Here is a 72,089-nt window from a genome sequence, read left to right as displayed (position 1 = left end):
AATCCATTCCAAAACATAAAATTAAATCAAAAACAATATATTTCTCAACCTGAATTTACTTTTTTAGCAGTATAGAAGACAAAGAATAACTCAATGACACTCCTCTTATTTAGAGAAATATTTTTACACTAAAATTGATTTTTTTGGTTATTAAAATTTGGTCAATGAATCTTTTTTTTTTTAATTTATTTTTTAACGACTCTATCTCCTTGTTGATATTTAGAGATAGATATATAAACAAAATAAAATTTTTAATTAAAATGTATAATTTCCAAATCAAAGGAGCCAAAATTTTATTTTTGACAAAATATGAAGATGGGAAAAATTGAAAAGGTGTTTGTGAACAGTAAAAAAACCCTCTTGTTTTAGCCATATTGTCAAATTAGGTGTCATCATTTTCAATTTTTTTCAATTAATACAACAAAATTTGTTTTTACAAAATTAAAAATCAACGAAAATGTCACAGGATATTTTTTTAACATCTCTAAAATCCCATTGCAAACTAATAAAAAATAAGTTATTTGGCCAAATTCTGAAATAATGTTATATATAAGGATGAAATTGATAAAAACAAATCTTGATGACTTAATTTAAAAAAAAATATCTTCAAGTATGATAAAATGCAAAACATTATTAGTGTGATTTTTTTTTTTTGGAGATGGTGAACCGTGATTCCATCACCACAATCAAGTAGTTTATAACTTAACGTCATGTTATTAAAATGAAAACTTTTATTTATTTATAGCTATATTCTAATTTCCCTCTTTGTGGGTTTATTGTTAGTCGGCTGCTAGTTTTGCTAATCAATGTCAGCCATTAATTAGAAGGCCCAATCTGGAGGTCAAGTCGTACCATAGCCTAGGTTTATATATATATATAACCCCTACCAACCTTAACAAACTTATTAATACTTGACTTCCACAATTTTATTTAAAGTGAATATGATAGAATATAGCATTTATGAATATCTAATTTATTATCTGATTAATAATAGGTAAAATATAAATATAATAGAAAATTGACTTGTGAATACGTATTGATATTTCTAATAATAATTTTATTCAAACTTAATAAAAAAAAAATTAGATAGCTATTATTTCAGTTTGGGTATGAATATCCAAATTCTTATATGCAATGAGTAGAATATGAATAGTATCAATTCAATCCAAATCTAAAAATAAAATATACCTTATATATATATTATGTTGAAAATAAATAATTTTTAGATAATGAATACTCAAAATGGATATTTAAAACCAAATAAATTAAATATAAATATCTAATTTATTTACCTAGAATATAAATATTTGTTCTAGACATGCACATAATACATATACTCACTATCATTCCCAGGTGGATCACACTATACCTGGGCCCATGATATGCGTGTGGGTTCACATTTTTAGGGGAAGAGAGGCCGTGGGTGTGGGTCTTCTTCATTAATGGCCGCCCTACTTTTAGTTTATAGTTGGGTTAGTTCATGGATTTTTTCAAAGAAGGAATTTGTTAATTTATATTAACCATTTGCTAAATAAATTTTAAAAGTGTTTTAAAAGAATATAAATTTTAATGAATACTTTGAATATTTTGGAAGGAAATTGCTAATTTTAGAAATATCAAAAATTAATTACAGTTTAGTTAATCACGCATTAAAAGGAACCTTTAAAGGCAGGAATTAAGATAGAAATTAATTTTAAAAATTGTCGGGCCGAATCTTAATAGTAACGTTTATTTAATTATCTTTATATCTGATTTTATGCATTGAAAATTAATTCTCTGATGATCAAATCTTAAGTATGTAATCATTAATTTATTTTTTATTTAATTGCAGTGATATCTTCTTAAATTTAAACCCTTTATAACAATAAAATGAACCACCTCATTTATTAATTAGATAAAGTCTCCAAATATTATTTTTTTTATTAAATTATGCTGCCTTTTCTTAAACTAATTTATCAATTTTATTTTTATTTTATTTTTAGCCCGTGCTCTTAGATACAAGGGCAGAGCTATGTAACATGTTGGGCTCACAAAATGTATAAATTCAGTATAGAAAATAGTTTTTCTTTTTCTTTATTAGGTTTCCTTTTTCAATAAAAAAACTGGGAAATGTGCATTTTTTATAAACAAAGATGTATTTTTCCATTCGAAAAACAAGAAAAACATCCAGATTGAAACTATATCTAATAAAAACTCAGAACTATAATTCATAGTAGTTATCTTACTATTTTATATTTATAATAATTTAATTTTGGATTATTAATTTTATTCATTCATTATATAAGATTTATAATTGAAATTAAATTTATGACATTAACTAAAAATATAAAAAAAATAATTTTAATCTTCTACATTTCTAGAGGTGTTTTTATGTAAAAGAAAAAAATTATATTATTTATTTTCTTTTTTTATTTAAAAAATAAAAAAAACTTGTAAAGAAAAACTCCGAAGAGTATCTAAAATGCATGTTTCAAACTCGATATAAATGTTAAAAAATATTTATTTACTTTTCATGAGATATATTATATTTTAACATGATTTTTTTTTTAACTCCAGCTTTTTTTTAAAAAAATACAAGTTTTCTCGTATTTCTAAATTATTTTTTTTACTTGTCAATATATGTTTATTTTTGTGTTGTAAACCACATTTTAACAATTTTTAAATTTTTTTGCTTGAAATTATTTATTTTTATATGTTTGGATTGTTTTGATGAACTGATATAAAAATAAATTTTTAAAAATAAAAAATTATTATTTATATATATTTTTAAATAAAAATACTTTAAAAAAATAAACACATAAACCATTTATAAACTGGTAAATACAAAATATATTTGTAATAATAATAAATAATTTTTCATATGATGAATCAGCCCATACAATTCAGTCGGCGGTAACTGATACGAACTGCAGGTCCAAACCCAGTATGTCAGGTCCAGCAACAATTCTGAACTATCCAGCTCAGCAAAGACTGTTCTCCGTCCAACTTGAATAAGCAGCAGCTGGAAAGACATCATGTGTAAACCACATTTTAACAATTTTTAAATTTTCTTGCTTGAAATTATTTATATATATATATATATAATAGAAATTCAAACACCTACACAGGGAGCTGGTGGGGCCCCAGCCTTTAAAAAAACAAAAACTTAATAATATAGCATGTGCATTTACCTATTTTTCATTTAAGCGTATATTGAAATTATTTATATGAGAAAAAAATTCAATTTATTTAAATATTCATAATCTAAATTGAATAACATGAGTTACTAATAAATTTTTTAGAAAATAAAATACTTTTCTTGTACTTTTCACATAAACAAAAAAATATATCATTCACTGGAAAACTATCATCTAAAATGTTGTATATTTTTTCCAATTTTTAAATTTTCTAACCAATATAATTATATATAAAAAAAATACTAGAATTGAGAATCCGTAATTAAATTATAATATATATATATATCACATCAACAAATTCTATAATCTTATAATTTTTTTAAAATATTCATATAAATAAGCATATTATCAATATGGTCGATTTCATTAGAAAAGAAGCATAAATGGCTCAATCTTTCTTAATTGATGATGCAATTCTTCAATATATACTTATATTTAACCATGCTTTTTTTTCTTAAAAAAATTATTTTTATCTATCATGTTTTTTTCTTTCTTAAATAATAATATAAATTATATATATGCTGGGATCTTAATTATTTAATAATTTAAATTTTTTAATTTAGAAAATTCATTAACATAATATTATAACATTGATAACTAAATAACAAGAATAAATTTTATCATACATTTTTTTTTCTAATTAAAATTAATTAATAGTATAAAAAAGATGTGTATAGAGAATAATATAAATTATATATTGAAATATCTTTTAATAACGCTTAAGTTTTTTAATTGAAATAATTGATTTTTATATTTTAAATATTGTCTCCTTTAAGTCTCTAAATATATGATCATATCCATCATAACCTTAATTTTTAGGTAAATCTCCCAGGTATTTTTATATTTCAAACATTGTATCCACTAAGTCTCTGCATATACGATTATACCTATCATGTCCTTAATTTGAGATGGATCTCCAAATTTCTATTGCAATGCTTCTTCCTAGCTAGTAGTATATTCTACCACTATTCGGCTTAATAAGATTTATGCATTTTAACCATACATTGTTTATAAAATTACTTTAATATTTAAATTAAAAACCAACTAAGACTAATAAAACAATTAGACCTATAAGTATTTATTAGAAACAAACTTTAAGATATAAATGAGCTACTTAATTATCCTATCTATAAAGGACATTTTCGCTATCAAATTATGTCATCTACAAGACACGTGACTAGTTAGCTTCACCACACTTAGATCAATGTGGATAAATTAAAAGAGAATGCTGTTGAGCACAAGTGTGATAAAGCCGTGTTTCTTGATTTTGAAGCTCTTCTGTGTACAGAATTTTCCGACAGAATGGGACTAAACACAGGAAAAACATCGCTTTCGCACTAATTATTTGGGAAATTCTTTCAGTTACCCATGAAATACGCAAGTGTATTTCCTCGATATACACCATTGTTGGATGCACAAGCTCAGGCATGTTTGTCAATCTCATAGCCATGAATCTTCGGTGGTGATGATGAGGATTAAGCTGAGAAATAATACTTGGCGGTCCAAAAAGTACGTGATGCCTCAGAAGTCATAGGTTCCCATGAAAAACTTGGCAGCATCTTTGAAATCTTGGTTAACTTTCTGCGTAAAGGGAGTCCACTTTAATTTGAACAAGAGCGCGACCCATGATGAAAAGGGATTCTCATCAGAAGATTTTTTTTTTTTAATTTATTACATTTTTCTCAATTCGTTACGATGCCTACGCGTTGGACCTTGATTTAGGAAATACGATAGCTCTTCCGGCCTTTCCCAAAAGTCTTTAGTTCTAGATAGCAAGCACATATGTAATTTATAAAAAAATAGTAAAAAAATAATGTTTTTACATATATTTTTTTATTAATTTATGCATAGAATGATTTTATTTTAAATTTATTATAATTTAAAGGATATTAGATTTGAAATTGAAAATCAGAAAAAATAATTCTCATTGATTTAAAAATTTGAGAAAGATGACATCTATTTAGACACGTTATTGGGGCATATTGTATATAGAAACATTTAACACATCTGAATTCTATGTAGGATGTGATGGGATTTCTAGGAATATTCTAGAACTTTAATGAAAAAAAGGTGTAAATATAATACCATTTTCTATTTCTCAACTTCTTATAAAAGAAATAGAGTGAAAGAAAAACGCAAACCCCAGTACATTTCACTTGTTTGGAAGGAGATGGGAAATTGGGAAAGAGAAAAATGCAGCGAGAATATCGAGAATATTCCTGCGAGACCTTTTACCAGCCTCAATTTTGGAGAGGAAGTGAGGAAAAACTTATGAAATTAGATTTTCTTTCCTTAAAAAATATAGATATATTTTGTTTTAAACTAAGGGTACTTGCATTCAATAATTTTCACCCTACCTAATCATTTCACTCCATATTTTATTATTTAGTTAGACTAAATGAATTACAAGATGAAATTCTAATAATACCAAATAAAACCATAAAATTTTAGCAGTGATAATAGCTAAAGCCACAAATTTAGTTTTTATAAAGAATCTAATAATAGTGTGTTACTTCTTATATTTTCAAGAAACAAGAGTATTACCGAGATATACAAAATAACTATTAGTAGATTTATGATCATCAACATTACTATTCTAATTAGTATTGTTAAAACCATTAAGAGACAAGGATGACCATCAAGTAACATGTAAACCATAAGTTTCATAGCCTAAAGATAACACAAAATACGTTTACTAGCTGCATGATAATTCTCAATGGAAGCATGTATAAACTGACACACTTTATTATCAGTATAACAAATATCAGGCCTGATAAAACTAAGATATTGTAGGGCACTAACAATCTGTCAAATACTTAATAGAATCAGAGTATGAACACTTGACAGAATGACCAACTTAGATGAAGAAGATGAAGTGGTATCAACCAATTTACAAGAGGACAAATTGTTCGTCGAATAATATTAAGAACATATTTTTGTTAATTTAGTAGAATTTCCATAGACGTGGGTTTAACCTTAATGCCCAAGAAATAATTCACAAAACCTAAATCTTGAAGCTTAAACTTTGAGTTCAGTAGAGTAATCAATCGCTAAAGCAACTCTGAGTTACTCCTAGTTAATAGAATATCATCAATATACACAAGTAAATAAAAAAAAGCACCACTAAACGAGAAGATAAAGAGATAGGTGTCAACCTTCGATGCTTGGAAACCAATAAAGAGCAAAAAGTCGCTCAACCATTTATACCAAGCTCGAGGAGCTTGCTTAAAACCATACAATACTTTATAAAGATAACATACATGAGTAAAAAAAGTAGAATGAACAAAACAAGGGGGTTGTTTCTTGTACACCTCTTCCTAAAGAATGCTATTTAAAAAAGGCATTATGAACATCCAACTGATGAATTAGTCAACCATAAGAAGCAAGAATAGTGAGTACTAATCAAATAGTTGGAGGCTTGATCATAAGACTAAATGCCTCTTAATAGTCAATTCTTTTTTACTAAGTGAACCTTCGAGCAACCAATTAAGTTTTGTATCTCTCAATACTACCATTAGTGCGCTGTTTAACCCTATAAACCCATCAACTTCCAACCAAGTTCATAGATGAGTAAAAAAGGACTAAGGTTCACCTTCCATTAGCATGCAAAACCTGGATTTCCTCTTTTTACATATTATTAGGGTGTAAATGTGCAGTGCATTCCATTATTTTCTAAATAAGTTTTTTGAATAGATAACAAAGGTTGTGTAATAGGCGGTACGTGTAGAATATTGGATAAAGTGGATATACATTTAGATGCATGAATTTTAAAATGAGCAATATGAGAGATAACAAGGCCTTTACCATCTCCAACATACAATTGATTGATACTAGTATAAGATTTTGAGCTCATCATGCTTGTAATGTCGGGTGTAACATGCTGATTAACATCTATATCAGGAAATCAAGTAATAAGAGTAATCATAAAAGGAGTATTAAAGGTCAAACTAGCATTACCTTGCATATTATTGGTGGATAATTGGGAACATTGCTGTGCTAAATGCTTAAAAGTGTAATATAGTTGATATTTGATTGACCAAGAATTAGACAACTAATTAGAACCACTAAAATAATTATCTTATTGCCTAAAATTTTGTCCAAAAAACTAACTAGAATCGGAGCCATTACTATTAAGATTCTGATCGCAGTTATAGCCATTACCCCCACGATTGAAAATGACCACAATTATTGTTCTTCCATCCTCTGTGAAAACAACCTCTACGACTAAACTTCTGATTATAATTGTTACATAAAGGCCATGAATGACATTGCAAAAAAAGAGCTGAAGAAGGTTGGGACAATGTTAGCAATGAAGTTGTCAGGTCAAGTTGAAGAGAAGCCTTGTGTAAAAACTTATTTGTGAGAAGATGACTATGAAGATCAGTCTATGAAATAGGTTTTGTCCTAGTGGAAAGGGTTGTCACTAGGTTCTACCCTAAATGCAACATTTCAATAAACAAAAATGATAGAATAACACTTATGATTAATTGATTTTGTTGTTTTCATGACAAAAATAAAGGATTGAGAATAGACAGATATATCAGCTGATACAACATAGATAAGAGGACATAAGAAATAGCATCAACAATAGAGTGAGGTTTCATCTATATCTTCTAATACAAGAAATTGGTGTTTGATAGTTTTAAAAAGATTATTTGTTGAGTGTTTGATAGAGAAACAACAGTCCCATGAAAAGAGATGGTTGCAACTATGAAAGGCAGAGAGATAGTAGCAGATGAGTTGTGACACGACTAAAAGATTGATATCTTCTCCCAAGTGCAGGAGTGTCGAAGTAATAAAAAACTCGGCAAGACTAGAGTCGATCCACAAGGAGGTTAATTGTACAAATTATAAACAACAATTATAAACAACAATGATAGTAACAATAACAACAACAATAATATTAGTAGCAATAATAATAATAATAATAGTACTAATAATAATAATAATAATAATAATAATAATAATAATAATAAAGAAGAAGAAGTTAATGAGAACTTTTAGATGAAAGATTAACGTAAGGATTAAACAATGATAAAAACAAATGTCAAGGTTAGATGTTCCACTAATGGTATGTCAAACAAGTATAGTATAAACTCTTATTATTCAATTGGAAACCACACACAAAGGAGGTTCCAATCAGATTATAGATTGTTAACATGATTACATTAGCCATCTTATTCAATTAATGCTAATACTCGTAAATCTCGTCAAGCATTCATGATTATAACTTATGTTAACAACAAATCAAGTTCCTTTCATAGCTCAAGTGTCGGTTATACCATACAGTATGGGCTATGAAAGTGCCAAGCATTTGTTGTACCAAGTGTTATACAACATAAATCAAGATTAATCATTTAACAAGCAAAGTATTAAAGAGTAAACAAGATAACAAATATAAAACATGTTAGTATCAAACATTAAAGTCCATATTAAGTTTACATTATACTTATTCTTACACCATTAGTGTAACCTTTTCACCTTGACATAACTAACTTAGCTAGACATAATGAAAGAAAGCAAAATAGATAAACAAAATAAGAACATAAAAGTTAACTAAGTAAAGGAAAGGAAATGAAAGGCATAAACTTAATATTAATGAAAACAAAGCATAAAAAATACAAAGAGAGAAAGGAAGAGCATGATCTTGATCTGAACACCAAGATGCCTAAATGCATGGCAAATGCCTCCTTTTATAGGCCAAAATTGAGAACTATTGATTTGATGACTAATTGATAAGTGGGTGGCCAACTTTTGACTTGGTGACAATCCTTATCTTCTCTTGTCTGCCCAAAACGTCATTGATAACGTCAAAACTGGAGCCAGTTGCAAACATGAAAGTTGTAGGCAATTGTCTCAGCTTTCTTGTGTAAAAAATTCAGCTCATTTGGACTTCTAGAACTCCAGATATGGCCAAAATACCGAACAGTGCTCGGGCTGGAAGACAGATTCGGGCTTCTTTGTTGTTTCTACAATTTGGACTTGATAATGGCCTTTTTAGATCTTGGGCTCCATATGAAAGTTGTAGGCCTATGTCTTACCTTTCCATCCATATAAATTGGACCTAAATCTGAGATATATAGCTCTAGATATGACCCAATTACCGAACAGTGTTCCGGTTTGGATTGCACCGACATCTCTTCTCTAAGTTTGACCATCTCTTTATCCATGCAATTTAAGTTCTTCAAGTCATCAATCAATCCTTTCATTTATGTGATAGACCTGCATTAAAAATAGACATTTACCACAAATTAAAGGTATCTTATATTATTAGATACATTATTATAAAACATATTTTAGTTAAGGAGTTATTGATACTTCAAGTGCAAAATGATGATATAAAACCATGATAAAAATGCACTTTTAAGTACTAATCACACCCCCCAACCAGCTTATTACTAGTCCCTAGTAATCAAAGCGTAAAATAGAAAAACAATTTGCAAATTCCACAAAGCAAGGTATTCATCATTTAACTTCCATTAATCTATCCAGATAAACAAACTCTCATTAAATTTATATATCTGCTCAATACCTCTTAACAAGATATTAATAAACCTTTCTTTTGTGCTCAATGTATCAACACATAATTATGGGGCTTTTCTTGGAAGAAAACAAAATTTTTGTTCTAATGTTTAAGGTTAACTTCCTTGGGTTGGGATTACTATTTTTGTCTTTTTTTTTTTTAACTCTATATACATATACTTTAAAAACATCATGCATCTTTAACCCATGTAACGAGCTTTCAGCTAATGACTCCCAGACCAGTTGGTCTTAGGGCATTAGGTGTTAAGACACCCCTACGAGCTTAGTAACTCGGGTCGCAGATACTGATATGTAGATAGTGCAATGTTTGATTCCCTTAAGCTTTTCTCCTCAACCCATGTAACAAGCGTTGGGCCAATAGCTCCCAAGTCAGTTGACTTTAGGGTATTAGGTGTTAAAACACCCCTTCGGACTTAATTGCTTAGGTTAGGGAGGCTACGAAACCAAACTTATCTACATTTTTATTATCATCATTTTTTTTTCTTTTTCTTTTTCTTTTTTTTTCATGTTTTTCTTTTTTTCTTTTTAATTATATACAATCCCTTTCCCTTAGTTGTTACCTTTAACAAAAGAACATAAATAATGTAATAATCCAATATGCAACCCACAATCATATGTTAAAGTGTGTGTGTGTAAATTAAGGTTTAAAAATACATGTTAAATAAGTATATGAGCAGAATTAAGTGGTAACAATACGAGAGTTTGTAAACCTGAATATTTCAGGAAGTATTATAATAGACCTTGTTAAGAATGGTTACTAAGATGCGTCTCAAGAGTCACTTTAACAAAAGAACTCCTTTACTCTGCCATCCTAGTAACAACAATTATGCACATGCTTTATGAAATGAAAAACAATTTTTTTTTATCAACTACTACCCTCTCCCCCCAACCAAAACGAGACATTGTCCTCAATGTTCTAAGGTAGAAAGATAGAGTATAAAAGATATCACCTGAAATAACGAACACTGACAAAACCTGAAACACACTAAAACAAAAATAAGAAATAACAAAACATAATAATAAAACCAAAAGACACAAAAATTCACAAATGAAGGCTCAAATCCAATCTAAGCTTTTTACGGCTTCCCGTAGATGACCAATTTATGCGACTCATGGAAGGATCAATCACAGGAATGAAAGATTGTAGTTGGTCAATCAACTGTTCAGCAGTAGCAGCAGAGATTATGATTTGTCGTGCAGAAGATGTTAGAAATTCCTGTTCCACAGCATGATCAAGAAAAGACAACAACTTATCATAATAACCATTAACATTTAACAAACCTATGGGTTTATGGTGAATGTGCAATTGAGCCCAAGAGGAAATATGAAAGATCTCTTCCAATGTGCCTAGACCACCTGGTAAAGCAATGAAAGCATCAGCATGGTTAAACATTGCATTCATTCGAGCCGACATTGTGGAGACCTGAAGTTCCTCTCCAATTGTTTTTCCAATGATGTCCCCTTGTGCCAAAGCTTCAGGGACGACCCCCAAAACTTGACTACCTCCTAAAAATGCAGCTATTGACACACCTCCCATTAACCCAAGACTGCCTCCCCCATACACTAAATGAATCTTTCTCTCAGCTAGCACCTAACCAAGATGATTTGCTGATTCTAAAAACTCCTTTTCTTTCCCAGGACTAGATCCACCGAAAACACAAATATTTCTTATTTGATGACCTGAGGAACTTGCCATTTCTACACACTTCTGTATTTGTTAAATGTATGGGTTGAGTAGAAATGAAAGGAAGGAAAAGAGGGTTTTATAGATGAGAAATTAGAAAGGCAATCATAACATCTATATGTAGGCCAGCTAGAGTCTCACACACTCTCTCTCTCTTTTTATTTATTTATTTACTTTTGAAAAAAAACATGTGTATGTACAGGTAGTTGTGATTGTGGCTCACATCTTCCCTTGGTTTTACGTCCAAGAACGGCTTAAACGCCCTCTATGGGTCGGGGATAGGCTTCCCATCCAGTTTTCTTAAAAACTGGCAAACAGGGTCTTTTTTAGTCAGATTCCCAAGACTAAGTCGATCATGTTCTTTATGAAATAGTGGCCATAAATCATGAATTGCACGATGCACATCTCCACTAGGATGCGTCTCAAGAGTCAATAGAAGATTATCTAAAGACTCCTTACTCAGGCCATCCTTAATGAATTGTATTTTATCTTCACGGTTTATAGATACCATTCCTAAAGAACGACATTGTGTATTACAAGTCCATCTAGCACATCGATGACAGACTTCTAGTCGTTTTGCACGACGTTTCTTTGCAAAAGTGCTTTTACCTGTTCCAGGCATGTGTGAAATAAAGAAATTAGAGGACTCACCTGATAATCGGACCTTTGCTTCAATCAACCAACGAATATCTTCAGGAATTCCATGATTCATTAACAATCTCAATCTTGCACATCTAGCACGGTAAATTTTTGTAATCGCATTCTGAGGCAGAGCGGGAAAATACTTTTTCAATTTTTCAAGATTAGTGTCCATTTTCAAATGAGAATTAGAAGAGAGATTCAAAGAATTGCACAAATATATACACAAATATCAGTTATTGTGGGAAACTGAAAGAACCGACTTAAGTCACGGAGTACCGTTATCCGCCATTTGACCGGGGTGAGAGAAACTAGCAAAAATCACTCAAAAAGAAACACAAAAACAATGTGAGAAAAACAAAATAATCAACCTTTATCTACAAGATCATTCAAACCAGCTGATTCATTTTCACTAGGAAAATTATCAAAGTAAGCTTTCAAACGATGTCCATTTTCCTTAAAATCATTGTCATTCATTGAATTCTCAATATCACAGGCCCCATAAGGATTGGTCCATCTTAATCTTAGCTCTTTAGGGAATGCATAGAGTTGAGAATCATAAAACAAAACTTTTTGACCAGTGTCAATTTTTTGACAATTTTCACAAGTTTTGCAGAATGCATGTGTGTCCTTGAACATGGTGGGCCAATAAAATCCATTTTGAAAGATTTTTGCAGCAGTCTTTTTTGACGAGAAATAACTTCCACATGCTTCAGAATGACAAAGTTTAATGACACTACTTACCTCATTGTCGGGAATGAATCTTTGAAATATTTGATCAGGACAATATTTGAATAAGTTAGGGTCATCACAATAAAAGCTCTTCACTTCGTTCAAAAACTTTTCTTTGTCTTGGGTACTCCAATCAGCTAGCAAATCTCCTAAAGCAAGAAAATTAATATTTTTATCATACCAAGGCATTGAACTAAGAGAAAGTAAGGATTTGTTAGGAAAGTAATCATCGATTGGTGTGATGTCAGATGTCGAATCTGTTGTCACTGTTGACAAAAGATTCGCATCAACATTTTCGGTGCTTGTTTCATTCGTGATTTCTTCCTCAGAATAAACCATTTGCAAATCTTCAGTTTCATCCAATTCATTTTTACTTAAAGTAGATTCAAGTTGATCATAAACTAATTCATCAATATGATCTACTTCTTGTAAATCATTATCATCTCCAGGTTGCTTGCAAATGTTGAAAATATTCATCTCCAATGTCATGTTTCCAAATGATAGCTTCATCAGTCCATTCCTACAATTAATCAATGCGTTAGAGGTTGCAAAAATTAAATGTATCTTATATTATTAGATATATTATTATAAAACATGCTTTAGTTAAGGAGTTATTGATACTTCAAGTGCAAAATAATGATATAAAACCATGATAAAAATGCACTTTTAAGTACTAATCAAGTTGGTAATGACAATAGCATAGAAATTAATCATGACAAAAAATAAAAGGAAACCACGAAAGAATGAATTTGCATTAGATAAAGGAACAACAATAGAGGAAGAAACATCAATAGGGGAAGGAGTCATTGTAGCATTAGAGAGAATCAGTGCAGCTATATGACAATCCATTATAAAAAAGAATACCAAGTATGCTCTTATACTAAGTTAGAAATAGAAGAGTAATAAATTTTTATGAATAATAATAGTTGCTAAAGATAACAACAACTATCCTTTATGTTTTAGGGTTATGTAAAATAATAATAATAGAATGCACTACATATGATAATTAAACTATATATATAGTAAGTCATTTTTTTCATAATACATTTTAATTTTAATTTACAAAATAGTGAGGCTATTAGCATCAAGTTTTAACAACTAAATGCTAATTTAGCAATGAATTAGCAAGAAATTGTGTATTTATAATTTTCTAATATCATTTTTTTTCATATTTTTTTCTATTATTAATGTCAGTAATGAATAATCCATTATTAATAAATTAGCAATTACAAATCTACTCTAATATTTTATGTTACTGATTTCGTTGTTTTTTTTTTCAGCAATGAATTTTAATTTTATTTACAACAGATTAGATAGTTGCTCAAATCTTTATGTTTAATAGTGGAAACAAGAAATTTATTTCTTCTCCACCTTTTCCCCCTTTCATCTACACCCTATCCAAACAAAACATAAAAATAATATTGTTAATTTTTATCTCATTTTCTTTTGTGACCTTCTTCTAAATATCTTTCCTCCCATATTTTGCACCTTAGCCAAGACAAATTCAGGTTAGCCAAGACAGATTCAGGTTGATTATGTTAGCAAAGTACAATGTCAATTTGTTTAGTTAAATTGGCAATATGCAAAATTTACTTTATTAATAGAATCAATAAAATTATTTAAACATATAACTAATTTTATTTTCATTTAGCATGCAAATAAAATTATGATTGATTGATCATGACCGATTATTATCAATATTGATCAATCAAGGTTGATAACATTCAATCTTAATTAATTATATTTTATCAATTATAGTCAAGAATTCAACTATGTTCTTAAAGCTTAATTGTCCATAACTTACTAAATGATCTCAAAGCAACTAGTTTTTAAGAATTTCAATAACATCATCTTGAAATATTGCACTATCTATTAAGACCTATAAATTATTTTAAATAAATAGAGTCAAGTTCTCTTTGCAACAAGAGCTTAATGCTATAAAATAGATAATAGATTGAAAAATAAAAAGAAAAAGAAAAAAAAAAAGAAAATAGAAGATGATAGAGGATTGTCACTAGCTGGAAGGTTGTATCATATTGATCTCTTATCTATACATCCTCCTCCAAAATTATTTATACATGATTTTTTAGATCAAAATTGATACACAATTAATTATGATTATCACTAGATTTATTTCTTTTCAGTTTTTAACCCTTAATTATCCACCATAAATATTGATGTTTTTGTCTAAAAACCAAATATTTTTTCCTTTAAAAAAAATTATTTAAGTAAACGAAGGTTGCTACTAAGACATGTTATTCATGAAATGAATGAAAACTTTTATGTGTTAAAAATTATTTTACAATTAACTCAAATCCAAACACAAACCAAGCGATACTTGTATGAGTTAAGCTCAAAACCCATATAGCTTAGGGCTTTTCTCTTCTAAGCTTTCGTTTTTTAGGGGTTCATTTTTAATTTCTAAACATTTTACTATATAAACTACTTAAAAGGTTTGTAATCTTCCAATATAGGATACAATATTTATTTGGCTTGTATTTAGCAAATGATTATTTGAGATCAATTTTTTATTCACACATAAATAGTTTTATACATTTTGATATTTTATATTAAAGTATGTAATTATATTAAAGAATATTTTTCAATAAAGCTTAACCCTTAATATGAATGGATCTCATATTTAATTTGATCTAAAATGTGCCAATATTAACTATGTTTAAGAACTATTTTTTTCAACAAATTGGTCTAAGCTTAGTTTAAGATGTATGCTTGGGTGAATGCATAGTTGATGTAATGAAGAAACAGGCCATCTAATCTATACATATAACGAAAATAGAAGACAAGATTATACAATTTAGTTTTGTGCAATATCCATTTATTTAGGAATGTTAATAATAGTGCTTATTAGGATAACAATTGATGATTGACAACATCATTAGTATTGAAACAATAGAGGTTCGTTGAATTGCAAATTGGTAAAATCGAATGTGCAAGAAAAGTTGGCATATTCTTTTCATCAATAGCTACAATCAATCAACAACATGAATGTTAGATGTGCATTACATATTCCAATGGCAGAAAATAAAAAAGTCAAGTTGTGAGGGGATTTGTGTGGTACATGCAATGAGCTACAAAATGGATATTCTTGCTAAAGTTTAGAGTTAGCTAAAACTTGTTATCAAAAACAAGTCTCTGTAGTTGGAGAAATACTAAAGCAAACATCTTCAATTGAAGAAATATTTCTACATCCAAAGATTTGAGAGTAAGCTGACTCTCTTTTTTTCTATGATATATGCATGATAATTTGCTTTTAGGTAGTATTTAGGTTCTGTTTCATACGGTGGTAAGAGTACTCCTAGACCTATATGTTGAGAGAAGAGAGTTTTAGACTTGGTGGGGTAATTGTTATAGGATGAAGAATACTGCAATTCCAATAAATGGGGTGAAATGAGTTACGGATAAGCTAGAGGATTAATGACTATGGAAATCAGGTTGCTGGTTCTCTTAATTAATCTTGATGTAATTTTAATATTTTTCTCAAATGATATGAACCGAAAAGCTAACATAAAAGGAAGATAGAGTCTCAGAGGGATTACGAAACGAGAATGAAGGTACAAAATTGTTTTTCATTGCCAATCATTGAAAAGGAGACACAACTAAAGTGATAACATGTCCTAAATGCTTTGTAGATGTGAAGGCCTGCAATCTTAAGTTTAAATTTATGCGAATATATGCTCATAAAAGAAGAAAAGTGATGAGGATAAGGACCTGTTCATTTACAAGTCTATCCAATCCATTACATAGCCAGACTTGGACCATTTGGCAAATTAATTAAGGACATGTTCTTTTGTATTAGTTAAATCTAACATTGTAATAAACTTCTAATTGCTTAATCATGTGTGTATTTTTAAACTCTCATAATCAATTATTGAATTTCTTTTGCATCAATTACATCATTGAATACTTTGCATTCGAATTCTATATCAAACATGATTCTCCGACATGATGTATATAACGCGTATGTCAGATGTTTGCTTCTAGGAACAACCTATTAAGCAAAATAATGTAAACGCTGAAATAATTAATTTCCCGTTCATATTCAATTTTCCCATAATATTCCAAGACTTTGAAGAGAAGCTATTAATTATTGACTCATCATATCTCTAATCATCAACGAATTGACATTGTTATTGTTTCTTTCCCTCTAGGTTAATGATGAGAAATGATGTCTAAGATCAGGAGATCAAAATCCCATTTATTATATGGAATATCCTAATCATCTATCTATAGGATGCCATCTCACCGTACTATAAAGACAAAGCAGCTATATTAACAGCCCAAGAATGTTTTATTTTTGCCTTTTAAACTGTGCTTGACTTGCAAAAATAACAGTTTAATGCTTGTTTTTAGTATTTTTATTATTATTCTGATATGATAATATAAACAATAAAAAATTAAATATATTTTTAAATAAAAATAATTTTTATCATGATATCAAATACACACACTAAACACATATATCAACACTACCCTCGCCGAATTTCCATTTCCTAATTGCAAAAAGTAAGTGCATGATTATCAAGCTGGCAGCTTTACGTGTTTTTACTGTTGTATATTCGTGTTTTTGGGTGGATAAAGGCGTGTGCACGGAGGTACTTGTGCATGCCACCCTTAAATATTATAGATTTTTCTTCTTCCATAACTTAAAAGCAACCATTACTTCCGTCAAACTTATTTTATTTTCTCTAGCCGAAAACATATTAATTACAAATTTATACTTTTGACTATTTGTTTATTAATTCTTTTATACCGTTTTTCAAAAAATATATCTCAATTTAAAAATTGAAGTTATGGAGTAAATTTTTAATGATTTGTTTTTGTATTTTAAAAATGTTTTTTGAAAAAAATTATTTTTTTATGTTTAAATTATTTTTTTATCTTTTTAAAATATTTTGATGGGCTAATATCAAAAATAATTTTTTTAAATAAAAAATATATTTTTAATATATTTTTAAATAAAAAATATTTTAAAAAATAACTGCTATCAGAATATAAACACTCATCCTGTATAAAAGCAATTAATTCTTTATGTAAGTTAAGACAATTGTTTTAGTTTAGAAAATATCAAAAAATCATCTCAATCCAATAACTTTATTTGTTTATGTGAGGTTCTAAGATATGATTTATTTTATTATTTAACATATCCTTTTTTTAAATAAAAAATATTTTAAAAAGCAACTGCTATCAGAGTATAAACACTCACCCTGTATAAAAGCAATTAATTCTTGATGTAAGTTAAGACAATTGTTTTAATTTGGAAAATATCAAAAAATTATCTCAATCTAATAACTTTATTTGTTTATGTGAGGTACTAAAATATGATTTATTTTATTATTTAACATATTTTTCAAGTAAAAGTATTTTGTGCTTGAAACTTACACAGATTTATATTATCTTGTGCTTACTTTTTATCAAATAAATAGGAATTGTGAAATTCAAATTCATGATTATTTGATCATGAAGCCTATGTTAAAAAATCATCTGAAAATATGAATTTTAAAATATAATTAATTTATATTATTTATCATGAAATATCAAATAAGCTAGGTTTGCCAAAGATGAATGTATGCACAATTATGTTCGCATACAAATGTTGCAGAAGAGTAATGAAGAAGGCAAAGGTCGAGGAGAGGACAATTTGTGAAGGACCCTCCTGTCTATGTGATATCATGTCATCTCTATATGGTAGGAAAGGAAACAGGGACGCTAATTGATAGAGTCTCAGAAAAAGATAAATCTATATCCATACGTTGAAGTTAATGCTGAAAAGCTTGACTCCGAAGCTTGAGAGTAGCTTCTCTGGGAAGGTATAGCATGTTATATATTTATATTATGACCATGTCTTGTTGTATAATCCATCATCACATGATGTCGGCTATTAACATTCACCCCATTGATCCTCTGCTTTAAACTTCATTACGCTCCCGACACTGTCACCAATCACATCCTTATCTGTTTTTATGTTTGATTTGCAAAGTTGTTGACCGTTGATATACTTGGTTGTGAAGAAAACTATAACACTCTTGGTCAGAAAGATAGCGACCAGTCAGAAATTAAAAACAAAACAACAATTTATTTGAGTCGGTTTCCAGTTATTTACCAGGTTGATCAACTGTTTAAAGTCTTTCCAAGAAAAATAGGACTTTGTGAATTCTCTAATTGTAAAGCAAATATTAGGTAGATACAGCAAAATATTTATTTTCCTTGCTTTTGGATGGGAGTAAACGAGTGTTTGGGAATCAGTAGTTTGCTTTATATTAAATTGATTTTTTTATGTTTTTCGTCAGTAGTTTGCTTTATATTAAATTGATTTTATTTTTTTCCGATGATTTTAATGTATTTATATCAAAAATTAGAAATAAATTTTAAAACATTATTTTGATGTATTTTGAAGTAAAAAAATACTTTTGAAAAACATAATTTAATGTATTTTAAAATAAAAAATACTTTTGAAAAACATAACATACCACAATACTATGAATTCAACTTCATAATTATTTTCTCCTCTTTATTTTTTTCAAGAAAAAACAGATAAAGATTACTACATAATAATAAACTGATTAAATATCTAAATTAACCGGCCATAATTGTATGCAACGATAGGAATTTGAACCATAAAATCATCTGAAACTTGAAATACACTATAAAATAAAATAAATTATATTAATCAGATAAAGGATATAGATTAATTTATACATCAATTCACAAATGTGTAGTCCAAGTGAAGAAAAGAATTAGTAGATGATCGATGTAGCAATACAAAGTAGGTGTAACATATATATATACGGCTAGCTCACTGTTATTTTCATACCCGTTGGCTCCAATTTTACAGTGTTATTATATGGCAGATTTTTACATAGCTTTAAGCAGGCTCTAGGGTGACAGTAGAGCTAAGAACCTCCTCCTATATATTTCTTTCTCTCTAAGAGGTGAAATGTCCTTGAATTAGAATCGTGTTGATCAAATTCCCACTCAAAATAGCCCGCTTTCTCTTTAAGATTAGGTCTGTTATTATTTAACTTTCAAAAAACTGTTAATACAATATTACATACTAAAGTAACCCTAATATTTTTCAGACATGCCCAAAGAGCAAAGAGATTAAGAAGACTGCATGTATTGTTTGATACTAACGTACATACAATATCATAACCCAAGCTTGATGTCCAAGCAACCCATTTTTTGTCTAGAAATTCCATTCTCTCTCTCTCTCTCTCTCTCTCTCTCTCTAGCCTTTATCAAATTCTCTCTCTCTCTCTCCCCCTCTCTGTCCAAGAATAGCTACTTGCAGGTATGCTTTATTCAGTACTATACAAAAATAAATCGAAGAAAGCAAGAAAAGGTGTAGAAGAATTAAATTCTTTTGCCTAACATAGAACACGATTCAACAAGTGGACAATATTCGAGTAACAAGCTCAAAAAACGTGTATCCAGAGACAAGTTTTCTTTGATTTGCTTACTCTATATGATTTTCCTTTTCTTTTCTTTTTATGTCTTCATCTTGGTAGCATTATATTTTATTTATTTAATTATTTTTTTTTGGGGAGAAGCGAGCTTGAAGCCGAGACAACAGGGAAAATTCCGTTGTGGAATGAGAATCAGAGAAACACTATAGAGATGACATGGTGCAGTAATAATTCAGTATTTGAAAGGGCCATTCAATTAGCCACAAGTAGCTCAAAAGAAGATGCTTTTGTCGAAGCAGAAACTAATGAAATTCGGAGGATAACTTGCCCTTCTTGTGGCCATAATTTTGAGTTCCAAGATCAGGTATATAGTATATGCTGCTGCGTGGAACTTACTGTTGTCGCCTTGTAGTCATTTTTTTTTTATCTTATTTTTTTATGGATAAATTATTTATCTATGTCTATATATAGGGTGGTATAATTCATGATTTGCCGGGACTACCAGCAGGAGTGAAGTTCGATCCAACTGACCAAGAAATACTTGGGCATTTAGAAGCAAAGGTGTTATCAGACAAGCGTAAACTCCATCCTCTAATTGATGAATTTATCCCATCAATAGAGGGGGAGAATGGAATTTGCTACACTCATCCTGAGAATCTACCAGGTGATTGCACTGGTTTTTTTCCTTTTTTCCCAGCAATAAGTATCTTGCTCTTTTTCTAGCTTTTGATTTAGGTTTTACATAACATCGACGATTGCTACGCTGTTATTGATAGGGTTTTTGCACCAACAAACCTTAGAATAAAGGATTAACTAGGGTGATTAGATGGTTAATTAGGTTGGTGTTTTAGTTTCAGTTAATAGCTCTTCTGGTCAGTAATTTTATTAGTTTCAGTTAATAGCTCTTCTGGTCAGCAATTTTTTATTTTTGGACTATTAAGGCTGAATTTTTTTTCTTTACTCTTTAATTTTTAGGTTTTGGGTTTCAAACATTGCTTTCATATTGTGTATATGAGAAAGTGTAAAGGCACGCATAGGGGTGTTCTTGATTGCCTTTATTACTTAACCAACTCATTTATGTTACAGTTAAGTTGGCCATGTAAATTAATGTTCTGGTGGTGATTGCCTCACTAATGGATAAAAGAATCTTATTATATCTTATCAATCTATGCATCATTCGGATCCTAAACTTCTAATCAAGATAAAAATGATTCAGGCTATGTTAGGTTGCATGGCAGCATTTTTTCAACTCGGAAACAAATGTGACATATTTCTTACGGTTAGCTTGGACTATTAAGGCTGAATTTTTTTTCTTTACTCTTTAATTTTTAGGTTTTGGGTTTCAAACATTGCTTTCATATTGTGTATATGAGAAAGTGTAAAGGCACGCATAGGAGTGTTCTTGATTGCCTTTATTACTTAACCAACTCATTTATGTTACAGTTAAGCTGGCCATGTAAATTAATGTTCTGGTGGTGATTGCCTCACTAATGGATAAAAGAATTTTATTATATCTTATCAATCCATGCATCATTCGGATCCTAAACTTCTAATCAAGCTAAAAATGATTCAGGCTATGTTAGGTTACATGGCAGCATTTTTTCAACTCAGAAAAAAATGTGACATATTTCTTACGGTTAGTGTGCTCTTCCATTTCATGTCAAATGGTTAGTTTAGCTAGTAACCAATTTATCTGCCATGTTTAAGCTGCGACATGGCATTGTAATGTCTCAAGGAAATAAAAACCTTATAATGTTTCAAATGTTATGTTACAAGTGTTAGCGGCCATTTTTAGTTAAGCAAGTGCTTTACCCTTTTAGTGTTATTTTATGATTATATGTCATTCGGCAATTCTCATCATGCAGGAGTAAGCAATGATGGCCAAATCCGCCACTTCTTTCATCGTCCGTCAAAGGCATACACAACTGGAACTAGAAAACGCAGAAAGGTGCACACTGATGAAGATGGAAGTGAAACCAGATGGCACAAAACAGGCAAGACTAGGCAAGTTTTTGCTGGTGGGACAGTCAAGGGATTCAAAAAAATTCTGGTGCTCTACACTAATTATGGTAGGCAAAGGAAACCTGAAAAGACAAACTGGGTCATGCATCAATACCATCTTGGAGACAATGAAGAAGAGAAAGATGGAGAGTTAGTGGTTTCAAAGGTCTTCTATCAAACTCAGCCAAGACAATGTAGTTCAAGCATTAAGGATTCACTTGACAATAAATCGTCAAATCAAAGTGATCTTGTTTATAATCACCCTCTAGCCAAGAACAGTACAGATCTCCTTGAGTTCTATAATCCATCTTATATTTCTTATGATCAGGGGAATTACAGCAGTGAAATCCCACCTCAATTTCTCCCTAATTTGGTTGTTCAAGGTGACGGGTCTCCCTTTACTAGATTAGCTGCAGAGACAAGCAAAGGAAAGCTTCAGAGAAAATGGTGATGAGAGAAAGAGCATTTGGTAGAGCAGAAATGACAAAGACTCCTCCTTTGTGCATGGTTGTTGCTGTTGGTGTGGTGTAACACTCATATAATTTATTAGATTGAGGTTTTAGTGAGAGGAAAAAGAAGAAAGGAGAATAAGGTGAATGGCTTCTTTAGTTAAAAAGATGATTAAGCCAGGTTCGTAGGAAGGAAGCCTTTGCCGTGAAGCCTTTTTTTAGTAGTTTTCAAGTGAGGAGGTGGTGTTATCTTTATACCCGTACAAGGGTGAGGTTAATTACGTTATTGTACAAAGTGTACAAACTACAAAGAGAACTTTATTAATTATCTTAGGAAATATTTAGGGATTAGCTTGAGTTTCATCGATCATTGTTTGCTTGTACTTTCTTTCATAAATTTATGCTTGACGAATATTAAGAATGAACAATAGTTTTAGATTTTGGTTGTCCTCTTAGAAAAAAAAATTACTTTTGATAGTTAAGTTTAATGTTTAGTTTTTCAATTGCACATTTAATTATCTTGTTCTAAAGGTGTGTGTTCGTAATTTTTTAATTAAATACACCTTTAGATATATGTAATAATGTTAGCTATGTTCTTTTTTTTTTCTTTTATCATACTTGTCTTCCATTTCGTTTGGAAATATAATAGCTTTTGTTTTTAAATATTTTTTTAAAAGTATATTTATTTTAAAAAATATCAAATTAAATTTTAATTTTACTATGTTAATATTAAAAATAAAAAATTATTTTAATTTATTTTCTAGCAAAAATAACTTTTGAAAAGCATACTGTGGTGATGTTTGACATTGTGATAACAATTATTTTATAAAGTGTTTTTTGTTTAAAAATATATTATAATATTTTTTTTCATTTTAAAAAATTTATTTTTGATATCAATACATTAAAACTATTCAAAAACACCAAAAATAATTAATTTAAAGAAATAAATTCCTTTTCTTTCAAAATACAGTGTAACCACAAAACAAACACACACACCCATCACAATATTTAAGATAATGACTTATAATTGGGTGCGCCCCACCAGTATTAGTCCGATAGACTTGAAGCTAAATCTCAATGACAGGAGTCAGTGACTAGAAGTTTGGTTTATTTAATGAAATCTAATATTAATTGACATAAAAGTTAGTTGAATTTGCAACTTGGCTAAGAAATGTATTGACTAGATGGAAATCCCTAAAACGAAAGAAGGACTTGCTCTCACATTATAGTCTTATTTATTTAATGAAACTACTAATAAAGGGACAAAACAAGCTTCAAATTATCCTAACAATATTGAAGCTAAAACAAACCTCTCCAAAAAAGTCATGGCCAACTAACATCACATAACCAAAATACCGAAATCTTTCCAATTCCATATCCCCTGACCCATACATACCACCCTCAACCATATAAGTTCTACTTGGAAAGATATCCAAGTTACCTTTCCTACCATGATCTTCAAGCTCATCTTCTCCAAATTGGATCTGTCCAAAGCCTTTTTATGGCAAGAAAACCAAACTAAGCTGGAAGATGATTTGGGTTTTGTACCTTTTTCTCTAATGACTTAACTAATGATCTACTTTGTAGCTTAAATAATATTTGGTTTGACTCTTACAAGTTGCAAGCTTAGCAAGATTTGAAATAAGACACCCAAGGAAAAATCCCATAAAATCCCCTTAAACTTGTAGTTAGACTGAAAAGCCCACATTTTAAAACAAGAGATCACTGAACCTATATAACAGTTCTGCAAATTATGGATATCCTGTAACATCTGATGTCGACATAAGAAACTTGTCTTTCTTAAAAGCCATCTAAACTTGATTTGATGAAAGAAACTGTCATTTACTCTCCAAAACCATAAGATATATCATGGTTGAATAATTGTTTGCTTGCATCCATATCTGTAGGTGCAAACTATGGAAAGATTCAAGATGACCTTATTAGTTGTGATATTCAATCAACAAGAATAAGTTTTCTTCGTGCTTTATAGGTTCTGCTTCTATTTGAAGATCATCCCTCCATGATACATGCTTTTAAGGTTGACTTGCCTTATTGGGACAAATATTTTAATGATATAAGGCCATGGATTTCTATAGATTATGCCATTGATAGGTTAGCATGGATCTCTATACAAAGGTTGCCAATCGTTGGATGGAACAGAAACTGTCTAACAACTCTTTTCATATCTACAGGAGATATTATTGGCTTTGACCGTTTAGGCCTTAGACACTCAACCCTTTTATCTTTATGCTTATTGCTTGATACAAGAAGTGATGGAGATATAAGGAAGAAAATCATCTTACATATTGACGAGGAAGATTATACCATCAATATTGACGAAATCGATAATCTTCACTATCTCATGGCTGACTTAATTTGCTACTCTATGGACACCTTTCATAGTAACTTATTTTTAAAATATAGGTACACAATCTGTGGCTCTGAATCTAGTTGGGATGGAACTATAACAAATATTCTAGTTGAAACTACTCATGATGTAGGGCTTGATAAGGGGGAGAAAATAACATCTTTTTCAAATTGTGAAGAGATGACAATTGCTAAACCATATCTAGCTAGTGATCCAGCTTATAGGGAGGCTACCTATTTGGCTCCAACTAGGCTTTAAGACCACAACTCTCTTGTTATTATAAACGCATTGCAACAACTAGGGGGTAAGTCCACTTTCCAATAATATTTAGAGATTTTTTCCCTAAAATTTCAGGATATACTCAAAACTTAAATCACCACATCAACACTGCTAGCAACAATGTTGTAGATGTTAGTAAGGTGCAAGACTCTAATGTTCAATCTAATCATTTAGTGGACCTTGGTCATGTTACTTCAGGCTACCTCCTTATATTAGAAGCCCAGCTTAGTTTGGGCACTTACTGCTCTAACTCCCTTGACAATACCTCATCTTTTTCTTGCTCCAATTATGATTTGGCCCATGAGCCAATTCAAGATACATGGCCCCAAACAGATGAAGCAAGCCAACCCTTAAAGTTGGGTTCTATTATGTATACCAACTCTAGAGATCTTACTCAATAGGATAATAGTCAAGTGAAATTTTGCTCAAGATAAAGAAAGACAAAATTTATGGGACTTTACAAAGACACACGAATGACATAGAAGAATCTATATACGACTTAGATGTTTACATAGGGAATATATGCCATTTTTAAAATGTTGGGGATTCTCATAAACATCTTTATTTAATAGGATCCGTATAATCAGGAGATGAAGAAGCTACTGTGAGTTCAAAAGATCGAGAAGTTCAGGATATGGTCCAGACTGGGGAAGCTTTGCTTATTGGGGATAATTCCAACCTTTATCCTTTTGAAGGAGATATTTAAAAACAACTTCAACAAGAGGAGGCTAACTGAAGGGTTATCCAGTAAGTCTTTTGTTTCCTCTACTTTGGTTAGGATTTTTCTATTATCTTATTAAGGTTCTCTCTTAGAACTTATATGAACTGGGTAGGGCTAGAAAATTATGAGTTATAGGTAGGCTTATTGATATTTATAATATTGATGTGTACTTTCTTTTAGAAAAAAATTAAGACTTGTATAGATTCTTTTATATTTCATGTTTGGAATAATAGCAATGTTAATTACGCTTGTAACGAGGCTGAAGGAAGTAGAGGGGGTATGATTTCTCTTTGGTATGATATAAAATTCCAGGTTTCTTCTGTTGATTATGGTTATGGGTGGATTGGTCTAAAATTTTGCTCAAGATAAAGAAAGACAAAACTTTTAACAATTTATGGGACTTTACAAAGACACACGGATGACATAGAAGAATCTATAGACGACTTAGATGTTTACATAGGGAATATATGCCATTTTTAAAATGTTGGGGATTCTCATAAACATCTTTATTTAATAGGATCCATACAATCAGGAGATGAAGAAGCTACTGTGAGTTCAAAAGATCGAGAAGTTCAGGATATGGTCCAGACTGGGGAAGCTTTGCTTATTGGGGATAATTCCAACCTTTATCCTTTTGAAGGAGATATTTAAAAACAACTTCAACAAGAGGAGGCTAACTGAAGGGTTATCCAGTAAGTCTTTTGTTTCCTCTACTTTGGTTAGGATTTTTCTATTATCTTATTAAGGGTTCTCTCTTAGAACTTATATGAACTGGGTAGGGCTAGAAAATTATGAGTTATAGGTAGGCTTATTGATATTTATAATATTGATGTGTACTTTTTTTTAGAAAAAAATTAAGACTTGTATAGATTCTTTTATATTTCATGTTTGGAATAATAGCAATGTTAATTGGGCTTGTAACGAGGCTGAAGGAAGTAGAGGGGGTATGATTTCTCTTTAGGATGATATAAGATTCCAAGTTTCTTCTGTTGATTATGGTTATGGGTGGATTGGTCTATATGGTCAGCATATGCAAAGTGGTTTTTTATCGGTTTTTTATCTATGCTATTGTTGGTGTTTATGCACCTTGTTCTATGTTAGAAAAATGGGATCTTTAAAACAACTTGTGTATCCTCAAACATGCCTTTTCTATTCCATGGTTGATGGTAAGAGATTTTAATAAGACTTTAAATCAGATTGATAGAAGTGGTGGCTATCTTCATATTAGAGGCTCTTCACTTTTAGAAATTTTTTGGATTCTTGTTACCTTATTGAGAATCAATTGGTTGGATGTTACTACACTTGGTTCATGAATTGTTTGATGAGAAAACTAGACCGTAATTTCTCAAATGAATCCTTTTTTCTTCAGTTTTCCAATCTAATGCTCCATCGATTTCCTTGTGTCTGATTGCCTACCGGAGAGTGGTTACCATCCTTTTAAATTTACGGACTATTGTCTTCAATTTCCTAATTTCAAAAACATTATTAGAGGCTTTTGGTTTAATGGGTGTACTGCATTCCCAGGACACTTCAGATTTATTAAGAAGCTTAGCTTTGTAGTAGCTCAACTTCAGCGATGGAACAAAGATGATTTTGGTGATCAACAGCACAAGCTTCAAGGTGTGATTTTCCAAATTGATGATCTAGAGAGAAAACAGGAGGCTAATCCTCTATGTCCCTCAAATCACCTCAAGCTTGAATCTTTTAGAAGGGATAAATGGACCTATAGTAATAGAATAGAATTAGAATGCAAGTGAGGGATAAATGGACCTATAGTAATAGAATAAAATGCAAGTAGAGGTAGAGATCTAGACAATTATGGTGTAAGCTAGGAGACTGTAATACCAGGTTTTTCCATTCGATAACTAACTTCAGAAAAGCCAAATCTCAAATTATGATGATCAATCATAAGAGGGTTGAACTTCGATCTTTACCAGAAATCAAATATGTTGTTGTTGATTATTTTTATAATCTATATAAAGCTCTAATCGGAAAGAAAGCAAAGATGGGTCCTATAGGTTTTAAAAGGTTAGATTCAAACTTGTCTCTTTAGTTGGAGAGAGATGTGACCTTGGATGAAATTAAAAGATATGTGTAGGATTGTGATGGTTCTAAGAGTCTTGGTTTAGATGATTTTAATTTTAAATTCTATAAGCTTGCTTGGGATTTTATTATAGAAGACTTATTGGACTTGATCACTGAATTTTTTAGAACATGGACTATGCTGGAAGGTGCTAACCTCTCCTACATCACATTGATGCCGAAAAAGAAGGTTACCTTAGAATTCATAAAGTACCACCCCATTAGTTTGATCTATGGTATTTACAAGATTATTGCAAAGATTTTGTCCAGTGGACCAAAGCAAGTAATAGGTAGGTTGATTAGTGATAATTAGACTACTTTTATAGCAGATAGACAAATTATTAATAGTTTTATGGTAGCTAATAAAGTGGTTTATAATCTAAAAAGAAGTTGAAGATTAGGTTTCATACTCAATGTTGATTTTCAAAAAGCTTTTAATTCAATTCTATAGGATTACATTGAAGAGGTGATGACTTTCATGGGTTTTGGTGTTAAATGGAGAGGGTGGATTTCCTCCTGCTTGTCTACTATGACTTTCATGGGTTTTGGTGTTAAATGGAGAGGGTGGATTTCCTCCTACTTGTCTACTAGTCAGGTTTCAGTCTTAGTCAATGACTCTCCTTCCCTAGAGTTCAAAGTGGGGTGAGGTATTAAGCAAGGTGATCCTCTATCTCTTTTTCTTTTTAATATTGCTGCTGAAGGTCTATGTATTCTCTTTCAACGTACAACAACTTCAAATATCTTTTAGGGTATTGATTTTGGCTCTAATAACTTTTTAAGTCACCTACAATATGCAAATGACACTCTTGTCTTTATACCAGTTAGTTTACATGCCCTCCAGTCAGTTAAAAGAGTTTTAAAGTGGTTTGCTCTATGTTTAGGCTTGCACATTAATTTTTTTAAGAGTTTCCTTATAGGAATCAATGTTGATAACTCTTGCTTGGATGAGTTTGCAAAATCAATTTACTACCAGCATGATTCTCTTCCATGTAACTACTTGGGAATGCCTTTGGGATCTAATCCTAGAAGGATTTCAAAATGGAAACCCATCATTGATAAGTTTAAAGAGAAACTCACTTTGTGGAAAAGGAGAATTTTAAGCATGGTCGGTCGCATTTGCCTTATCAAAAGTATGTTGAACTCCTTTTCTTTGTATTTCATGTCCATTTTTCTTATGCTAAAAAGTGAGTATCATTTACTTACTTCCATCCAACGTAAATTCTTATGGTCAGGAACTGTCAGAATGAGAAAAATTTGCAAAGTCCAATGGAGTGTGGTTGTTAGAGATAAGGATAGGGGTGGCCTTGGGATTGGGTCATTGATAGCCAAGAATAAAGCAATGCTTTTCAAGTGGATTTGGAGGCTCTCCCTTCCTAGTACTAAGCTATGGAAGAAGATGATATTCAGCAAATTCAAGCCAGTGTTTGAAAATGGTTTCCTTATTTTTAGTAGAATATTGTCTTATATCTGGAGAGACATCACATCCCTTATAACTTCAAAAAACTGTGTCTCTTCACCTTTAGCCAATAATTAGATTTGTGTTGGGAAATGGCTTTTTAACTCGGTTCTGGTCTAATGTTTGGTTTAATAGCTCTCCATTGAAAGTCATTTACCCATGACTATATTTTTTCCACTAAACCAAATGCCATAATTGCTGATATGAGAAATTGAGAGCAAGGGGAATGGAAGTGGGAGTGAGCTTAGAGGAGAAAATTGTTCCTCTTTGAAATTGAGCAGGTCATTTACCTTCTCTCATCTTTATAAAGCTTTCGGCTAAAGGCAACAACTTCAGATAAGAAAGTTTGGTCCTCATCAGCAGATGGAGGTTTTAGAGTTAAAAGTTGTTCTTTACTGATTGATAGAATTATGAATCCAGGGGTTAATGAATAAGGAATAAGGTAATCTTCAATGATAGAAATACAACCTTCGAAGATAGTTTCTCCTTAATTCTTTATCGCCTATGGAATTGGCTCAAGTCTATATATAAGTTCTTCATGGCTATTAGCACCACTTTAATTATGGGGCCTGAAGGTATTATAGATTGGGCTAACACCAAATCAAGGTTTTAAGCATGATGTATCAGCTTTTTCAATCCTAATGTTTTTTTTCGGCTATATATTTGTTGGCTTTCTTTTGCTTTCTTTTGTGTTTGCTTTTTGTTTTTATGATGCTCTTTTCTTTCCTTTTCTTTTCTGCTTTTCTTCCATGTATCTTGTTTTTTGCCACCTTTTGGTTAGCCTTTTCAATATATCGACTTCTTCAAAAAAAAAAAAAACTACCAATAAAATGTTAAATTTTAATAGAAAAGAAGAATTGAGCAAGTAAAATAAGAAGATTTGCATTTAGATAATGTGAAGAGATTCTTCTCTTTGAAATAATACAGAACTAAAAATATACTCCTTAATTTTTCTTTTGTTCAGCATGATCTTAATATACTACAATGACTCTTCATAGTAATCTATATCTAGATAATAAGGTCACATTTCTTAATATAAAAATAAAATGTGTAAATATTGTTAACATGTTTTACAGCAACAATAAAAATTATAATTGTTAACTCAAAATCTAATGTATATATTTAATATAATAGATTGAAAATCACATACACCAATAAATACCAAAAAAAAAATTATAACGCTAACAAACAAAAATCACATGGATAATGACAATATCATTTGTTTTCAATATTGGATGGAGTGACATATTAAATCACTCTAGGTCAATCCATCAAACTCATGATCAAAGTTTTGAGCCTGATTGGATTTAATAAGTTTTTTATTTTGAAAAAATTATTTATTTAATTCTAAGATAACAAAAATCAGTGATTGTAGCAAAGAAAAAAAATAAAAAAATGATTATGATAGGTTGTACGAAAAGAATGATTATTCAAGACAAAGAAAAAATTAATTAGAGTTTAATAAAATAATATCTAAAAAACATTTTCAAGCAACTAAATAATTTAAAAGAAATTATAGAAATTATATTTTAATAAATTAATTATTTTATTTTTAAGAATTTTGTAAGAGTTTAAAAGAATTTTTTTAAAAAGACAAAGAAATTATAGATATTATATTTGAATTCATTTATATTTTAAGAAATTACTTATTTTATTTTTAAGAAATTTGTAAGAACTTAAAAGATTTTAAATATAAAAAAAAAAAAAGCATTATGTAAGCGAGATCGGGTGGCGAAGTATGCCTAAGCCCTTTAACTTTCTTTTTTGGTTGGGCATAATTGGTTGGGCATAAAAGGAGTCATTCGCCCATTGTTTTTTTTTAAAAAAAAAACAGATGGTATGTTATTTGCAAGCCCAAATTCCACATATAATATAGGTGGTTAAAAAGTTGAATTGTCTATTTTTGGACCTAAAAACTTGATTTTCAACTCATTTTCAGCTATTAACACCTCAAAAATACTCTCATAATCTTTTAAAAAAATAATTCATAAACTAAAAAAAACCTTTAAAATTAGTTCAAAAATAAAATCAAGTCAAAAAAAAATCTCTCTCAACCTCTATCTACTTTTTTATGTGATATACAAGGTCAAAAACACTCCAATGACACTCCTCTCGTTAAGAGAAACATTTTGACACTAAGTATGATTATTTTTTTTCAATTAAATCGGATCAACAAACCTTTTTCTCTCCTTCATTGTTTTATGATCACTTTCTCTTTTCTCTCTGAAGCTCGGGGACCATATGTGGAACAAAAATAAACTTTTTGACTAAAATTTAAAAACCTTAGAAAATAAGGACTAAAATTAAAAAAAATTGGAAAAACAAACTCAAGGACCAAAAAAGCTAAAAGCATACCCTAATAATAGTAAAAAAAAAAAAACACACACACACACACACACACAAATGAGCCTAGGAATTTGTTCATGTTAATTTTTGTTCTTAATTTTGCTTAATCAATAAAATTTAGTTTAGTTTTTCCAAATTAAGCATCGACTTAATGTTGAAACCATTTTAAAACATTGTAAGAAAACCTTGCAACTTTAACTGAGACAAATCACTAATTAAAATTAAACTAAATAAATCACAACTAGAAAATTGATAAATACAAACGGAAACACCGACAAAAAATTTTATCAGTTTATTGCAATGATCTTTAGCGACAAATTTTTTTATCCTTGTATCCATTGGTAAACAGTGATAGAAAAACTCCTTTAATAAATACTAAAGGAATGATGGAGGGTATTATAGTGGAATTTAAAAAGACAAATCATACGATGATGTGATGTTTTTATCGATAAAATGATCTGTAAAGTTATTAAAAAGATAATTTTATTGGTAATATCGTCGGTAAAATTTAATTTATGACCTACCAATCAACCCTCCTCTCCCCCTCCCCCTCCTTCATTTCTCCTTCTTCCTTATATATTTTTTTTCTAAATAGCTACCCCCCTCCAATTTCAACACAATTCAACCTCCCATAATAAATTTGGCTACCACAACACTTAGTTTTGTTAGCATCCGTGTTCTTATTCAAATTTTATTAAGGGTTCTCCATTTTAAATAAGCAAATCTACCTTTTTTTTTACATATTTTTTGTAGTATTTTTTTTTTGTGTGTGTTTACTTGTTTTATAGTTTTTTCTCATACAAATGTTTTGTATGGAATTATGGCTTATACATGTCAAGGTTTGTTTTAGATATTGTAGAATTATATTTGTTTATAAATTGATGAGACTTATGTCAAAATTTTAACTTGGGTGTTTTGTGATGAAATAAATAATGGTTTATTTAACGGATTCATTTTATATTTTGTTAATTTTATTGTTGAGTTAAAATTTTTGGTAAATGTGTAGAAATCTAAATTTATATAGATAATTGATAATGAATCAAAAGTACTATTAAAATAGATTGAATAAATTTGAGTAAAATCAATATTTTTATAAATTATGTAGTTAACGTAGTTAATTAATACATTGTCATCATTATTTTATATATGTTTGATATAAGTAATGGATGATCATTTATGGATGTATTGAGATTCAACTCAAGGGTTGTGGAGGATGGGTTATTATTAGTTTAAGGTTTTATTAATTACGCACTATCTAATTCGACAAATATTAGTTAAGGGGTATTAGATATCCATTCAAATGGTGTAAAATTAAAAAATTTCTCGATCCAGATATTATAATGATGCATCTTCTATTAAAAGGATTCATAGAGAAATATTTGTATTGGTATGCATACAAAAAACTTGATGCTTATGATGATATCATGATATAAAGGATTTTTTGGTCAACTTTTAGTTGTAACAACGTATATGAAGTTGTAGATGAAAATAGTACTTCTTATAGAAATATGGTAATGGATGCTATGGGAATGAGTCAAGGTCATGTCAATCAATGTCCAATCATAGATGAAAAACCTAATACAGACACGGCTACACTTTTTAATCTTTTGAAAGATTTTGACGAACCATTATAAGATGGTGGCACAAATCATAGTAAATTATTGATTGTTGCATAGGTGTTTAACATCAAGGTAGATCATGAGTTTAGTGAGGCTTGTTATGATAGAATTGTTGAATGGACGAGAAGAATTTTACTTGAAGGGAAAAAGCTAAAAAAGAATTTCTATACTACTAAGTCCATGATGAAACCATTCAATTTAAGATATCAAAAAATTAACATGTATCAAAACTTCTGCGTGCTGTACTACCTTAACAATACAGAGTTTACCGAGTGCAAAACATATAGACATTCTTGTTATAAACATATAACTAGAAAGGGAAGGACTCTTATCGCATACAGAAAATTTAGATACTTCACATTCATATCTAGACTGCAAAGGTTATTCATGTCACCAAAGACTCCTAAAAACATAACATGACACCAATCACATGATGCGATGAATAGAGTGATGATAAACACTTCTGATGATAAAACTTGAAAACACTTCAATAGTATGTATCATCAATTTTCAATGGAGATAATAAATGTGCTTCTTGGGTCATGGACATTCTTTTTATTGCAAGCTACAATTCTTGAACACGAGTCAAGCCCAATGAATCTTTTTATTGAAACACATATATGGAGTGATGACCGCTAAAAAAAGATGCAGCAGTTCGTTGATAGCTGAGCTTAACATTTTGTGGTATGTTAGTTTTCAATTATTTTTTTCTTAAGTTATTATTTTCTTTAATTTGATGAATTTATTTTTTCTTTCCAAAATATATATAACAATCATTTAAAGAATAGATTCAAGAACTGTCACACCCAGACATCGCGGTGACCCATAAAAAAAATAATCTCGATTGGAAAAAGAAATAAATATCTGACATCTTGTTCTTTGATGGAAAAAGGTCTAGTTCAAGAAATTGTCATTTAGTATTATAGTCACGAGGAACCCTAACTGGTTAATAGAAATTTTATGGTACAAGATTGGATACGCGAAAGAAAAGATATTATCACCCTTTAAAACATCCTACCTGAGGCAAGCTGCATTAATGGTTTTATCTTAAAATGCTAAAGGTTTGTTTGTGTTCCATTTTTATTAGTCATCCTATAATATTACTGACTCTAGCGTCAATGAATATTCACTTATAAATATTTCCAACTCTAGCTTTGGTAAATATTGTGTAACCTGAAAAGCACTATATTCCTAACTTCAACGCCAGTAAATAAATTTGCAAAAATTGAATTTTTTAAGAAAAGAAAACTATTTTTTTTATTTTTTAAAATTCATTATTTATTTTTCCAAGTTCAAACAAGTAAATTATAATTACAAGTGAATTATAATTCACAACTACTGTTGCATGAATTATAATGCAGGAGGGGAAATGAAGGCTTACCTGCTAGAGACAAACATGTGAGTTTCCTTCTAGCAAAGAAGAAGGTGCCCCGCTAGTCTACTAGTGGGGACTCTACTAATATAAAAGGATGAGGTGTTGTTATTGCTTTCCAGAGCTCATCGTACCTATGAAAAAAAAGGTTGCACTGCTGGAGGGGAAGAAACTACACTACAAGACTTTGGTATGGTGGCTGGTTGTGAGGGGGAAGCTGAATGATGAGAGGAGGAGGTAACACTATTTGTTGTTATTGCGCTGGGATATTGGTGTTGCTCTAAATGTTGGACTAAAGAGACAGGGTTTCTGTTGCAGTTGAGTTCAAAGGAAAACCTGTTGTTGTTTTGCATTTGCTTAGGGTTGGAACCATTGGGTCTTTAGGTGTTGTTTCTTCATTGCTTTTGGTAAACAGCTGAGGAAGAAAGAGAGCTGCTGATGGGGGGAGGCTGAGAGAAGGTTGGTTTGGAAGATGGTGGTAATGGCTTTGAGGAGATCATGTGACTGTGGGTTGCTGGTTTGATTACCAATAGGGGCTGTTGGGGGAGGTTGAGATGAATCGAGAATCGTTTCTAGTTTTTCTTTTCTTTCCCCTTCTTTTTCTCCCTCTTTAGGGTTTCTTGTAATGATCTCACCCCACCCCTTATATGAATCGAGATCTATATTTATAGTGCAAGAATCTCATCACTTGTGGAAAATAAAGTTTCAATAAAACTCATTATCTTCTTTGAATTTTAAATTTCATTAAAAAATAAAAGTGGATAACTATCATTATCTTAAAGATAAAGATAAATTGACAAAAGCACATTGTAGTAACTAAATTTCACTCAAGTTGACAAATTACACTTTTCATCGAAATAAATCTCTAGTATTTTAATTTTATATTTTAAACCCTAGAAAATTAAATTAAAAGTTAAGGGGCTAAAATTAGGTTACAACAGGGACAATCCTTCAAACCATCCGAATATTGGTCTGAATTTGTAAAGTAGGATTGTTTAGTGAACCCGATAGAAATCAGGTGTATGGACTCTCTAACACTACGACTAAGAACTTACAGATGACACGTAGTGCTTCGATCGTTGGATGCTTGCAATCAATTCCAAGTATTCAAACTCTAGAGTTCACAACAATGTTAGATCAATTGGTATAAGATCGAATGACCCATCTTAATGATAAACATAAACAACTCATTATTGATTGTTAAGAATTCCACCGATTAGTAATGGAGATGAGATCATAGATAAGTAGTTCATGTGCACCCCCTATTTGGCTTCATTGTCCTAGTAACGACCAACTTTCTCCTTCTTCAGCATCACCTTTATTTTAGATTTATTATATTTGAATATAAAAAATTTTAAACTTGTAATAAATATTTAATTTTTATAATAATTTATTTTATTCTAACTATTTTTCTACTTCTTTTCAATATATTTTTTTAAAAATATATTTTTAAAATATTACTGATGGGGTTATCGATGTCACAACTCTATTAGTATATTTCAATGAGTTTGAAAAGAATTACTGTAAATATCACTATTACTTAAGGGTTTACCAATGAAACTAGACCATCAATATATTTCAGAGAGTTAAAAAAGAATTACTGCAAATGTCATTGTTATTGTTAATGCACTTAAAAAATTATAGATAGTATTATATCGATGATATGTTATATTTACCAACAAAATAAAGCAGGTAAATTTTTTTGGCTCACTTTGTCTATCTGTAAATTGATCGGTACATTTATTACCAACAAACTCATTAATAGTTCATAAATTACCAACAAGAGTTTTTCTAATAAACTGTTTTCGTTCATGTGTCCATTGGTAACATATATATTGACAAATTGTCAGTGTAAATATCAACAGAAAGTTTCATCAGTTAAACTATTAAATCTGGTAGTTAATTTAGAAGGATCATATTAAAAGAAAAAAAAAGTTAGGTAACCTAAAAAAAAAACATTATGCAAATCCGTAATGTTTCCTTTTAGAGCATTGGGAAACACAAAGCCCTCTTAAGTTTTTTTTTTAATTTAATTATATGGATATATTAGAATGTTTTGAAAATATGCTCTCTAATCACCAACCTAAACAATTAATTATACTAAAAACTAAAAGACATGCATAAGATGTGAATGGTTTAATGTTCATATGAAAAGTAAACGTAGCACCTCATGTCAATTTTTCCCCCTTTTCAACTTAGCCCTTTTAGAGCCTAAATAGAAGACATTAGGCTTGCAATTATGGAAAAAAAAAAATCAATATTAAAAGATATGAGATTAGAATATAAAACACATAGAGAATTTATAGCTAAGCTTATATTAATAATAATTTTTATTTTGGTCAAAAATTTTATTTTTTTATTTTTTAGTTTCTCAATTAGAAAGAGGATAGATAAACATGTCTAAAACAGACAAGGAGATAAAAAGTAGTCAGTTGACACTAATTATAGCCATGAAAAATGTCAATCTTAACGTTGATGGATTCTATTTGCTAGCATTGGGTTTTTTATGAGGTTTTTTTCTTAAATTCTATCTTTTAATATGGAATTCATGTTGAATTGGTTTTTATTTTTTATAATATATTTAGAATGAAAAAAATATTATTGAACTCATTGGAATCCGCAAGTTAGGTATCAAGTTTGGTGAATTAACCTAAGTTGATCGAAATTGATCCAATACCTCGTCATCTCAATGTTAAAAATAAAAATGTGAGCTTCATTTTATTTTTAAATATCAAATCATCTCAATGTTAAAAATAAAAATGCGAGTTTCATTTTATTTTTAAATATCAATTTTTTTTTAATAATTATCCAGGTTGTCTTTAAGCCTATAATCTTTTTTTTTATGTTATATTCTTTTTAGAAATCTATAAAGTTAACTAGTTTAAATCAAGATAACTCTTATGTAATTTAACTAAAAATATAAACTTGACAAGAACTGAAATCTAAAGTTTCACTTGCTAGTTCAAATTTAATTATAATATTAAAGAGTTCTTCGTAACTTGGATATTTTTTTTTTTTACATTTAAAAAGACTTTAGTCTATTACTATAGCACAAAAATAACTAGTTAATTGCTAAAAAATAGTTTCAGTGATCGGATTCATGGAGTCAATTGGATGGTTCACGGGAGAGTCGATTGTGTACGATAACATGCCCAGTTCTCCATCTTCTTTGAACAACAACAGCATGATTTCACCACCCATTAGTCTTATTCTGAAATTTGGATGGAAGTTTGAATGCCTTGTCCACTTGTTAATTTCGTCGGTGCCTATAATTGGAAGAAACCAAAAGAAAATCACGGAGTAAAGTAGTGTTATGAAAGAAAGCGAGACATTCTGTGGAGTTGTAAGAACTACTAATATTTAAAAATAAACATTAAAGTAATAAATTATGAACAGATAGGCCATGATATTACGTGGCTTCCAAAGATCTTGGAATAACATACTGGACAGCAGCACAAGCGCTACAACTACTAATATTTAACAACCCTGAACAAAACCAACAGGAGCGATCATATTGGCCTACGAAAATACTTAAAAAAAATTTATATGGAGAGAATTTTGCAAGATCAGCATGGCTTTGAAATCATTTCCAGCCAAATTCTTTCCGAATTTCTTACTTTTTTTCACACAAAAAAGGAAATGAGAAGAAAAACGGTAGAATGGAAAGCATCACCAACAAGATGATAAAATCCCCATCAGAAAACATGTTTCTGCAATCTACACACACATGTAAAGTTAAGAACATCAAAACTAAACTAAAATCGTAATGAAGTTCACTCGATGATCTCATATCCTAGAGTTTGATGAGCAACAGGGGTTGCAGACATACAAGCTGTCAAGGAACCCCAACTATCACGAATAAATATTTCTTACAGTGGAATAGATTTAACTAAGAGAAAAGGGAAAGAAAAGAAAAAAAAAAAAAAAAAACTCACCCTCAAAGCAGCATGATGAACAAATCCTGTAGTTACACCAGAATGATTTTTCTACCTTGCTAGCTGGTACCTGATACTAGGAGAATCTACAGATATCCAACCCATTTAGAACTTAAAATAATCTTTATTCTCACACTGATCTACTCATTAACACTCCCAGTAGACTCACAGACCATCTCTACACATGTCTATGATGGAACCCTCATGACTTCTGGAGAACATATTTCTCATATAATGCAAGGATGTCTTTCTTGTTGTGACTTCGCAACTTGAGGATCTCAGCACCATGATCATGTTTTGTAAGTTCCTGCTTTAGTTCCTGGATAGTGAGCTTTCTATAATCTTCCTGGTCCGTTCGCTGACTTTGATTATCCTCATTGCCCTTGAACACTGAACCACCATCTTCTGGTTGTGTAAGCATTACAGGGCTGGTTGTACTCCTCAACCTCTTCTTTCCTCTTCTGTCATCTGTGCCCGTGTCTTGAACAGACCCTACACCCATTTCAACATCTTCTGTTCTAATTCGTTTTCCATGGGAGGCAGCCTTAAGCTTGCCATCCAATGCTGACTCATTCAGACGAACTGAAGTAAACTCCTGTTGGAGGGAATCAAGTTTAGCCCGTGCTGCTTCCAACTGAAGAGAAAAGTCTTCAGCTCTTTTATTTGCAACACTGTGGGCTTTCCGTTCAGCATCCAGAAGATCTTGAAGTGCTTTAACTGTACTAGCCCTCTCCACATTGTTTGATTTCAGAAGTGACTCTATTTCTTTCTCCCTTTCTTCAACTCTAGCTTCTAGCAATCCAACTTTCAAGACAGCATCCATCTCCGACACACGAACACTTTCAAGTTCACCAGCCAAATCATTTTTCTGTCTATCCAAGCTTTCAATATGCCTCTGAGCCCTCTCAATTTGGGCTAATCTTTCCATTGCCAATTTCTGAAACTCATTTTTTTCCTTTTGAGCAGATACTGCATCAGTCCTTGCTTTATCAGCTAATTCTGTAGCCCTCTTACATTCTTTTTCAGCATGATTACACCTTTCCTGGACTTCTGCAAACCTCTCAAACTCAGATCGGTACCTTACCTCCAGATGGATCTTCTCTTGTTCCAGAATCCTAGCTTCTTTCTCATAAGATTGGGCCTTAGCATTTGCAATCTCCAGTCTCTCAGCCAACTCTTTAATTTCAAGTTTCAGGGAGGATATTTCAGTATCATAACTCTTCATTTTTGACTCAGCAGCCTGCAGAAGGACTTCTTACAGTTAAATTGCCGTTCATGCATGTGTGCAAATTATTACCACCATATGGTTTTGGTTGATGTTTGATTTCACCCAAAGTGCATGCATACATGCATTTTTAGCGTGGGGGAGTTGCAATCAGGTGTTCCAAGAAACATACCTTTAGCTCCATGTTTAAGGTTGTCAAACACTGCTCCGCATGCTCTATTTTCCTATTCTTCTCCTTTATTTCATCTTCCTGCATATCCATTGATATAGAAATTATTAACTTTTCTTCTGGTATGTTCATTCATTGAAATAAAAGACATAACAATGAGCTTTGTATGTACAAGCACAAATGCCTATGTCAGAAACAATTACCTTCACCACCAAACGGCCAGAAAATTCTTCTCGCAGTGCATCTTCCCTCAGTTGTGTTTCTTTATTAATTCTTCCTTGCACATTCGCTGCCTTCTCTAAAGCAGCTTTTGTCTCTCTTACAGCAATGTCATACTTCCGTTTCCACTCTGCTGCCTCTTCTTCAGCTGACCTAGTTTGTTCATGTGCAGCAGCCAACCTTGCTTCAGCAGCACTGCTCCGAGACTTGAGAATTGCAATCTCTGAAGCTGCCTGCTCTTCATCAGCTTTCTGCTTTGATAACACCTGATCATGTTTTCTTTTCCAGTTGGATGTTTCTTGCTTGGCAGTATCCAATGTTTTCACCAAGTTAGAACACCTCTCATCCAATGAACTACGATTACTTTGTAAATCATTTATGCGCCTCATATAATCATCAGCAAGCTTCTTCTTTTCATTAATAGCTTCATCATATCGCTTCATATATTCAGACTTGTCTTTCTCACTAGCTTCTAGTTGCTTGTGAAGTAACGCGATTTTATCCTCCATTGAGCGACATCTCAGCACAAGAGAACTCTTCTCGGATCCAATTTTATCATTTAGCCGTTTTGCAAGGTCAAGTATTGGACCTTCCAAACTGGGGAACAAAATAGTTTTCCTTTTTCAATAAAAAAGTGCAACCTTATAAACAACCAAAAGGGAGAGAAATATACAGACCTTTGTTGTAGGAACATCGCTAATTTCTGCCATTTCCCTGGACCATGACATGATGTCTCATATTCAGATAAAAGACCATCAAGGACCTGCATGACATTCACAAACCAGTTCAATCACAATATAATGCAATAAACCACAACATGAATCTGGAACATCATTTTAAGTGCATTTCTAACAAAGTCCCTCAGGCAAGGGAAATGCAACTCACCTCATCTCTATGGCAATATTCTTTTTATCCATGCATAATGGGGCCCCAGTGTAACTAAATAACTTTTTGGCAATGACAAACACATTTACAGGTGCTAATGACAGCTCAAGCATGAATCTAACATAGCTCTTCTAGCTTGGCTTCTTTGGCAAGTTAATCATTGAATATCACAGTAATACTTCAAAGCATATGCTAAAATTCCTATTTTGTTTCCTCCAGCTACTCCACATTGACAATTATCTCAGCAACATCTTAATAAATCAGAAAGTATAATTCCATGAAACCAGTTCATTTAGAGACAAGGCCCATCTCAAATAAGTTTCCCAGGGAGTGCTGGCAGGAGGAATTGAGAGACTCATACTGCATCTACCTTGATGGCACAGGCTTGATCACAAGGACAAATAATCACATCTGTAGGCCCAAGATCTCAATATGACAAAGACTCATCTGGATAGCACCTTTATATGCACACTGATTTACAGCTATAAGAGTTCTGGAAATTTCAGAAAAGTTGAAAGAGGAAAGAACAAATGAAAAGGATTCATCTACTAACCCAGACCTTGTATTGACCCATTAAAAACTACAGAAAGCAATTTCATTCTCTAATTTTACCAATTATGTCCACCTTTCAAATAAAACCCTTGTTCAACTTGAGGCATCTAACAAACTCAGACATACCATTAGAACTTATAATGAGAGACGGAGCGAAGTAGAGTCCAAGTAACAAAACTTGGATGCCCCAGTAACTTATAATTGATAATACAAATGAAAAAATGCTTACTTTCACAACGTTATCAACATTGGCATCAGAAGCATGACAGGCTGCTCTCAGTCTCTTTTCCATGTTTTGTATAGTGTTTGAACATCTCAAGTCTGCCTCCATAAATGCATTCCTCTTGTAATCCTACATCAGAAGCCATATTTAATCCACACAAGCGTGCGCAAACATGGAACAAGTAATCCTATACAAAATCTACCTCCTTTTTTTATGGAAAAGAATCTGTCATCTGCTTTAACCAGAAGATAACTTGAATCACAACTTTAGTAATTTGGCAACCATATGATCTACACAATTTTAGCTATTTTTCCTGCCATCAATTAGATAAAACCTGCCAAAACCCTAGTAATTGTCCCAACCCTAGAGCATATGCAAAAGGGAAAAAAGTTCAATAGCTATTTTTCTCTTTGATAAATGTTTTAGCTTGTTCAGTATCTTTGTTGTGTACGACCATGAGGCAATGTTTACATGGTTTCTGTGTGTAACCTTAATAGTTTATAGCTAGAAAGTTCAAATTTTAGATTTTACTCACTCATCCTGGTGATTCAAAATTCTCTAAGCAAAGCTATCACACTTTATGACACCAATTTAGGCATTGTACAGGAAATACACATGCTTGCGAAATGGGCACATAAAGAGAAGCTTAATGTCTCATAGGAGTGCTAAAGCCAGTTCCTATAGCAGCATGGCCCTTTTTCTGTACATATCCAAATAGGTACCTGTGTGGCAAAAAACCACCAACCAACCACCCAGGCACATAAATATCAGCATCATAATGAAGATTATATCTGCCTAGTGGCCATATATAAGAATATAAACATCTACTATAAATGGATTTTAAATGAGGACAAGCTAATAATAAAACATCTACTATAAATGGATTTTAAATGACAAGCTAATAATTTGTAGCATATTTTTTGTAATGTTTAAGAATTTTAGATTACTAGAACAGAGAGAAAACAATTGAAAATCTAATTAAGAGTTATCATGTCACCAATAAATATTTCTAGTAATGCGGTTTTGCCTCATGATATGAATCATCTAACTGCATTATGTTTGACCAGTTAACTCTCAGAAACTAAAATAAAATAAAATTATAGAAGTGATTCAAGGCCTACACCTCATGCCCTTGAGTAATCCAACATATAGCCTAAGTTGATGTCATTTGAAGAAATTGGTTTCTTATGCATCCTTTCCATGTTTTGCATAACTTTCCAAAAATTTTCATCATCTACTCTCCACTTTCCAGTTACAAGCAGTTAAGCACCTTTAAAACAAAAGGCTGAATACAATAACCCATCATACAAGGCCAGATTAAATATTTCACTGTAGCATTCTTAATATATTCATTACCTCAAATGCTCTTCTGGAGAATTTCTGGAGAAGCTCTTCATATTTCTTCCTTGCTGAACCAATCCCCACAGCAGCAGCATTAAATGCAGCCAGTGATTTTTGAACAGCTGCTTCATGTGATTCTCTCAAAGCAACCTACAGTTGCCAGACTTAGAATATGATGGAAATCACCAAATAGGTAGGGGATGAGCATCACTTACTTCCTCAGTTGGCTTCGAACGGTCAAAACTTGACATATAAATTTCAGTGGCAGCATCATACGCTCGCCTACACTCAGCTTCTTCAACACTCTGAAACACAACATTACTAGAGATGAAGAAAAAAGAAAAAGGAAAATTATCACTGCACCTGCTTTTTGAAAAAAAAAATTAAAGTTTTTTGAGAGTAAAAGTTATTGTTTATCCCATTTTTCCATTTTATATTAGTTTGTTACAAACAATTTGAATCATGTATATTTACATGTGTTTGCGATTCTGCATGTGGATCCAGGATCTATCCACTAATACAATCTGGTTATATTTATGAGTTGGAATAAACCAAGATCTCTCTCCCCCCAATAGTTTGATTAAAAGTGCACTATCACAAATTCAAACCATATGTTGAATGTGTCTCTTATCATATTCCAATTGTGTTCAATAAAAAACCATTGACCTTTTCCTGTTCCAATTCACAACTTCTTGAAGATGACAACAAAGAAGCAAGATACTTAAGAATATATGAGGCCCAAGTATTCTTGAATATTTAAATTCTTAGACCTATTTACCTATATAGATATTGTTTCCATATCGGTAAACAATAATAATATAAGTAAATAATAAGAACCATGGAACTCCTACTCTTTAGAAAATTACATATGTTGGTGCTTTCGCACACAGCCAACACTTTAGCTGTCACTTCTGCCTCTGTTTTCTGGGACTTAAGATATTAAAAGGAAAGACTATAAACTGCAAGGAGCATGGAAGAAGAAATGGCAGTTTGGTTTCTTTGCAAATTCAGTTGGCTTTAGATAAATGCTTATATATTTCTCCAAATTCAACTAGAAATTACCAAATTCTACACACCAATTTAGTAATCGAATAATTTAAAAAAAAAAAAAAAAAGATTCCTTACAAAACACTTTCATATAAAACATTTGGTTTTTGTGCCAATGATATGTTATCTCTTGTCTGCTTTCAAGTCAGTCAGCAACACTTCGAGAGAGATTATAAGCTGGTCATGGGGATCAACTGTTTTCATCATTTAAATATTCATTTTTAGGACAGGATTTGATTTTATCTATGAACGGTAGCTTAAATCTCATTTATAATCTTGAGACAATGTTCAGTACATTGATGGCCTTAGATTTAGCATAATTCATGCTTTCAGAGAATAACTAATAATCCAAGATCATATAAAATGATAGAGTTAACAAAATAAAACACTTTTTTTTTCAAATAATATAGGTCCATGCATGAGTAGACAGATCCATCAAAATTGAGTTTCAGAAATGTAGAACAAGTAAAACAATATAATTTCATTTTCCTGGGGAAAAAAATTGTCCACCTTGTTACTGATACCCAAAAAAAGTAGCATATAGGTTAAAGAAATCTATTGAATATTTGAAGGTTACATGTGGACTTTTGCAGTACCCAATGCTGATTAGAACCAGTTTGTAGAGGAGTACACTGAATGATTGAAGAAAATGTTGGGAGGGATGACTAGGAATCCAAGCAGCCATCTGCTATATTAACTTTCATGATTTCAAAAAGATAAAAGAGTTCCAAGCAGGATGCATACCTGCCATGAGGAAGATATTGTTGGTACTGCACCATTATTGAGAGCCTCTAGATAAGATTCTGTAATACCAACAAGGACTGGGCCTGTCATTACAGTGGCGCCAATTTGCTTGGGCCTTGTTCTCTCAAAAACAAATTTTGTCAATGCATCCAGCCCAGCTCTAAATTCAGGCCTTAGTTTATCCAACTGCATATAAAACAAAGGGCTTAAGTTCACACAGTCCATCAGTAAGAAAACATAAGAATGCATGTGCTCGTGTACGAGGGAAGAAGCATGTATACCACGTAAGGTACTAACCGAAATTTGATCCATACGCTGGAGATCATTTTCATTGTTCAAAGGCCGCACAAGAGGGAAGCATTCTCTGTCTGGAAACAGAGCTCGAATTGAGTCCCGAATCTATGACCATTACCAATGCATAATTAGCTCCTCTTAACATAAAAGGAAAAAAAAAATCCAGCACAATTCAGGTAAGACAAGCTAAGAAAAAGGATATCTCCAAAAATCCTGTCCAAATATCTGAAAAAATAGAGACTCCTTTGCAAAAGAGTCTGTGTAACTAAGTAAAACATGCAGTTAGAAAAAAACTAACTTTTACCTCATTTTTAGCAGCTATATCTTTTCCATTTCCCTGAACTGGCCTTAGAGCAAGCTCTAGATAGTCACGGGGTGTTATTCTCCTATTATCCTCAACTAAATCCAGATAAAAATCCTGCAAGGTAATCAGGAAAACCATTTTGAGGGTTTTTGTAAAATTAAAAAGTTAATGTTCCAAAACAAAACAGGAAAATAATACCCTTAGAAGCCAAACAAAAATTGGGGAGAACTGCCCGAGTTCAGAAGCTGAACTTCTTCCACCAGAAGCTCTAACACGAATATGTTTTGTCATTTGAGTGACAAGGGAGAGTCGATCAAGTGCTGCTTCATCTATACCACCCATCTAAATAGAAGAGCATAAATAGGAAAATGAATAAAAATACAGTGAAAAGAGGGAGAGAGGAGACAATATGAACAGTGAAGATTAATCATGAATGTCAGAATGCATTATAACAGGATGAAAAATATTTTTCAAGAAACGTTAATTAAAAAAAACCAAGGTCTCAGAATAAGTTTCCCTTACCTGATTGTAAATGAACATACTAGATAGAAGGACAGCTAAGGAGAATATCTGAGTGCTGTACGTTCCCTGTCAAAGAAGAAATTTACTTATGATAGATTAAGTTAACATGGTGGCAAAACACAAGAATATGAATAATTGAACAATTACTGAATGATCCAAAAGAGCAGCTGTGTGGGAATATAAAAAGGATATGGTGTAATTATAAATAAGAAGAAATCACAGAAAACAAATTCTTCAATTAATAAAATTCATTACTAGCCATTTCATCAATTCTTGAAGTGCTAAAACATAAAACCAGCACAACAATCATCAGTTCATCCTGATAAAGTAAATGCGCTTACTGTTTGATCATATGCATCTATTCCTTCACTGTCTAACAGTAAGAGATTGTACTGAGTTCCATCAAGGGCAGTTCTCTTTAACGGTGCACTCCACAACCAAAGTCCTTTTGTACATGGCCGATGAGTGGATGCTACTTGAAATCCACTACTCCTGCCAATAAGCTACAATACAGAAGTCCACCTCTTAGTTAATAACTGACACATGAGGTCAGTTGCAGAAATGGAATGGCATAACAAATAACTCTATAATAAGCTTCAACAAACAAAATTCCAGTAGACATTCATTGATAAATCTACTAGTCTGCATCTTAGGTAAAGGAATTGTGCATAACATCTAATGCAAATACTGCATTTTGTAATTTTGAACTTTTCCACAACCCAAACCCTAACTACATTCCAATTAAATCCCTAAACATATTACAATCCTAAAAGTCCCAATCTTCAACCAACCAAACAGCATAAACCAACCAGAATCAATTCCCTTACCTGATTCAAAATAAAGCTTTTTCCCTGTCGAGCGCGACCACAGACTGAAACGACACCGATTGGTTCCTTAACAAGCTGGAGAGTAGCCACTGCTTCTGGATCCATTCGAAACTTCCCTTTCTCATCGCAGTAAACAAGTCGGATCGGCCTAGCTGGTCCGGTGACAGGAGGAGCCGACGGAGACGGCGACATGGAGGAAGACGCCGACTGAGAGGAGGATGACTGGGGAGAGGAGTCCGCGCTTCCTCTAAACATTCTGAACATCTTGTACGTTTCGGCGGTGAGCCTGTGATGTGTGTTTTGCTTTTGATTTTCTTGCTTTCTTTTCGGTTCTCACTTGTCTGGCAGCGATTTGGGTTCAAAATTGGGGAGGGAAAGGGTAAGGAAGAAGCGGTGAGAACGAATAAAGGAGGGGGTGAGGGAAAACACCTCCACGCTTCTCTTGAGAGTCAGAACGACAGCGTGGAAATAAAGCTAACATCTCGGTCTGGCAGCGTGGAAATAAAGCTAACATCTCGGTCTCGCTACTTATTTATTTATTTATTTATTTATTGTTATTTTTTTATGAGATTTATTTATTGGATTGGATCTCAAGGAACATGTCAATTTACAAATGTTTTTTTTATCAAAAAAAACATTTACACTCATTAAAATAAGTATATTATAAAAAAATAAAATTTCTGACCAAAAAATTTCAAAAATTATTAAAAAATAAAATTTGCTCTAATCTTTCAAAGACTTTTAAGAACAGAAAATATAATATTTTGCACTCATGAAAATAAATATATTATAAAAAATAAAAAAGATATAAAATTTCTTACCAAACAATTTCAAGAATTATTTAAAAATATAATTTCTTTTAATCTTTCAAATACTTTTAGGAATTGAAAACATTATATACTCTAGTTACTCTATAAAAAAGGTTTTGATGACAAAAAATGACATATTTAAATCAATTAAAAATTACTTAAGTATTGTAAAATAAAAATCAGTGAACTCCTCAATGGAGATCTTATAAGACCAAGTTTTTATAATCTTGTATTGCCTTTAATGTCCCAAATAAAAGCAGAAATTGATAAAAGAACAAGAAGATTAGTCATAAACTAAATAGATCCCAAATAAAAGCAGAAATTGATAAAAGATCAAGAAGATTGACGTGGATGTTATTTATGGGTTGATTTATAAAATATATAAATTGTTATTATAATATTAGTTGAAAGTTAAATTTATAAATTGTTATTATAATATTTAAGTCAGAGACATTCTATTTTTATAAAATATATAAATTGTTATTATAATGTTAGTTGAAAGTTAAATTTATAAATTTTTATTATAATATTTAAGTCAGACTTGACATTCTATCAGGTTCAGATAAATTAAATTTATCAGTTATACTAAATATAAATATAAAAGTTTTGAGTCTAACTGAAATGCTAGATCTAAAAACTTAATTAATAATAATAATAATTTTTAATTTTACCCTTCAAATCAAATTTATGTTTTTTATCAGTAATAATATTTTTAAAAAATTTATTAATAATAATAATAATAAATATGTCTAACTCAAGTTCATATAGTTTTTAATTTTACCTCTCAAATTAAATCTATAATTTTTCTTTAATAGTAATAATTATTTTTTTAAATTTAATAATAATAACAATAAAAAAAAAAGACTCACGTTTCTTAGATATAACATTCATTTCCAAACCTAAGTAACTTGGATATGGTGTCCCTGTCAAACCCTATCTCCTAAAAACCCTATCTCCTAAAGTGTGGCCTTGTCAAATCAAAATTTTCAGTGGTGTCCCTGTCAAACCCTATCTCCTAAAGTGTGGCCTTGCCAAATCAAAATTTTCAAGGTTTGGTCACGCAATACCTATATTACTTAGGTCTGACACCATAAGCACACCCAAGTAACTTGGGATTAACACCCTTGTCAAACCCATGTAACTTGGGTCTGGAGAGTTTTTAGGGTCAAGCTCCTTCAATAATAATAAAATAATAATATTAAACTTAAATGACCTAAGTAATTATAGTTTTTAATAATTCCTCCAATTCAAATTTATGATTTTTTTTAATAGTACTAATATTTTTAGAATAAAAGATAAACTAATAAACTCAAGTGGTGAAATGGAAGATAGCTTTCATGACAAAATGTATAATGGTATGGTTCAAAAATTGGATTAAAAATTATTATAAAAAAAAATTATTGACTTTTGAGATACGGTATAAACAAGGGTATTGATAATGTATGTATATTGTATTTCAAATTTTTTTGATAAAATATAATAGAGACAATATGAGAACCATTTATTATATAATTATAGAATATCATATTAGTTGTTTTATGTAATATAATTTATGTCAAAAGTGGGTTTGTATGATTGTTGACATGTTATGGATACGATGACAATTATAATAGTGAAAAAAATTTTTATTAACAGTGGTGATGACTATATATAACCAATGATTGCCACTTGTTCTATTCAATGTACATATGACATCAACTGCTAAGATATTGTTTGTGTAAGGAAAAATTTGCTATGATAATTTTAATTCCATAGTAAATGAATGACCAAGTAAGAAATTAACTATGTACTAGTTATATGAAATTTGGTAACAAGTAAACTTGTTGAAGCTTAAATAATTGTGTAATTATATAATGTAATCATAGAACAATGATATTAACATGTTTGACTTGAAATATTATGAAATTGATGGGAAAATATCCTAAAGTCAAGCATTTTAAACGACAAAAATGGAAAGATAAAATTTAAAGGAATAACTTTTTTTATTAGTATTTATATAGATAATATCATTTTTAAGTAGATGATGCAATTACCTTATAGGATTAAATAATTTATTTTGTGATGAATGAAAGATCCTGGATGAGAGATATAAAGGGTGAAATATTGGAAAGGCTGAAATTAAAAGATCTAGTTTATACATTAATGTACTTTTTAAGCATAATAAAATAAAATGTAATGATTTATTTCATTAATATGATTTAAATACCTGTTAAGTTGAAAATTAAAAGCTAACATAGATAATAAGTTTTGCAGAATATATTACCATTATGATAAAGCCATGACATGGAAAATTCCTAGTATAAAACAAATCCTTGTGAGTTATTCATAATGTGTATTAAGTTCATTAGACAGATCAATAAATAAATTTATTATAGTCAAGTAAGGTGAAGAATACACACACACACACCCCTTTTTATTTTTCATTATAGTCAAGTAAGGTGAAGAATACACACACACACACACACACACACCCCTTTTATTTTTTTAAAGTGTTATAAAAATTCTGGGTTGTTATATTATGTGTCATGCATATTGGCAGATAACACGTTGCTTTTTAATATGATCATTACCACCAAGGTAGCCAGAAAGTTAGGTTTTAACCCATTTAACAAAAAAAAACCCCTATTTGTAATCCTTTTCTCGCTAAGAAAACCTAAATTAACATCTTAGACACCTTAACAAACTTGTTAATAAGCTAAAATCAATCTTCAATCTCCTAAAAATTGAAAAACTAACCTATTTGAAAAAAACATCTAAAGACTTGATCTACCTTTTATGTTAAGATACGGGGTTAAAAACACTACAATGAAATTTTTCTTGCTAAATCGTTGACATAAAAAAAAAGTGTTCTTGGTGGTTGGATTATACATAATCAACTAACCTTATATCTCCTCCCCTATTTCACTGATACTTCTTCTAATCACTTAAATTTAGAGATTTAAATATTAACAAAATGATTTTAAAAAATGTGAAAACCTTAAGAAAAAGGGACAAAAAACAAAACAAAAACTTTATGGACTAAAATGAAAGGAAAATGTGCTCTATGCATAATGGAGAAAAAAGGGGTTGAATATTTATTTTACTTTTAAATTTGATCTTTAAAGTTTCAATTATTTTGAATCAATGAAATTGAATTTTATTTTACTAAATCGAGCAATAACTCTACATCTAAACTTATTTTTGACATCAAGAGAACTCTATATCAAGTCAACAAAAACAAATCATTAAGTTCAATCATAAATCAATTCAATGTGAAATGATGAGATTGAAAAAAAAAATAAAGTGGCTAAAAAAATTTTAAATGATCAAAAAAAAAAACATAACTAGTAATCATTGCAATCAATAATTGATTATGTCTTCCTTCTATGTTGCATTTTCATTATTATTTTTTTATACATTATCTCTTTCACCTTGCATTGTCTTGTGTGTTTATGATTTCAAACAACATTTACTGATTTATAAGCATTAATTTTACAAAACTAAACTTTAATTGTTACTATAAAAAGCAATTAAAAGAATGTAATCAAATTTGATAAAAAATAAAATAAAATTGACATGCCACAATGCTATTTTAGAGAGGGCTAGACATAAAAACTGAGAAAATCAGAAGGAAAAGAGGGAGGAGGGGAAAGAAAATAAGAATGGATAATTGGAGTCACACTGGACTCAAGTCATTGTCACACACAATCTCATAAGAAAGTTTTTATCAAGACAATTCCAATAATAACAAGGAGGACCACCATTGGATCTCGAAGGAAGTTATACATTCCACCACAATATATTGACCTCTTTCACATGCTAGTATATGTGTTATACATACCATCCATTTCTTTACTTTAGTCCTTGGTTTGGTAAAAAAAAAAAAAGAGTAAAACATTTGTTTCAATTTCAAATTCAGTTTTTAAAATTTAATTATTTCAAATCAATAAAATTATATTTTATTTTACCAAATTGAACATTAACTTAGACTCCTTGAATGTTTTCTTAACACAACAAGATGTAAGCAAGTATCCATATATATACTATTTGAATTTAAATTCCTAAGAGATAAGGATTAGAATAAGGTTGGAGGTTGATAAGATTGTGGTAAAGTTAAACTCTACTTGCTGTAACTGATTGCAGATTCTCTGCAACACACACACACACACTGCTTGTAGTTAGTAGGATTACGCAATGCTTCATATAAATCCTACAATATCTTACATGGTATCAGAGCAATATCATTAATTTTTTTTTCTTCTCCTATCATTGCAATGCTTCATATAAATCCTACAATATCTTATATGGTATCAGAGCAATCTCATTTTTTTTCTTCTCCTATCATTGTTGTCAATCACAATGAGTGATTTAACCACAAATCTAGTGACAATTAATGTCACAGCACAAGCTCTCTCAAACTAAACAGTTCCAATTACCTATCATGGAAACTACAGTTTCAAACACTTTTTTGTTGGTTATGATTTACATTGGTACATAAATGGTACCAAGCCATGTCCATCATAACACCTTACCACCAGCAACAGTAACATCACAATCGAACACTTGAATCCATAATATATCACTTAGATACGTCAAGATCATCTTATCCTCAATGCTATCATTAGATCCATTACACCTACAATCATCTTATTTATTACTAAAGCAAAATCTTCTCGCGAAGCATGGAGCATTCTTGTTGCCACATATGTTACTCCATCTAGAGGATAAATCAAACAAGTGAAATCGCAACTGAGATTGCTAACCAAAGGCACTCTCAGTATAACAGATTTTCTGCAATCTATCAAAACCAAAGCTAAATGAACTTACAGTATTAGGTGCGCTAATTGACAATGAAGACCTGACAGATAAAATTCTTGACGAACTTGGTGACAAATACTGAGAACTAGTAAGGGTTGTGCAAGTCAGGGAGAATGCCATAAGTTTTGATGAGCTTCATGAAAAGCTCTTAATGTTTGAAGCCTTTTTGCATGCAACTCCTAAAGCTGTTAACTTTTTCCCACCAACTACCTCACATGCCAATTGCAACCAGTGCTCTCCCTTTCCTAACGGGTTGTGCAAGTCAGGGAGAATGCCATAAGCTTTGATGAGCTTCATGAAAAGCTCTTGATGTTTGAAGCCTCTTTGCATGCAACTCCCAAAGCTGTTAACTCTTTCCCACCAACTACCTCACATGCCAATCGCAACCAGTGCTCTCCCTTTCCTAACATCAATCGCAATCTGCCTAATCACTCAAGTTATGGTGGAAACTGGTGTTCGTATGGCAACCAGCAGTCATGCCACACATGTCTAAATCAGTTTCTTTCTACTCCACCCATACATAACAGCAATTGACCGCCACCAAGGCCATACCTTGGTTATTGCCAAATCTGTGGCATTCAGGGTCATATAGCAAAAGAATGCCCTTCTTTCTGACTTGTTCCTCTCAACAATCCAAATCCAACCACCACTTTATAGTTACCATAAGCCAACATGGCAACCCGCACCCCTCTAGTTTCTTCTTCGTGGATGATGGACAGTAGGGCATCCCACCACATTACATCTGATCTTCAAACCTTGCTCAACATCTACCATATATGGGCACTAATGATGTTTTGATAGGGGATGGTAAAGGTTTAAAAATTACGCACCTGGGGTTCAATCAATTTTCCTCCTCCACTTACTCATTTCATTTAAATAATATCCTTTATGTTCCTGACATTAAACACAATTTAATTTCCATATATCAATTCTATGTTAATAATAATGTCTCAATTGAGTTCTTACCATGGTGTTTTCTTGTGAAGGATCTATTGACGGGGGAAATTCGAGCAAAGGGCAAACCCAATGAAGGTGAGTACGAATGACCGTGTGTTACCGCTCCTCATGCTTTTTCAAGTGTCAAACTCGCTCTAATAAATTGGCATTTTCGATTAGGCCATCCTGTATTTTCTGTTTTAAATACCATTTTGTGAAAGCATCATTTAAATTCACATTCAATTTCTAAAGATTTTGTTTGCAATGCATGTCAATGTAATAAAAGTCACAAATTACCATTTTTTATATCCAGCTTAGTGTCTCTCAATCCTTTTGAATTAATATTTTCTGATGTATGGACCTCTCCTCTCTATTCTCTCGATGCATTTAAATATTATATTATTTTTGTGGATCACTTCACTAAATATATAAGGTTTTATCCATTACGAAAAAAATCTGAGGTCAAACCAACATTCATCAGTTTTAAAGCTCTTGTGGAAAATTATTTCAAGACAAATTATGACTATATACTCTGAAAATGGGGGTGAATACATTGTGTTGAAAGAATTCTTTGATACACATGGCATCTCTTATTTAACAACACCCCTAACACTCTTGAACCATCAACCTTTTAGTCGTGTCAATAGACATATTGTGAAAACCACATAATGGTTTTGCTGAGTGTTGTCATAGACATATTGTGAAAACCGGTCTCACGCTTTTAACTCATGCATCATTACCACTTTCTTTTTGGTCATATGCCTTTGCCACTGCAGTTTATCTAATTAATCGCATGCCCACTCCAATGTTAAATACTCATTCACCTTATGATGTTATTTTTCAACGCTCACCACATTATGAAAAACTTAGAGTTTTTGGTTGCTTATATTATTCTTGGCTTCATCCTCACAATGCACATAAGTTAGAACCTCGGTCCAAATCATGCATTTTCCTCGGTTATTCTTTGTCGCAAAGTGCATATTTGTGCTATGAACCCACCTCCTTCAAAATTATGGTTTTTAGGCATGTAACATTTCATGAGCATATTTTTCCTTATCATTCTTTACATACTATAGACACTACATTGAAATCCACTGCCATTGACATATGGATTCCACCAACAATCTCAGTTCAAACGACACTTCATGCGCCTTCTACACACTCTTCATCAGTTGCGCCTGATATCTGCACTATCAATGTCATATTTCCTCTGCCAATTATCATTTCACCAATACTAATACCTGCAACCCAACCAACCACGCCTTCCCTGCTTACCATGTCCACTGCCATTCCTCAACCCCAAACTTCCACCCAGACACTACCTATCTCCCCACAAACGAATACTCTATCCAATCATTCTATGACTACCCAATCCAAAAACAACATTCATAAACCAATCCAAAAACTCACATTCACCACCCAACTCACCTGTGACATCACGGAACCAACCACTATTACCCAAGCCGCTCGTGACCCCAAGTGGTGCTCTGTCATGGTTAAGGAATACAGTGCTTTAATTAGTAATGAAACTTGGAATTTAGTCCCTCCTGCTTATGCTTCTAATGTGGTTGGCTGTAAATGGATTTTTAGGCTCAAAAGAAACATTGATGGAACCATGGCTCGCTATAAAGCTAGACTTGTGCGAAAGGATTTAATCAACATCCTAGCCTTGACTTCCATGAGACTTTTAGCCCTGTGGTAAAACCAACAACAATTTGCCTTGTTCTGAGCATTACTGTTAGCAATGTTTGGCAGCTTCGCCAACTAGACATCAACAACGTCTTCCTTCAAAGCACCCTTACTGAGGATGTTTACATGGCCCAACCTCCAAGATTTTCTGATCCGAAAAAAGCTGACTTTGTCTGCAAGCTTACAAAGGCTATCTATGGGCTAAAGCAGATGCCTCGTGCATGGTATGAAGAGTTAAAGGGGTTTCTGACTGCCTTTGGTTTTTCCAACTCCCTTGCAGATACTTCACTCTTTATCTATAAGCACGACTCATATCTTATTTATATATTGGTGTATGTTGACGACATCATCGTTACAGGAAACCATGCTCCCAATGTTAACTAGTTCATCAAAAGTCTGGTAACTCGCTTCTTGTTAAAAGACTTGGGTTCCCTCACTCATTTCTTAAGCATTGAGGTTCAGACTCATTCTATAGGTGGTTTGCTCCTTTTTAAAAAAAGATATATTATGGACCTCCTACAACACAACAATATGGCTCTTACAAAACCTACTCCCACACCTTTGCCTCTTGGCTGCACCTTGACATTGCACATAGGTGTTCCCATGGATGATTCGACCACCTATCATGCCACACTTGGAAGTCTTCAGTATCTATCTCTCACTCGACTAGACATCTGTTTCACTGTTAACAAACTTTCACAATTCATGCATAAGCCAATAGACATTTATTAGCAAATAGTGAAACGTGTGTTATGCTATCTGCAAGGCACTATACAAGAATGTTTGCTTCTACATCGTCATTCACCACCTTTAATCCATGCCTTCTCTGATGCAGATTGGGGGGGAGCAAGGACGACTTATCTTTCACCAGTGCTTACATAATTTATCTTGGTCAGAATCCCATCTCCCGGTCATCCAAAAAGCAACACACAACCGCCCGCTCTTCCACTGAAGCAGAATACCGAACAGTAACTGACACAGCTGCAGAAATCAACTGGATTTGCTCTCTCCTGATAGAGCTATATTTTCCAGTAAATAATGCTCAGTAATCTATTATGACAACATTGGTGCCACCCAGCTGAGCTCAAATCTTGTGTTCCACTCAAGGATGAAACATGTTGCTATTGATTTTCACTTCATTCGCTAGAGAGTATAATTGGGTACCTTAAGAGCGTTTCATATGTCTTTATAAGATCAATTAGCTGATACGCTGATAAAATCCTTACCTCCTTTACTATTCTGGCTACTCAAAAACAAGAATGGACTCATCAATCCTCGTCCATCTTAAAGGGGCATGTAAGCAAGTATCCATGTATGTACTATTTGAATTTAAATTCCTAAGAGATAAGGATTAGGATAAAGTTATAGGTTAATAAGATTGTAGTAGAGTTAAACTCTACTTGCTGTAACTGACTACAGATTCTCTGTAACACACACACACTGCTTGTAGTTACTAGGATTATATAGTGCTTCATAGAAATCCTACAATATCTTACAGGAGAACCCAAAACCAAGCTAAAAGAAACAAATTACTAAGTCTAATACCACATCAACAAAATGTGAAAGGATAAAAAAAGAAAAGTTAAGTAATAAAAAAGGGTTGAAAAAAGAGCCTGAATATTTAGTTCCTTATTTCACAAACAAAAAAAATAAACATTTGTCAATTTCAAATTCAGTCTTTAAAGCTTCAATTATTTTGAATCAATAAAATTAAGTTTTATTTTATCAAATCAAGCATTAATCAAGCTTTGAATTTTTTTCCTCAACATCACCATAACCTAATATCAAGACAATAAAAACAAATCATTAAATTCAGTTCCATAGCAATTTAATATGAAATGATCATGTTGAAAAAGAAGATCAGGTGACCTAAAAAATTAATTATACAACATTATTACAATCCACATTATATTGTGTTTATGTGTACAAAAAAATCATTGGCTCTTTTAGTTTCTTTTTAATTTTCCAACGGTATGAAACTTGTATTTCTTCAACATTATTATTAATTTTTTGGTAAAAATCTCCATTTGAATAGAAATACATGAAAAATAAAATTCAATTTTTTAGCATACAAATATTTTCCTTTCTAAACCTTCTCTAATCATTTTCAACAAAAATAAAAAATATTTAAGATAATTACCAAAATATCCTTTCAGAAGAGATTTTTATATAAAAAAACCCATCAAAATATTATTAATATCTATTAAATCCAAAAGAAATTCATATATAAAAAGAAAAATCATTTTCTAATATTGAGCTTATTTTATTTTGAATTCTTATAGATTAAAAAAAAGTCATTGATTTAGATAAAAAAATATTTTACAAGAGATTATATTTTACATTTATTTGTAAATTATATATATATGTGTGTGTGTGTGGATGCACGCCTATGTGTGTTATAAAATACAATTGTATACACCATATAAATATAATATTATTTATACATTCTTGCTAAATGTTTTTATTTTAAAATCCATTAGATACTTTTATATTCAAAACATCCTAAAATAAAATCTCTCATACCAAAAAACCCACTTAAACATTATAATCAAGCTCTAACTATTTTTTAATAATATTTAAAATCCAATAAATATTTTTTTATTCCATCTCTAACTAAAATAATACTTTTAATTTAAAATCTATTAAATATTTTTTATTTTTCTTGTTAATAGTGGCGTAAGATTCAAATAAACTTTATAATATTAAAGCTCTAAGTAGTCAAATACTATAAAATACAATTTGATCTCACTAAAATTGGTGTCATGTAATTAAAAACTAAAAACAATGTCATATCATGAAAAAAAAAACAAATGCTCTTTCTCTCTCTCTCTCTCTCTCTCTCATCATACCTTTTCTCTCTATTTTTAATATAATCTTTTTCTTCAAGTCTCCATCTCTTCTAGAAAGTAGGGGGGAAAAAACTTCCTTTCTCTCCATCTTTTTCAAAAAAGAGAAAAAAATATTGAAAAAAGAAAAATAACACAAACTTCTTTAATGTCCATTTAACTTTGAATCTAACAAATACAAATTATCAAGTTATTTATCTGATTTTAATTAGGAGTTTTAAAAACTAACAAAAAATTCATAGTAAAAAAAAAAAGTTTCAATGGTAACTCTCTCTACCTTTAAATATAACTCCTAATTCATTCTTTTTATTAATCAATAAGAAAACCAATAAAAGTTTACCACTTTGATTCAAATTCTTGGTTTTTCATACTTTATACAAAAACAAAATGCTAAACTAGTCAAAACTTACTTTTCTTGGTAAAAGTTTTGTATCTAATTCTAATTCGTTGATAGTTATTCTTCTTTATATGATTTTTACATCAAATTAGAATACACCCATAACATTTTCACATCAATAAGAAGAGTTTGTTGACATAGAGAAAATTTATGGAGAAAAAAAAATCTATTGAGATAGAGTGTATATTGAAAGAGAGTTTTTTTTTTTAATTTTTTTAATGATGTGATATTATTTTTATTTATTCAATAATATGACATTTATTTTAATGGGATCAAATTATAATTTATAGGACTTGACTAGTTACAACTTAAATACGTACCAACAAACTATCATTAGTGAAAAGTAGAGATCAATATTTAAAACAAAACTTTGATGTTGGCCCTGATTAAAAATTATTTTTGAAGCATATTAATAGAAATAAAATTATATATAAAGAATCAAAATGAGATTTTAGAATCAAAATATGCTTGAATATATCTTCAAAATGAGTTGACAACATCTAAAAGTACCAATACACGAGACGTTTAAAGCCATCATTGATTCAAAAGTTCAAAAACTAAAAAACAAAGCAAAATAGGGTCAAAAACCCATTTTTGAATCATATTAATAGAAGCAAAATTATACACAAAGAATAAAAATGAGACTTTAGAATCAAAATATGCTTAACCACATTTTGAAAATGAGTTGGCAATAGCTTAAAAGTAACAATATATTTAGACGAGACTTTTAAAGCCATCACCGATTCAAAAGCCCAAAAACTAAAAAACAAGACAAAATAGGGTAAAAAACCCACCAACATGATTTTAAAATTATATTAGTCTAAAAAAAAGCAAAAATTTATTCTAAATAATACAAACATGCATAGGAATGCTAACAAACAAATATGTGAGATGATGTAGCAATTTAAAACATAACAACAAACAAGTAGTTTCTCCATTAAAATAGGATTAATGCTTTGAAGTTGTTTTGCTCTTACAATAATTTGTGTATGAGATATATTCAATTGCACTTGCTAATTTTGCAATTAGACAAGCTATATATATAGCAAAAATTATCTCTTTTTATAGCTGTTATTGTTCATCTAACCGCTCAAATGATCGATCGATTCATAGTGATTAAGCTAATCGGTTAACTTGTTCTTGTAAATTTTCAGGTCTTCATCACCTATAAACAAACGGTCAACTAGTTCATTTGGTATCACTAAATGGTCAACCGATTCATGTAGAATTTTAGATTTATCAGTTTTAATTCTGGTGAATTCTTAGAACTATTTTATCAATTATTTTTAAACGTAAGCAAAGTGAAGTATGTGCATTTATTTTAATTTGTGCTATCGAGTATGATATAAATATTTACATCTAAACACTAAAATGAACACTTAAAAAACTAAGTTTTTACTTGTTTTTGGATCTTGGACTTGTTGATTGATTTTTTCATTTAATGCTTATTGATGTAATCTTCATATAAACTTGTTTAAACTTAATCTCATCCAATTATATTATTAGTCTATTTCTCTTTAATTTTTATATTCAAAATACATAAAATATTAATATGTGACCCAACGATCAACAATATAAGCTTCCAGGATGAGTATATATGGGTTGTTATAACAACCGAGTGTATGTGAAAGCACGGGTTTCATGAAAACTTGAATTCATAAAAATAAAGGCTATTATAACAACCAAATATATAGGAAGTTTAAGGCTATCATGATAGCCTGGATGTTCATGAATGTGGGATGTTATAACAACTATAAATACATATATTAAAGGGACATTATGACAATGTGGATACATGTGAATGCAGGCTGCTATGGAAGTTATAAATATATGTATTTATGGACTATTATGACAATCATAAATATGTGAGAGTATGGGTTATTATGGCAAAAAAAATACATGTGTTGTCGTGACATATATAAAGTCGAATGATGAATTTGATTCCTAGATCAAGGGGGTTTTGATATGAATTGGGATTAATCATAAAATCATAATTTTAAAGGAGTATTATGGTAACTGAAAAACCTATTGAAATGCAAGAGTCTAGGTAAAGGGATTAATTGTGTATGAGAAAGACGCATCACTCATACTGCCTACCTATAGTAAGCTAAATTGTTGATCGATTGTTTTTCTATGTCATGTTTCTATTTATCAGTTTGTCTAATGTTCAAGATAGATCCTCTTCACCAAGAAGGTCTCTACCTCATCAAGTCAAAACTTAACAGTTCTAAAACTCAAATTTCAATGTTGTATTTATATCTACTTTGTATCTTTAGTACATATAGATATACTTTATAATGTAACTTTATACCCCACATATTAAAGTCTACAGTTAATTCCTAACAATTATCTTTATTAATTCATTTGATAGTGGGATATCCATTGCATCATAAAATTAATACCTCAAATATTAATTAAACAAATGATTTTTTATGGTATTTTTAAATTTTTGGCCAAATTCTAATAGATAATCATAAACTAGTTATTATATAAATTTTTGTATTTTTTTCAAAGCATGATGAAAATGTAATTTTTTTTTTGTTTTTGTTTTAAATATGCATGAAAAACTTTTAGAATCTGGCTATATGCACACAAATAAAATATATTTTTGTATTTTTTGAATAAGGAATTTTTTGATTTTTTAATATATTTTTTTTCAAAATTTTAAAGAAAAATAAATATTTTTAACGCTAAATCAATATCTTATAGTGTAAGTCTACAACTCCATCATTAAGAGAAATTGTTGAAAAAACATGCAAGGGATCCATAAATAATTTTAAAATGATCCTTGATTTTTTTTCATAATTTGATTGGAAATCGTTTGGAGCTTGTTTGGCAAAACAAGAAAATAAGAGACAAACTAGTGTTAAAAGAAAATAGTATAGTATGTTTGCCAAACATGTTCTTATTAAAAAATCAGAGGCATAAAAAATATCTTAAGGCTGTGTTTGGAAAAAACGCCTCAAGAACAAGAAAAAATATTTTTTTTTCTTTAGTAAAAATAAGGCATGCCAAACATGCCCTTATGGCTGGGATGGGCTGAGCCTAGTTATGTGGGTTGGACTTAATGGCCCGAGGCCTAAGCCTAGAATTATAGGAAACAAAACAAACAAAAATCAAACAAGTGGTTTTTCCTGGAAATTCATGAAGAACACAAGGAACACGTTAAAGAACCTAACAATATAAATCTCATTTTAGACCATATCTCATAAAATTGAGGGCACTGAGACATGTAAAAACAACATTCAAACAAGATTTTAGGTTGTATGAACACGATAATCATCCTAATATAATAATTATTTGATTTTTTTATAAAGAATAAAACGAAAGAACCAAAGATCAAATGCCATGATGTTGGTGTTTTTAAACCCTTTGGATTCTAAATTAATGATCAACAAGCTAAAATACATGTCTAAGAGCCAACAATCTATAAAAAAGGCATGAAAATCAAGAACCTAAGATAATGTTTATCCAATGAATATCAACCTATAAACCCAGAAAAACATAAAATTGCCCAACAATAGTTTAACCCGAAATAAACCTTAAAAAGCTAGAAAATAACCTAAACTTAGCAACCATAGCTTTATATGCCCAACATAATTTGTTTGATCTATTAAAACAACAAGAAACAAAAAAGTAAAAGTAAAAGCAAAACAGTAAGCAAAGTCTATATTACCTCCAACAACCAAAAACACATCTCAACATTGTTTTGTTGTCTATTTTTTATATTTTTAACCATAAACAACATGCATTTGACTTAAGCAAACCCAGCTAGCCACTAACAATGACATAATATAAAAAAAATCTTTTAACATGTTCTACCTTAAAACTTTATTAAACATCCCGAACCATTAAAACATGCTAAAATGTGTCTCAAATTGCCATTTAACACTCCAATAAACAATCTTAAACATCAAACCAAGCTTTAAACAAAACATACATATACTAAATCATATTATAACTAAGCATTTAAAAAAAATCAAATAAAACACTAATTATATCAAAGCTAACAAGAAGTTAATAAGGGAATGCATATTGAATATTTAATACAAACATTTAATAAGCAAAAAGAAACGGGAGGGGGTATGCTAATTGAGTTTCACCCCCTTCTCAAAGTTAGAAACATACTTATATAGAAAAATACCTCTTCATTAAGGATTTCTAAACCAACTTTGGATTTTTAATAGTGTATTATGAAAGGTTTTATGTTGTTTTTCTTGGTTGTTTAATGGTTTGGTGAAGGGTTTTCGGGTTCGATAATACAAGGATATGTGTTTTCTAGGTTTCTCCTACCTTTCAATAGCCTTTAATAAGGGTTTTTAAAGGACAATAAAAATCATCTATAAACCATAAGCTAGACAATTCTCACCATTTGATATTGAAGAATGAATCGCATCCATCCAATGAGATTAAGGATTAACCTTTGCAACATTTGAGAATTGACAAAGAGAGTACATTGGTTGGTTTTTATTAGTTTCTAGCACGACTAGTTGGGGTATGGATTTTGACCTCTTATAGTATTGCCTTTAGGCTATAAAAAAACTTTTGTTTTGTCTAGATAGAAGTATAAAATACAGGGTGTGTGGGGCTATATTTTTTGTTTTGTTTGGGGTAAAAGACGAGGGAGAATCAAGCTCTGCAAGGTGATGACAAAACTAAGTTTTTTTCCAAGACTTTTCGAGAAGAAGACTAATAGTGGCCAGATTTCTTAAAAGATGAAGAGTTAACAATTTCACTTAATTTATTAGAAATTTAGTGTTATTTAATTTAGTTGCATTAAATTTTTTATCTTATTTAATTAAGATTAGGTTCCAGGATACGTGTGGGTTTCACATGCCCTATCACTCAACCCTTTTTAACTTTTTAATTTTTATTTTGTGTAATATTATTCTTTTTAATGTAATATGTAAAATTTTATTTTATGATTCATAAAATATTTTTATAATCTTCTGAATATACTTAAGTTTAGAGTCTATTATATATATATATATATATATATATATATATATATAAATTTTACTTTGGGGTTATTTTATGTATAACCTAAGAAAAAGTCTCCCGCATCGGGTCGTCGGCGGCGGGGGATATGTCCTTCAGTACGCTATTAAATAATGAGATGTTTTCGTCCGGCAGTCTAGGAACTCGGGTCGGGATCACAAAACCGCAACCCGTCGCCACCAGTGACAAAGGAGAGAAAACAAGGCAGCGAATTTTTGATTTCTAGGGGAAAAGGTCCAAACCAGTATATCTTGTGTAGCACAATACATAGTTTACCTACCATTAATTATTACAACCTCAATTTCCTCAAAATCAGAAATATATCGACGACAATGAACAGGGTCTGCTAAGCAAGGGGCGAAGAGTCATCATCTGGAGCTTTCCTCTTTCCTGATACTTCACAATGCTACTGGGTCGCTGAATCCTTTTTATTCATGGATCAACAAATAAAGAACATTTCACATTCTTCAGTGCATGAACAAGTCTTAATGCTTTTTTGAACAATATATCTAAGTTTTGAATCTAATAATTTCTGGGTGGTTTTGAGTATGGGTATGATTCTCATCGGGTTCCACTCCGAATTTAGGTGCCTTAAATGGAGTTTGAAACACTGATAACATTATTATTATTTTTTCCTGTGAATAAGATTCCTTTGAAACATATCGAACTTCCCACGCAAAAGATACATGAAATGGATTAATTTATGCAGATGAATTTATCTGCATTATTACCATCCCTAAAGCAAATAATAACGTTGATTAATTTATACGAGTTTTTGGTGTCAACGACCGACATAGAGGAATTCAAAAAAAGAAGAAGTGATATGCCATTTATTTCTAGCTTTTACTGTACATGAATATCATTAATGTTATTTTCACGTTGAAAAAACAATGATAATCATCCTGAAATCTTTAATCATGGGTAAGCGTACAGATCTGAATTTAAAAATAAGGGAAGATTTCTTGTGGATTGCAGGTGTAGTAGAAATATGTTGATCATTTGAAGAAAAAATAGTTTCAAGGTAAGTGACAAATTGTTTATATGGTACTTAATTACCGAGTCTATTGTATATATATCTATACAGTTTATCTATTGAATGGAAAAATTATCTCAACTTTTCTTTAGTGAAACTATTAATCATCTGGTTGTGTTGGGAAGATTTAGCAATAGAAAAGAAATTACCTTGACATTTCAAAAAAAGCAGAAAGCTGACATGATCCACTTAGCATATATCCATAGCATTCTAATTCCAAACAATACTAGTATTTATTATACAATTGGTTTCACCTTTTATATATATATATATATATAGAGAGAGAGAGAGAGAGAGAGAGCTGGACAGATAGATATATAATATCGATCACCATGGCCACGAGCCCTGGATGATAAATTTATTTCAAGAGCCCTGAAAGCTCTGCTGAGACGAGGCTGAAAGAGTAGGAGAAGAAACTTCAAAAATGCATTCATTTTCTGCTTTATTTGAAGAGAATATGTGCAGCCTCTTTTTTGGTAGTGAAGGAAGCTTGTCGAAGATACATGCATTTTCTGCATTATTTGAAGAGGATACATGCAGCCTCTTCTTTGGAGTTGTTGGCACTAGTTCTTCCAGAGCTCCAATGGAGAGTATCTTCTTGATATATTCAAGTTTCTCTTTGACAGAGGAAACCATTGTTGGTTGAGAACTTGAATCCGAACCTGAGATTGAGTATTCTGGAGATACTTCTTGGAACTCCGCTTGTCCTTGCTCATCTGCCTCTTCACTTTCTGCAGGAGCCGTAAGACATGGCTGAAGATCATAATAATAGTCTTTAAGGGTATTGCCCTTCTGGAATATTTCTTGACCTTGTAAGCACCTCAAGCTAGTAAATGGAGAGAAGCTGCTAAAATTGTTGCCATGATCGTCTCCATTTTGTGGTCGAGTGTTGCTTTTCTGGCGAACCCGGCATAAAACCCAATCATCCAGCTAGGATATATAGAAGAAGACTCAGAGTCAGTCGAAGAGTCTTGTTGTAACAGAGAATATTTTTAAAATACGGATGAATAATAGAAGCTGTTATCATTGGATTCAACTTTCGATGAACAGCAGCGCCGCGGAAGGTAAGAAATGATTGGTAAATAAGCTTCTACATATCGATGGTAATGGAGTAATCTTGTTGCCATTGCTAGGATAGGAAAATCAATTTCCATTTCTCATAATGAGCTAGACTTTTGCAGGGATCGATCTTACTTCGTTTTTTTAAGTTAGGCCTTTCAGCTTTTGTTCATCAACCAGTTCCTTATTTTCTTTGGATGACTTCGTCCGAAAAGAAGGTAGTTGACTAGTTCAAGGATAGAATTACATGACTACTTCTTCGGTTTATCAAGAATATATATAGAACTTAATTACTAATATGGTTAGTTTGATGTTTATTCTCTTAATTACTAATATGGTTAGTTTGATGTTTATTCTTCTTTAATTAAAAAATTTCCCTCGTGAAACAAGAAGTTTCATCTTACGTAGAAGCAGATATATTATACTGTTCCATGTACGTTTGTACGATACTGTTTCTACATCCTACTCTCACGATCAACAGATCACTGTTTCTTTTTACAGGCTTTTATCGGAAAGAACAGCTTAAAAGACTTACTCGCATCGATCCCCTGAGCCTATGCAGATGGTGGGTATCATCAAGAAGGCGGTACTCAAGCATCAACCAACTCGTTTTCATGCCTTTTGGAGGCCGGCCCTTGTAGAACACAAGAGCTTTCTTCACCCCAAGGCACTGTGATCCATTGGAGGTGAGGATTGGCTTGTCGGTTCCGGTTGCTTTCCAGTAACCTGATCCAGCTGCCCTATTTGGACGAGCACCATTGGGGTATTTCCTGTCTCTTGGGCTAAAGAAAAACCACTCGGTCTCCCCAAACAAGGCTTTTCCTGCACAGGTAAACAGAACAACAATGGCTAAGAGAATGATGCTTCAAGATATCCCAAACTAGAATATCATGAAAGCAATTTTATTTTTTTTGTACCAAGGCAGCAAGAAAATCCACATCTTTCCATTGAAATTATGAACAATACACTACTAGAAAGACATAAAAACATAATTGGGTTGAGAAGAATGAATTAAGCACCTGGAAGTTCCCATGGATTGAATTTGTAGATATCCACGTCTGCTATTATAACGACTTCCAGATTCGAAGATGAGACTTTCTTTCTCAGATAATGAATGATAAGCTCCTGGTCTGTTGGATGAAACCTGAACCCTGGAAGGAGTTCAGGACTGCACATGGTCATTCTATTCATTGAGATAGCATAGGACGCATGAAGCTCCTCTTTTTTTATAATGATAATGGATTATCTTGGAATCATCATTCCAACAACAATTGTTGTTATATGATTGTTGGTTTATGAAGTCTTTTATGTTTGGTAATTTAGTTGATATCTTCTTCTGTTTTTGCTAGTAATTAATTATATGATGCACTGCATATATGGATTCTTTTTTCTAATTTAATTTCCTTTCTCCCTTTTCCTATTTGTTGTTTGTATTATTCACCGTCACTATTAAAAATTTCCTAATACAAACAAAAATATCAATAGAAAAAATAATATTAATAAATTATAATAAAATTTACCGATAAAATATAACATTACTATTTTCATCGATATTCATTGACGAAAATATTTCTGTCAATGAATACTAAAAATTACAAGTTGAAATTAAGAAATAAAAAAAAAAGATAAGTATTTTCCTGTTATTTCTGTCAAAAAATATGACATCTCAATATCACAAATGAAATATTAATGAAAACTAATTGTCATTAATTTTCATCGGTAATATTTAAATTATAACTTGTCAGACAACCCCCCCTTTCCCTCATTTCTTAGTCTTTTTTTTTTCTTGTAGAAAACAATACCATTTCCCTGTTTATTTCATTACAAATCAAATTTTCATCATCACAAACCCGGTCACCCTAACAATTAGTTTGTCAATATTTCTGTTATGATTCAATTTATTTTTGAATATTGGTCACAGTAAGTAAGCAAACCAATCTTTTATTGGTCACAGTAAGTAAGCAAACCAATCTATTTTTTGTTTTTTTTTTGTAACCTATTTTTCTTATGCTAAGTTTTTGGTATTTTTATGTAGTATATGTAGTTTGTTAGTGTGTTTACTTATTTTATAGCCTTTTCCTATGAAAATTTATTGTATGAATATATGATTTGTACTTGTTAGGGTTTATTTAAGATTTTGAAAAATTATATTTATTTGTCACGTGATGAAATTGAGTTTGATTTTGTATAATGAAATAAACAATGGGTTATTTAATGGCTACATTTTATATTTTATCAATTTTATTGTTAAGTTGAAAATTTAGGTAAATTTGGAGGGCTTTGAGTTTTTTTAGAGAAAAAAAGATAATCATTAAAGGTTAATATTAAAATAGATTGAATAATTTTGAATTCAATCAATAATAACTAATTGAATAGGTAATGGTAATTTGTTTAGTTCACGTTACTAATTAATACATGTCATTAATATTCTATATATATTTTATATAAGTAATTGATGATCGTTCTTGGATGCAATGACTTTTACCTAAAAGGTTGCATATGATAAATTATTATAATGAGATAGAGGATTTTATTAATTATGCACTATCTAATATAAAAAATATTAGTGAAGGCATTATGAAATATCCATATAAGAAGTGTAAAAATAAAAGTTTTTCATTTTAGATGTTGTTACTATACTTATTTTACAAAAAATATTCATTAGAAAAATATTTGTATTGGTTTGCACACGAAAAACTCTGTGTTCTTTATGAAACCATGGTAAAAGAATGGTTGGGTTAACTTTTAACTCTAGCAATGTTCATAGAGTTGTAGATGATAATAATAATCATTATAGGAGTATGATTATAAATACAATGTGAATAAATCAGGGTTATATAAATATATGTTTAATTATAAATGAAGAACCAAATGCATATTCAACTGGGTTTTTTTAAAGTTTTAAAAGATTTTGACAAACCATTATAGGATAAATGCACAAATCACAGTAAATTCTCGATTGTTGCCTAAGTCTTCACTATCAAGTCAGATCATAGGCTGAGTGAGGCTAGTTACGATAAAATCATCAAATGGATGAAAAAAAATTTACTTGAGTGAAACAAGCTAAAAAACAACTTATGTGATATTAAATCTATGATAAAACCCCTTGACCTAGGATATTAGAAAATACAGATTTGACCGAATATAAAACCTGTGAGTATGCTTGTTATAAATCCAAAATTAGTAGGGAAATGACTCTTGTCACATCTAAAAAAACTAAGATATTTCTCAATCACTCTTAGACTGTAAAGGTTATTCATGTCTCCAAAGACTATTGAGCATATGATATGACATCATTCACATGATATAATGGATGAATTCATGGTGCACCCTTTTAATAGTGAAGCCTGAAAGTAGTTTAATAGGTTACATTTTCAATTTTCAATGAAATCATAAAACATACATATTGGGTTATGTACTAACAGATTCAATCCATTTGGATTATTTGCCATACCTTATTCTTTTGGTGATGACATTCACTATTTATAACTTACTACTGGAGATGTGTATAAGACCAAAATTCATGTTTTTATCCATGATCATATTTAGTCGTAATAGTTTAGGTTGGAATATTGATGTTTATCTTTGATATTTGATTGATGAGTTGAATCAGTATTGGTCATTCAGGATTTTGACATGTATATAATATCTCAAGAAAATATAATTCTCAGATGCAAACAACTTTAATATGGACTATAAATTATTTTCCTATGTATGTGTTAGTTTTTAGTTGAAACACATATGAAAAATTATTTTTTTATAATCTTAACTAATAATTATTTTTCTATGAATTAGGTCATGTGATTTTTTGTCTAATGCCCATAAAAAAATCAAAGAAATATATAAAAAAATAAAGGTTTTTCAGGTTAAGAAGACGTGGCCTTATAAAGGGATTTACTACTTCCATGCATCTTGGATAGTACATGACATCTCGACATTTCTTATAGTGGTCATAGTCTAGTTCGGAGAACCGGACTAAAGAGATTCATAGTTCCATTACCACACACACTATAAAATCTATTTTGTTCATTTTGCAAATAGTAAGATTCTATTTAATTTTTTTTTTAAATGTTGCATTACATGAAAATATTTAACTAACAATAGTTCTTTTTTTTTTATAGGCTATGATGCTTGGGTGTAATCTGTGACCAATAAAGTTTTTATTTATTAAAACTCACATGTGAAATAAGAATCATAAGAAAAAGGATGTAACAACTTATGAATAATCAAATTCAGAAGCTCGTGGTAAGTTAGATTTCAACAATTTTTTAAGTTATAATTTTTTATTTATTTACTGACTAGTTTTTTTTCAAAAGCATATAAAACCTTATTACTTGAGAGATACAACAACAATCTTTCGACTTATTCGGAACTCGATCAAAATTAGTGATTAGAGGCTGAATCTACTAGCAGATCTTATATAAATCGGGTTTATGATATCTCTAATACTATGATTGAGGATATGCAGGCAGTTTGTAGTGTATTAATTGTTGGGACCTCGGAATCAAGATTGAGACAACAATCTCTAATCATTCAGGCAATTGTTTGAAAAGATGACCCAACTTAGTAAAGGATTGTACAACCAATCTTAATAACAAATATAAATGACTCACTACTAATTATAAAGAACTTCATTGATTATTAATGAAGATGAGATAATAGGTAAGTAGTTCATGTGCATCTCCTAATTGGCCCCACATCCTCCTCCTCCTCTTTTAGTGCCTAATTGGCCCCACATCCTCCTCCTCCTCCTCTTTTAGTGTCGTTTTTATTTTAGATTTATTGTATTTGAACATACAAATATTTAAATTTAAAATAAATATTTTATTTTTATATTAATTTATTTTAAAATTATAAAAAAATTATTTTAATTATTTCTCTACTTATGTTTAATATATTTTTTTAAAATATTACTGACAAAGTTTCTAATAGCATAACTTCATCGATATATTCTAGGAAGTTGAAAAAATTACTGCAAATATCAATATTACTAATAGGATCATCAATAACTAGATTATCGAAATATTTTAAAAAACTAAAAAAAATTACTACAAATGCTATTGTTATTGTTAACACACCAAAGAAATTAAAAATTATATTACGTTAGTGATATGTTATTTTTACTTATAGATATACTGATAGAATAAAATGAATAATTTTTTTTAACATACTTTATTTATTTATAATTTTATTAATATATTTTTTTTCAACATACTCATTAATAATTTATAAAATATTTGATCAATGATATGCAATATTGGAGTAGTGAGAGTTTTATAGTACCATAGTACATCATGTGAATATTGCTTCTTTTTTTTTTGAATTTTAGAAAATGATCGTTCACTATTGTGCATGTGTGTACACAGTTTCTTTCACGAGAACGTAGTTTTGTTGCAGGAGTTATTCCTTCCTCTGTTGGGATAAGGCAAAGCTTTGGTTTCATCGATATACAATTAATTATTTGACTTGTACTTGCAAACAGAATCTCTTGATAAATTTTGTAATCGCAACTTGCCAGTACACTGGTGCTCATTGGCTACGTGGTAATCAGCTGGTACCTTCGTACATTTTGGGATTTAATAAATTAATAAGATAATATAATGGTTTTGTAATTTGCTTCGCTGTTTCCATTTAATATTTTTTCTCATAAATTTGACTCTCCTGAGTGTTGCGTATCTTTTCACTTCTTTTTAGCTGATCCAAATTGGCTGTTTTTTGGATGCTCAATTTAGAAGGATTTTTTCCAATTTCAAGTAAAATTGTATCAGAACTCTCAGGACCCCGAAAGCTATGTTTGTCATGGCACCTTGAAGCCCCAGGGATGATTATAAATACAAGCGACCATGGAAATGGCAAGGAAAAGAACAGGAATTTGAAGAGAATATTTGGGAAGAAATCTTGAGCGACATTTTTCAAATTACGATAAAAAGTTATATAGAATTCACGTGGTGCATTGGATTGGCAGAACTATGCCCAATGAAGGCTTTCATTTGTGTACAAATGACTAGGCTACTCTCTCTTTTTTTTAGTTCACTGTATTGACTAATTTTTCAAAGTTCTGAAATTAATAATTATATAAATTTATAATAGCTTTAAGATTTATAACACTGTAATCTCTAAAAATAACCTCAACACTTGAGCTAGGTTGCTTTTGATTGGATGGTAGGCAGGTGTTATGGATTACACGTTAATGAAGCTGTTTTGGATTTTGTTTTTGTATGGGAACTGTTATGGTCACCTTCTACAGCTGCTATATTTGTGTATGGACATTTGCAACACTGCAGGGTATTATAGAATTCATGTAAGTATCATTCTGAACAGATGATGCGGGCATCTTGCCCAGAAAC

The 72,089-nt window shown here is 30.9% G+C and overlaps 3 protein-coding genes across 4 annotated transcripts; 1 reads left to right on the top strand and 2 right to left on the bottom strand.

Annotated features, from left to right (window-relative positions):
• Positions 1-19,747: 19,747 nt before the first annotated feature.
• On the top strand, positions 19,748-23,090 carry LOC105108572 (NAC domain-containing protein 8-like). The gene is made up of 4 exons (XM_011002918.1): positions 19,748-20,083; positions 20,343-20,562; positions 20,670-20,862; positions 22,064-23,090. The coding sequence occupies exons 2-4, from the start codon at positions 20,410-20,412 to the stop codon at positions 22,648-22,650; spliced, it is 933 nt and encodes a 310-aa protein (XP_011001220.1). The 5' UTR covers positions 19,748-20,083; positions 20,343-20,409; the 3' UTR covers positions 22,651-23,090.
• Positions 23,091-38,105: 15,015 nt separating this feature from the next.
• On the bottom strand, positions 38,106-47,627 carry LOC105108571 (Guanylate-binding family protein). Of its 2 annotated transcripts, XR_839081.1 has the most exons (15): positions 47,179-47,627; positions 46,693-46,854; positions 46,352-46,417; positions 46,028-46,171; positions 45,830-45,943; positions 45,529-45,630; positions 45,232-45,417; positions 43,656-43,745; positions 43,456-43,590; positions 42,106-42,228; positions 41,117-41,202; positions 40,424-41,036; positions 40,224-40,301; positions 38,827-40,066; positions 38,106-38,157 (listed from the first exon to the last, which is right to left on the bottom strand). XR_839081.1 is itself a non-coding variant. In XM_011002917.1 (14 exons), exons 1-14 carry the CDS (start codon positions 47,440-47,442, stop codon positions 39,029-39,031), a joined length of 3,201 nt encoding a protein of 1,066 aa, XP_011001219.1. In that variant the 5' UTR covers positions 47,443-47,627; the 3' UTR covers positions 38,622-39,028. The 2 variants fall into 2 exon arrangements, 1 of the variants encoding a protein (XP_011001219.1); XM_011002917.1 differs by lacking the exon at positions 38,106-38,157 and having other exon boundaries at positions 38,622-40,066.
• Positions 47,628-65,046: 17,419 nt separating this feature from the next.
• On the bottom strand, positions 65,047-66,924 carry LOC105108583 (NAC domain-containing protein 72-like). Its single transcript, XM_011002933.1, has 3 exons — positions 66,762-66,924; positions 66,278-66,564; positions 65,047-65,613 (listed from the first exon to the last, which is right to left on the bottom strand). The coding sequence occupies exons 1-3, from the start codon at positions 66,922-66,924 to the stop codon at positions 65,047-65,049; spliced, it is 1,017 nt and encodes a 338-aa protein (XP_011001235.1).
• Positions 66,925-72,089: the final 5,165 nt, after the last annotated feature.

The sequence above is a fragment of the Populus euphratica genome, unplaced genomic scaffold (genome assembly GCF_000495115.2).
Source record: "Populus euphratica unplaced genomic scaffold, PopEup_1.0 scaffold293.1, whole genome shotgun sequence".
In the NCBI taxonomy this organism is placed as follows: domain Eukaryota; kingdom Viridiplantae; phylum Streptophyta; class Magnoliopsida; order Malpighiales; family Salicaceae; genus Populus; species Populus euphratica.
The sequence above is the reverse complement of the archived record's forward strand: the minus strand, read 5'-3'. Positions and strand labels throughout refer to the sequence as shown.

Excerpts from the sequence above, each read along its gene's own strand:
- LOC105108572 (XM_011002918.1), top strand. The coding sequence starts at position 20,410 with ATGACATGGTGCAGTAATAATTCAGTATTTGAAAGGGCCATTCAATTA. Across the intron at positions 20,563-20,669 it reads ATTTTGAGTTCCAAGATCAG|GGTGGTATAATTCATGATTT; the intron begins GTATATAGTATA and ends GTCTATATATAG. Across the intron at positions 20,863-22,063 it reads TCATCCTGAGAATCTACCAG|GAGTAAGCAATGATGGCCAA; the intron begins GTGATTGCACTG and ends CTCATCATGCAG.
- LOC105108571 (XM_011002917.1), bottom strand. The coding sequence starts at position 47,442 with ATGTTCAGAATGTTTAGAGGAAGCGCGGACTCCTCTCCCCAGTCATCC. Across the intron at positions 46,418-46,692 it reads TAGATGCATATGATCAAACA|GGAACGTACAGCACTCAGAT; the intron begins GTAAGCGCATTT and ends CTTCTTTGACAG. Across the intron at positions 45,418-45,528 it reads AGCGTATGGATCAAATTTCG|TTGGATAAACTAAGGCCTGA; the intron begins GTTAGTACCTTA and ends TTTTATATGCAG.
- LOC105108583 (XM_011002933.1), bottom strand. The coding sequence starts at position 66,924 with ATGACCATGTGCAGTCCTGAACTCCTTCCAGGGTTCAGGTTTCATCCA. Across the intron at positions 66,565-66,761 it reads CAATCCATGGGAACTTCCAG|GAAAAGCCTTGTTTGGGGAG; the intron begins GTGCTTAATTCA and ends TTACCTGTGCAG. Across the intron at positions 65,614-66,277 it reads GGCTCAGGGGATCGATGCGA|CTGGATGATTGGGTTTTATG; the intron begins GTAAGTCTTTTA and ends TATATATCCTAG.